The 72,089-nt window shown below is 31.5% G+C and overlaps 1 protein-coding gene and 1 pseudogene across 1 annotated transcript; both read left to right on the top strand.

Moving 5' to 3' along the window:
- Nucleotides 1-17,840: 17,840 nt before the first annotated feature.
- On the top strand, nucleotides 17,841-20,871 carry LOC129871593 (myb family transcription factor EFM). The gene is made up of 4 exons (XM_055946549.1): nucleotides 17,841-18,301; nucleotides 18,796-19,401; nucleotides 19,936-20,012; nucleotides 20,152-20,871. Exons 1-4 carry the CDS (start codon nucleotides 18,097-18,099, stop codon nucleotides 20,614-20,616), a joined length of 1,353 nt encoding a protein of 450 aa, XP_055802524.1. The 5' UTR covers nucleotides 17,841-18,096; the 3' UTR covers nucleotides 20,617-20,871.
- Nucleotides 20,872-31,591: 10,720 nt separating this feature from the next.
- On the top strand, nucleotides 31,592-46,596 carry LOC129871151 (protein argonaute PNH1-like; annotated as a pseudogene).
- The last annotated feature ends 25,493 nt before the right edge of the window (nucleotides 46,597-72,089 follow it).

Consider the following 72,089-nt stretch of genomic DNA (forward strand, 5'->3'; position numbering starts at 1 on the left):
TGAAAGTGTAATCAAATATGTAAAGTTTAACTTTTTTAAGGGATAAATTAGTAAAATTGTCCTTATTATTTATAATTCTTAGGTAATACATAAATGGAAAAGTGAACAACTAATATGAGACGAAGGAAGTAGTTGTCCTTTTAGAAAATCAAAATATAATTTACTAAAAATGATTAAAATATACTCTTGTACTATTGAAAATAATTTAAATATAATTTCATTATATTTTTTGTCTTAATATATTCCTTTCATTATATTTTAAGTTTTAATATTCTCCTTCCATTTTAATTGGGCACAAATTTAACTTTAATTATGTCGTAAGAACACGTATCAAACTCAAATGATTCAACTCTATTTTTAAATACATGATTCTTTTAGAAAATAACTTATTTTTTTTATTTTTTTGGTTTTAAAAAAATCACTTATTTAATTTAATCCAGACATTTTTTGAATTGGATGCTCATATCTTTATCATAAAATCTAATTAAAAGAGATAATTATTATATAAGGAGCAGACGAAGTAGCTAGAAGTACTCATGTTACACATTTGAATTATTAATTATAAATGAATTGAGAAAGATAACAAGTGCAAAGTGAATTTACAATGTGACTTATGGCCTAATGCAGCCAAACTTATGGCCTAATGCAGCCAAACTTATGGCTTTGCACATTCTTGAGGTAACATAATACACTCCTAACATGTCCACACTTGCCTCTTTCCTTTATATAAGCATAACATGATTTCTTCACATCATATCAAAGAGATCATACAATATCCAATATCATAATTAATATTTCTCTAGTCTAAAAAGATACACATAAAATATCTAGTATCTTCAAGAATATTGGATTCCAAAAGCGAAAGCTGTGTTTTATGTTGCTTAAATTCTTTTAAAATATCATTAGGTGTGTATCAAATTCTCCAAAAATAGTATATTTCTGGAGGATTCGATATGGATATGCCATCATTTTTGGAGAATCCAAGAAATATAGGCCGTGTTCATATAGAGATGATAACGACGATGAAGAGTACAATTATGCTCCAACAACATCCAGATGATAATGATGATGATGGAGAATGTGACTATGCACCTGCAGCATTCTTGGAAGGAGATGACAATGATGCAGATATGATGAAGAAAGTGATTATGCTCCTGCTGCTCTCACTTTATGATGTTATGTGATTATATTGTTATAATGAGGAAACTATAAAAATAACTTTTTTTTTTATGCTAAGCACTATACATTGCTCTATTAGTTTTCTGAAGAATATCTTTAGAAAACATGATAAAAACCATGTTCATTACTAGTGGTCTTCCTAAGAGGTATTGCTCGAAGTCAATGAATATAATATGTTATCTCATTAACAGATGTATAATTCACCCAATGTTTTGAGAAATCGAATCTCATATATCTCAGGGCATTTGGTTGCAAATGTTTTGTCTATAATAATGGAAAGGAAGCTCTGGGTAAAAGTGATTAGGGGACTTTCGTTGGTGACTTCTCTCATAAAAAAGCCTATAAAGTCTTTAACAAAAGAACAAACCGTGTTTTAAAAAACGTTCTCATCTTATTTTTGATGAAACTAATCACTTGGCCGAGGAAGGCTTGCAGGTTGACACTAAAGGAGTATATATAAATTCTCTGCTCTTTGAGAGAACAAACTATTAATCCATATCTAAATTAATATAATTAGCAAATGGAACATAACTTCCCATTCACAAAATAAACATATAAAGTACTAAACTTCTTGAACAGATGATCAACCTCAAGGGATATGAATCACATCAGCTTTCACTTCTGAAAGTTCATTAGTACCAAATGCAGGGCTGTCAGCTGTTCAACATGCAGCAAAAAAAAAAACTAGCATCAGAAACTGTTCGCCTTGTTTGAGTGAAAAAGACTAGCTCTATATCAACAAAATATAACCAATGTAATCCCACAAGTAGGAGTCTGGAAAGGATAGGATATACAAACTTACCCCTACCTTTGTGGGGTAGAGAGGTTGTTTCCTGTATAGCCTCGACACAACGACTCATTACCAAATAAGGCACTCATGCCAATCAAATGATCATATTATGCTACCCAAAAGTAGTATTTACATGATTTACATAGCAAGAAACCATGACCATACAACTATCAAGAATTTGAAAGCAGTTGAGAAGAAAGTATTCTTACAAGTTATTTGTTATTCGATTGTTTTGATCTGAGTTTTTTCGGCCTTTCTTTTATTGCTTTTTTTGTCACTTCAGTTGAAAAAGAACAAACTAGGCTTTCAATGTAGAATTTTCCATCATGACAACCATTATAGTTAATAGCATCTAGATATCTGAATGACTCATCTTTTGAATTGTATATCATGAGAGTTAAACCAAACGCCGCCAATATTTCACTTTTACTTGACATGAAAAATGGTGGACACAAATTTCGAACATTTGGATACCTGATGGTAAACTTTTTTATCCAAGCATCCTTAACTCCATACTCCTTCATAACTCAAGCATCTAAATGAGTTCCCTTATTAACACTAAAGACACAAAAATCACTTCCTAACGTTCTCGAACATAAATACCTCTCTCCTACTCCATACAAGGACTTCTCTATCGTTACATTACACACATTACGAAGAATAGGACCAACAGTTCGAGTATCCCAATGAACCTTCCCATTCACAAACAAACACGAACCATAAATTTTTTTGTTATTATTATTGTTATAAATAGTTGTGTTATATTATTATGTCTATATATAATGTAGTTTGTTTTTCCTTTACCTTATTGTGTAGAGTGTATGTTTTGGTCTATCGATTTCAACATAATGCTGACTTTTGATACCAATGACGAAATTTTATTCACTACATTTAATTTTATTCCTTAATTATTAGTGTGAATATATAATGGTGAGTTAACTATATATATTAGGTAGTGTTATTTGACATCGCTTTAATGACGCACATTGTGCATTTGCCTTTTGTTCAGAGTCAGTGGCGAAGTCAGAATTTTGATTAAAGGGTGACAAAATATAAAGAAGTTAAATGACATAGAAGTCAAGGAGTGTCAATATAATATATATATATCAATATTTTTATCTAGCTACACAGTATTATTTTCCGACGAAGGGGTGTCCTTGTTGTCTTTAAATCCTGGGTCCATCTCTAATAATCGTACCTACATGGCATGCCAAGTTAGCCTCCACATAGATAAAACACACTTCCATGTGCCATGCAAACCACGTCCCCTCAAAAAGTTAGAGAGAAATAGACATAGAGAATATGTAACCTTTTTAGCACTCATTAGTCATCACATAAAATGACATGTAAAGTTGATTTTGAATGTGGCAGTAGCTTCACTCAACCAAGCATATGGTTGTGCACATTCTTGAGGTAACATAGCACACTTCCTAACGTGTCCAAAAAAGTCTAATAGTTTCCCTCTTTCCTTTATATAAGAAAATGGTTTCTTCACCAATCATACACAACACAAATATCACAAATCTTCACATCTTCTCAAAAGCTAGAGATACAAGTACATCCAATATCTAGCTCATAATTCAATATTTTTCTAAGAAATAGAATGTCTGGAATTTTCAAGATTTTCGGATTCGAGAAGAGAATGTCGTGTTCAGATGGAGATGATGATGGTGATTATGACTATGCTCCAGCAGCATTATTAAAGGGAGATGGTGATGATGACAAAGATTATGACTATGCTCCTGCAACATCCTTAGAAGGAGACGATGATGATCGGGATTATGATTATGCTCCTGCAGCAAACCTTGAAGGAGATGATGATGGAGATTATGATTATGCTCCGGCCGCATAAATAAATTCATTGAAGGTTTTTGGTAGAGATACACACAACATTTTTGGTCAAACTTATTGTTGTCTTATTCAAACATAAGGAAGTTCTAGGTAGGAACAAGGAATTTAGAAGTAAGAACCTTGGTTTTAATAATCCTTGTCCTTTTAAAAAAAAAGTTGTAACTCTGTCAAGATCATTAGCTTATTAGATGTATTATTTTTAATACAATATCTTATTAACATATGAAGCAGTGACATATGGATGCATGGTAGTCAAACATAGTACTCTTATGTAGAATATTTAAATATGTCATATGTCATATAGTATAAAGGATGACAATATTAAATATTTTCAATAATAAAGGCAAAAATATGACCATTTTCCATTCATTTTATTGTGAATGATTAGGGATGTCAAATGAGTAATTTGGATTGGGATAATTAAAATGAATTAAGTTAATAAATGATGTAATTATTAGCCTGTTCGAAGGTTACTTTGCCTAAACTGATCGAAATGGACTAAACAATGGATTATATTCAATCCACCAAATCTTACCAAATTTTAAGGGGACAAATATATACAATAAAATAATTAATTTACGATAAATATAGTCATGTTTATTTACATAAAAAATAATCAAAATCATAGGAAATAAACAGTGACTATACAATATAGTTTGCCAAAAGTCATAAAAAGTATACACTGACTATACAATATAGATTACTTATACATGAGTTATACACTGAATATACATTATGATATACTCTATATATGAAATATACTCCGAATATACATGAATATGCACCGAATGACCTTTTTTGATAATTAAATTGACCGAATGAACATCTACAGTAATTATCTCAATTAATTTGTGTTTCTTTATAATTTATTTAATTGTCTAATTATATTTTTTATTATTATTCCTACAATATAATATATTTAATAAAAAGTACTTTTAAAACTTTGATGAAATTCCTTCTAAGTCAATTTAAATTATATATCATCTCAATTTTTAGATTAATCAAATTAGATAGATTACAATAAGCTTAATTAATAAATAAATAGGTCATTACTCTGTTCAAACCTGGACAAATATTAAGTGAATCGTATTTTTATGAATTAATTTTTTCATTATATATATATATATATATATATATATATATATATATATGTATGTATAATGCACAAAAAGGAATTAATGTCGACATTATTCACAATATCACTAGTCATAGGACATGGAACATATTCATCTCGGTGGCATGCCAACTCAGCATCCACATAGATAGTACACTTCCACGTGCCATGCACACTTTTCCACACTAACTAAAATTTATTTTGATATCAGGATTAACTTGAGATTAAATTTATAACTTATTCGATTGAACTTATAACTAATTTCAGAATAAACGTATATATCGTATTTAATGTTATTTATCTCATCTGAAAGATGAAATAAATTAGTTTCAAACCATGATTCTAAGATTTTAGTCCTAAAATAAATTTGTCCGCGAATCAAACGACTCATTACTTCTCTTTCAATACTTTTCAAGGAGGAATTTGCCTGTGACATGTTAAGTGAATTTTGGATGTGGCAGCTCCAAAAATAGCTTAAATTTAGCCAACTTATGGTTGTACGCATTCTTGAGGTAACATAACACACTTTGCCCCTTTCCTTTATATAAGCTTATGGTTTCCTCACCTATCATACACAACACAAAACCATTAATTTTCACATCTTATCAAAGAGATAAAACACCTAATTAATTAATAGCTCACATTTCTATAGTCCAAGAACTAAGAGATATATAGAATTTCTAGCATTTTTAAGATTATTGGATTTCAAAAGAAAAGATAGTGTTCAAATGGAGATGATGATGGAGATTATGACTATGCTCCAACAGCATGTATTGATTGCAGTGAAATTAAAATTATAAGTGTCTTGACTCTGGTTGTTAATATATTATAATGGAAGAATACATTATACATTAAGATATACTTAATATTTGTGTAGGTTAGTTCTAGTACACCCTAACAACTTCCAAGTGGTGTGAGTCAATATACCAATGTGGTGCAACAAAATACAGGGATGTTTTTCTTTTAATTAGAGTTTTCGATTTCGAGTTCAGATTATGACAATTTTTCTAGTAGAAAAAGCTTCCTCCGAATGAATTCTACATGATGCGAATCTAAACTCCGGCTATTTTTGTGCCTTGTGATATTATGAAGGATCTACATAATATTCCAACAATATGTCCATTGGAGGAAACCATCTAATCATTTTAGTATATGATTGAACATGACCATTTGGTCATGTTGAATATACTTTTCCACTCTGTAGTATACACCAACACTGTTAATAATCCTAATTAATTCCTAATAAAAGGCAAAAGTTGTCAGCATAATTAATGGGGCCAAGAAGGCAAGGAGTTAAAACATTTAATGGTACGATTATCCATCGAATCGACTGATCTTTAATTTTTGTCATTAGAAATCGAATTTATGTTATTTTTTAAAGTTCACAAAATATATCAACATTATGTATTTTTATAATAGATATACAAGATACATATATTTGTATACCTAAAAATTCTAGCAGTGAGCACTCTCTTACTACAACATACACTTTTCGTACCCTTTACATCCAGTTGACCTATACATACATTTTTGAACCACATAGATTAGATCCAGCTGGCCACACATACCATTGATGTCTTCACATATACATACACATACAAGTAAAATCAGATATTGTATTTGTACAATTTCAGTTAGGATTGATTATTGCATGTTTCTCCGGATCCTGTGCATAGCGAGAGCTTAAGTGCACCGGGCTGCCCATTGAATATCGCATGTGCACGAATATAATGTATTTTCTTATGTTTTAAAAGAAAAATACTGCTACTTTTAAAAAAAAAATACTAGAAGTGGGCTGCACTGAGAATGTCCTTTGCAAGCATATTTAGTCCAAAACTATAAATGATGAAGGCCCAACTTATGAAGCAAAATACTGTGAATTTTTAATGTTCTCATAAACATTAAACATGCTAGTTTTCCCTTGCGGAAATAGGTCGATGACATTTTTACAATTGGAATAAAAGAAAAGGATCAGTAAAAAATTATTATATGTTATTTTAATATTTCTTATATGTATAAATAAAAATTTCTTTTGAGAAAAATATAAAACTACAAAAAGAAAATTATAAAAGGTTACAAAATCAATTGACTTGGGAAAATGGTTCATTATGTCTTGCTGACTATATAACATACATATATCCTTAATCGAATTCTCCACATCTCTAAATATATTTCACTTGTATATATTGATAAAGAAATAAAATTTTAAGTTATTAGTGTATTTAACATGTTATAGCAGATAACTTATCTTATTTTTTAAGTTATTAATTCTGCCTTTTATGAAGCGTTATCTATAGTTTTTGATGGAATTAACAATAGTATCGAGTCACTGGGTGTAACGAAGCAATTAGGCTGAGGGCACACCTACTTTGGTGTCAAGCATCGCGTAAAATAACTTTGAATAGAAATCGAGCTTAATTTCTATTAAGGATGTGTCTAGTTTGAAATTAAACTTTGGCATTTCTGTCAGAGGCTGTTTCCAAGGATTTCACGGGTTTAATTTCTGGCATTTGCATAAATTTAAATTTCCACGGGTGTGTCTCAAATTTATGTTATTTTTTAAAGTTCACAAAATATATCAACATTATGTATTTTTATAATAGATATACATGATATATATATATATTTGTATACCTAAAAATTGTAGCAGTGAGCACTCTCTTACTACAACTTACACTTTTCGTACCCTTTACATACAATTGACCTATACATACATTTTGAACCACATAGATTAGATCCAGCTGGTAAAGTTGATGTCATGTGACCAGGAGGTCACAGGTTCAAGCCTGAAAACAGCCTCTGGCAGAAATGCAACGTAAGGCTGCGTACAATAGACCCTTGTGGTCGGGCCCTTCCCCGGACCCTGCGCATAACGGGAGCTTTAGTGCACCGGGCTGCCCTTTTATAGATTAGATCCAGCTGGTCACACATACAATTGTTGTCTTTACATATACATACAGATACAAGTAAAATCAGAAATTGTATTTTACAATTTCAGTTAGGATTGAATATCGTATGTGCACGAAAAATAAGTACGCATAGCGGGAGTTTTAGTGCACCGGGCTGCCCTGACATAAATGCAAGGTAAGGTTTGGAAACAACCTCTGATAGAAATGCAAGGTAAGGTTGCGTACAATAGACCCTTGTGGTCGGGCCCTTCCCCGAACTCTGCGTATAACGGGAGCTTTAATGCACTAGGCTGCCTTTTTTTTTGGTGTGTCTGGTATGAAGGAAATTTAAATGTTTTTTGAAATATTTTTAAAAAAAATAAGTGAATTTCTTATTTATTTTTTAGTATTTGATTAGTAAGTAAATTAATATTATTTTTAAAATATTTATATATAATCTTAAAAAATATTATTGGGTGAGATGGGGCGGGGAAGGGTTCAATGAGTGAGAATTTTCATTAGAACCCCACAATTTTTTTGATGTTATAAAATTAACTAACTTAGCAAAATAAGAAAAAGAGAGGAAGAGGAAGAAAACGGAGCAGAAGAGTAATGTTTCATATCTTTGTTTTTTTTTTCTCACATTGCACAAGAAAGAGGTTATATTTATAGCTATAAAATGAGTAAAAACCAAGTGGTCAACTTGCCCACTTTTAAGTGGGGGGCACTTGGAAAATAACATCCATAATATAAAATGTGAGATATTTTTTTAATTCTATTTATTATACCTAGTGCAAAGTTTTTAGAAAAATAATTACATTTCGCTCTGTAGATGATTCTTGTCTTGTTAGTTGACACTAGACACAACAACTATTGGTTAAAACATGAATTTGGAATAACCTCATAAAAAGAGGATATATATAGCGGTGGATTGTTGTTTTGAAAAAAAAAATGTAACAAGATTATGATAAATTTATCTTTTAAATAGATATAAATGATTGGTATAGTTAATGTTGTTCCCAAATGGATATGTAAGTGTATAATTGTAAAATTACTTTTAGTTGGCCAATTGATTTCCAATCTTCTTTTTTTGGTTTTGGTTTATATTTGGTGTCTGGAGTCCGTGGAGTTTCGACTAAATTCGGATCGTACTACAGGACTCATTCGGGGGTGGTGCTCCTAATATGATTTTTTTCATACCTAGAACTCGAACCTGAAATCTTTAATTAAGAATAAAACAGGCTCATCGCTACACCACAATCCACGTTGGTGATTTCCAATCTTCAATAATACTCTAAGTACATCTTTTACTAAGAGGCCGACCAAAGTGATTCTAATTCCATTCTCCACATAGTTTTTCATGCTTTGGATGCTTATATATATATATATATGCTCTTTTAATTTATGCAAAAAAAAAATAAAAAAAAAAAAAATATATATATATATATATATATATATATATATATTTAAAAAATAGAAAAAGAAGTCAAAGCCTAAATAGAATTTTGAATACAAAATGCTAATTCCTTATGACTAGTAGCATTATACGTATATCTTGGGAAGGGACCCGTAAGTTGGCAAAGCCCACACGAGATTATTAGAATCGTCTTCTTCATTTCATGTTGATTTTGACAAGAGCTGACTTCATGGGAACACCATAAAGGCGTATACACTCATAATTAGTGGCGGAATTAGAATTTTCATTAAGAGGTTCAAAGTATGAAGAGTAGACACACAAACTAGCTGAACGAGGTTCGACATCTACTATATATATACATAAAAAAAATTATTTTAATCATATATAAATAGTATAATTTTTCGTCGAAGGGATTCAGATGAACTCTCGAACTCAAGGTGACTCCGTCCCTACACACAATTCCACTGGTGAGTAGGCTCAATAAAATTCGCAAGAAAATCATATCGTGCAAATAGATTATATAAATTGTTGAATTCACTTAATATGAGAGTGTATACTAGTAAAGTGGCAAAGATGGCTAAAAGATTATTACAGATAAAAAAATTCTTACAAAAGACATCAATGATTGATGTATATATAAAGAAAATAAAAAATTTTGAGAAAGGAAAATTAAAAAAAATGGAGAATCTAATTATCCAAAATGGATTTTATGGGATTTAATAGAATAATCAGTTTATTCATTATTTGAATACTTTGCCAGTTAAAATATTCTTAAAGAAGGCCTTACAACCCGTAAATGTACATTTCATTCACTTTCCACAAAGCCTAAAAAGAGAATAATATTTCATTATAATGCAAAAATATAGAATTAAATAACAACCTTTAATTTGTATTTTTATTACTTTATGCTTTGGATAGGGTTGAATAATAGAATTTTGAATAATTGATAACAAATATTCAAATTGATTTGGGTAAATATAGTTTGGCTCTATATATATTGGATAAGACAGAATAGGGATATTGAAAATATCCAAATTTGCCCCTATGGTATTTCAAATTGTTCTTACTATTAAGGGAGCTTTGGAATAAAATGAGTGAATTTCACGTGTCTAAATTTTTTCAGTAAGAAAGGTCTAATTTCAATTTTAAATTTTTTTCCTTATTTTATACATTACACATAAAATAAGTGCGTTTTAATTTGCTGGACCTTTTGAGAACACAATTATGTTTCCATCATGTAGGAGTCATGATTTGTTTATTTTGATTATTAGTAGTAAATTAAGTTGTCATTGACTTGCATATCCCATGCCTAATCTTGGTTAGGAAGATTAATAAGTATGCAATTAGTATCTTGCAAAATTAGTATTAGGGATTTTTTTAAGGAATATCCATTAATTTTTATATGTAGAAGACGCTAATTAAAGGACTTAAGTATGTATACATATTTTAAAATAAACGAATCTCTCCCGCCAAAGTAAACTTTTATATATCCTGCAAAAGTATACTTTAGCATCATACCACTAACCTTTTTTTTATAAAAAAAAATATCCACTCGATTTTCATACCCACATAGAATTCGAATTCATTTGTTTCTGATGGTGGGTTTCCCAAAAAGATTTTTTTTTATTTTTGAGGATCAAATTCGAGATATCTAATTAATTAAAAATGAAGAAATCTCAATCATCTTACCACTAATCATCCTTCAAATTACTGAAGTTCTTTTATTCCATATGATATGTGTGATAAGTTCAACTTTTATCATCTTAATTTACCAGTATTTATAATTATAGAATTACTAAAACCTTTTCGAATGAAATAATATTATGTCAGAAATAATATCCCGTATTTTTAATGAACTTTTCCCAAAAAATTTCTTCAAAATTATTTGTGACGACTCCTTCTCTGGTCCCACATATTCAGGTATTGTCTATGCCAAAGTCAACCAGTTCATCCCTTCCTTCATCGTGCAGGGCTTTGTGGGAATCGAACCCGAAACCTCAGGCTCCTTTACATCCACTCTAGGAGATCACCTTTCACCAATTGAGCTACATAATTGGTGATAGGCGATCCCCTAGAGTGGATGTAAAGGAACCTGAAATGCAGCTCAACTGGTGATAGGCGATCCCTTAGAGTGGATGTAAATGAGCCTGAGGTTCCGGATTTGATTCCCACAAAACCCTGCAGGGTGAAGGAAGGGATGAATTGGTTGGCCCCGGCATAGACAATACCTGAATATGTGGGCCCTGAGAGGGTATTGTCACATTATTCGTGTGTTTTTAATTAGTAAAATTTTATTTCGTGATATCTTATAATGAAATACAAAAGGAAGTTCAACTAGAAAATAGATTTAAGTTATGTATACTGATTAATCTTTAACAACAGGTTAATTATCATTTTATCAGATTCTCCACTAATGCTTATCGAGAAATTTACAATACACCTAAATATAATCCGATCATGTAAATATTTTTTTACATTATTGATGCGTAAAACTTAAACTTCAATAAAATATACAGTAATAATTTAAATTAGGTAGAAGTATTTAATACTTTACGTGCCAGAAATCATAACATGCATTTTCCTATGAGCATATTATGCATGCAAGATAAAAAAGGCCAAGCAAAAGCTGGCAGAAAGGAATATTTTGGAAAATAATTGGAAGGATTTTGGTTCAGAAGGTGTGCTTTAATTTTTCTCTAATATTTTTTAAACTTTTTTTTAGTCTGTTTTTTTTTCTAAAAAATAAATCAATATTTTCTATATTTACTACTCCTACTTTTACTCTTAATATCTTATATGACATATTTAAAATCAGAAGATTCAAAAGATACTTTAAAAAAATAAAAATTCTTAAATTTTATGTCGAATTATACTACGACAAACAAATTGAAACAGAGAAAATAAATATCCTATCTAAATTATTTTTTTGAAAAAGATATTCCATAGGCTTTCTTTAATGTAGCACTTTGAGACCAATCTTTACCTCAATTTTCCACCAAAGATAAACAGACACGTTAATCTTTTTAATATTTAATTTGTTGTGTGCTAATCCTTTCAAGTAAAAAGTACTTAGCGTGTTTTAATTTGAATATTTATGCTTTGTAATAAGTGTATAACTTTAGACAAATGAAAGTATATTTTGAACTATTGGCTTTATTCTTGAATATTTCTTTCGTTGGTATACATCATTTTGAAAAGAAAAAACACATTTTATTTTGTTTAGCTTAAACATTTTGACAATAAAAAGTTCAATAAACAAAAAAACAAATTCCTTTCTTTAAACTATTTAAGTAGAAAGACATTATTAGTGATATTAGATAAGCCAAATTAAACGACTGCAGTTTTATTAAAAAAGAATACGGTTTTTTTTTCCCTTTTTTTTATATTTGTTTTTGATTGATTAAAAGTTAAATATATTTAATTAGATATAACGATTATTAAAATTAGAAACGTTAAACAGTTTGATGACCAAAAGATCAAATTTTCCATAAAAAATTTGCTTGTTATGTACACAACATACGTATAGCGGTGTCCATTTTTCACAATTATAGTAGTATATTATATTACATAAAAATTTATCTATGGTGGGGTTTTCCAACTTATTATTTGGGTGGGGTGCGGGGTTACGTGGGGGTGAGGTGGGTGGCATGGGGGTGGGGGGATAGAACATTCTAAATATTGGACTTCCAGACAAAAGGGATATTCAGAAGGACCATATATTATGGGAATATCACTTAAAACGTGTCACTATGAGAATATCATGCATAGGACAGAGAGTATGTTATATTTTTATTTTTCAAATTATCATATCAGACTTCTTATAAATTTTATCTATAATTATAAAAGAATTTATACATTAACAATGCGAGCTTAAACTCTTTTTTGTTTTACAAATTAAATACGGTCGCAAATATCTATTACAATAGTAACGAAATGAAAAGAATTCGTTCATCTTTAATCAGAGTCTGATCTAGTTTCTATGAATAAAAAAAATTATTTGAAAGCATTTTTTTAATCCTTTAATGGATTATTACAATGTGAATTAGGATTGATAAGGACCTTAGTATAAATATCGGACACTGAATAAGGAGGAAAAGAAAGGAGAATAGGGGAAGAGAATCTTCAAAAAAGTTAAGTTTTGGAGAGTTTGAGGGAGTCTTGTAAATGAAGACTGATCATAGAAAGCAACAAAATAAAGCTTCATCATTCACCCAATACACTTCAAAACACCTCTTTTTTTTCTTTCTTTCTTTTGGCAAAGACCAAAAGCTAAGGAATTAGATGCAGTCTCTCACTCTTTCTCTTTCACTTTGTGTAATATTCCTCTGGTGAAAAGGCCCCTGTTGTTGCTGTTACTACATGAGTGGAATAATTTGTTGTTGAGTTTTTTCTTTTATAGCATAATGTATAAATAGATATTTAAATTTGGCGTTAGCTGATAAGTAAAAATTTTAATTTTGAGAATGCATATCTAGACAGGTAAACTTAATCTCTACTGACAACTTAACAATCCAACTCGTCATCATTGTGTTTCGTGGACACATGACGCTGACTTGACACTTAATTTCTGGAGGTGTATATGATCATTTTGTAAGTTAAAGTGTTCAGATTATAACACAATGAAGACGAATTGAGTTATATATTTAGTTGTCCCTATTTAGACAAGTCCGGAGTCGGATCTCTAATCAAGGTGAGAGTCAAGTCCTGTATCGGGGTTAGGGTTAGGATTCAGGTCTCGAATTGTGGTCATGAAGCAGATCCTGGATTGCGTGTTGAGGTTAGGTACTGGGGCGGTATGGGGAGTCGGGTTGATGTTAGGGTCAAGTCGAGTCTCGGGTTGGAATTAATAGGGGCCCGTGTCCATATTAAAGGGTGGGAACTTGTGGGATAATATTTTTTTCTTACTAACCAAACATTTGAAAATAAGTAAGAAAATCACTTATATTTTAGCTAGAAAAACATTTTTCTTCTCACAAAACACACCCTAAGTTTAATTGTGGTTTATCAGAAAATGTCATATATCACTAAAAAAATATAGTAAATGTACGAGATTTCTACATTGTTAATCAGAGGTCTCAAATTAAAATTTTTAAAAATGAAAAAAATTCTTAATAGAGATCGCATCCCTCCTAATTAATCTTATACTTCACGAATTTGAATTAATTAAACGAGTGGTTTGATACACCAGATGATATTTTTTTTAAAAAACAATAATTATTACATGACATAGGGACACCAAGTTAAAATGTTACAAATAAGATAACCAATATTAGTCTATAAAGATGTGCTCTTTTCATTCCAATTCATGCATAGTTTCAAAAAGAAAACATGAAATTCTTGTTCCACAAAGTGCAATTCTTCTATTTATAAAATGAGATAAACTTTCCTCAAGATACAAATGAATTAGGAGGTTTAAGGAAGCTATGTGTTCAAAAAGAATTACTATGTAGAACCAAGAAAATCCCATTTTCTTGAATGGTCATCTCATGCCAACAATATATACACAAAAATAGCTAAAAATCATATGAAAATAGAGTGTTAATTAGTCTTTGTTAGAATGAATAGGAAGAGTCTAGCTAGTGATCGACGGAATATTTCAGTGAGTCAATGACTAACTTCAAACCTTATTATGTCTGAATTTCGAACTGCATTCAAACTCGATTCAACTTCAGATATGAATCAAATCTAAAAACAAAAATTTCAAATCCGCAATTTCAAACTTAAAAATAGAATAAGAGCCTATTTTATTTTATTTTTTTTCTCAAACTTTACTATGCTATGATGATTTGAGAAAATTGTGTCAAAAGTTTGGTCAAGATCCAAAGAAATTTAAGTAGAAAACATTATAGAGAATCTAGCTACCTTCCTATCCACTTCATTAAAGTTATTTAGCAGAAGAAGATTCCCCACAATCCCTTAAGCTCCCTTTAATATACTTTTTTTCTTTTCTGAAACATAATTTGTTCCTTTTTATAAGATCCCTCACTCTTACTTAGCTTTCCTTAATTTAGAGTCGTAGAATTGGAATTTCAGATATTCTTTTCTTTGAAGTAAATATTATATTCTTTTGCAAATGAATGAATTTGAATGTCTCTCTCCCAATTGATTGAATAGATTAGATATTCTCTCTATCACATACACACATTATATGTGCACTAAATTCTAGAAAACAATTATGCAACTTTTGAAGCAAATTAAGAAAAGTTTTTTTTTTGATTTTCCATATTCGATATTCGTATTAAGACCTAATTAAATTTGGATTCATACATTATAGGAATCATTTCTTGAGATGACGTTTTCAATAGAATTTTTTTCATTCCCAAAAACTCGAATTCGAAATATCTGATTAAGAGTGGAAGATACCAACCATCCCACAAAATTGATAAAGAAAGTGCTTTGGTGGATTGATACTTAAGCACCATCTTCAACAATATGTCCTCCTTTTTTCTCCCATGCTTACTATAACATGGTTTTGAAAAAAGATAGTAATAAATATGTAGCATTTTTTATCCTTCTCTAATTTTGATCTTTATGATAATTGAATCAAACATATTTAACCTTTTTTAAAAGCATAGTTAATATTTAATTAATTAAAATATATGTTGATTTTTGGTCATTCCTTTTTATAATCGAGTGTGTAGGCCAGCTTGTGCTCATCTAACCTAATTTCATAGGTATTTGTTATCTTCTACCAACACAAATAATTTTGTACACCAAGCGTTGGATAGATAAAAGAAATTACCTAGCATTTTTGATCCCTTAATTTATATAGAAATTAAAAAATGTACCAGTTGTACTATTTCTAGAACTGCATATTACTCTCAAATATGAAGTATTATCCAAACTTAACATAAAACATGAGTAATTATATGATGTAATGGTTAATAAATAGTTCGTTAAATTTATGAAGATTCAAAATAAGAGGATCAAATGTGCACATTTCAAATGATTGGAGGTTAAATATGTTCAGCCGAATATCATAAGGATTAAATCAACATTTATCAATATTTAAGGGACTAAAAGTGCAATTCCCCCCTCACCCCCCCCCCCCAAAAAAAAAAAAAAAAAATAGAAGAACAACGTAATGTGTGTATATGCTATTGGAAAACAAAGAAAAACTTTATAGTTAATTAAATCAACCATAGAAAAGGAATAATCAAGATTCACATTAATTTAAAGAATTGGTGCATTTGAATAATTTGTTTAAAAGTACATGTCCAAGTACTACTATCAACCCTATACACCATGAAAATAATTTAATTAGTATAGTTGAATTTGTTTATTTTCTTGAAAATGTTTTTGTTAGTGGCATACTGTCTGGAAGATACCCATTAAGCCCAAAAGGAGAATTATAATCAGAATCTTGAATAACACAACTTACTAGATGAATCTTTTGTAGCATATTATTAGTTAAACATGTAGAAAAATTGTAGGTTAAAGATTAAAAGAAGCTAAAAGGAAAAGGTAAACCCCATGAGAAGAATGAAGAAGAATTAAGAGAATATCATCTTTTATTTGAGTGATTATAGAATTTTATATAAAGACTGTCCTAAAGTACCAAAGGTTCCAAAATCACTCTTTTCTTTTCTCTAACCACATGACACCTAAATTGATTCCTTCTTTTACATCTCACACATTTTAACTTATACAAATTAACTTTTACATAGGAAACTAATTCTATTAAGTGGTTAGAGCATTGTGTTCATGGATAGATGAAGAATCGTGAACATAATAATTTTTGGGTAATAGGTTGGCACGAAATGATTCATTATGCTCGGACATAATTTAATCACACGTTAGAGATGATTTATAGACATTGAATTCTCACAAATAGAATGAAAGCGAGGTCTGTGTAATGATCAAGACCTCACAAATAACAATGTTCCCTCCTTATATATATGGAGTTTGGAATCCAAATGTAATCGTTGAGTGAATTATATATTTTGTATGTAAGTTGACACCTAAGGTGCACCCTTATTGTTGAGGTCTGGCTCGGTCTCCCAACTGTATATGGATAAATTTCTATTTTATACAGCTCTAACTGACAGAAGAAAGTTTAGAAGAAATGGAATAATTTAACAGTCGTCAATTGGGAGAGGTATAAGCTTGCTTCTTCACAAGCCTATCCGTCAAAAAACAAACCTTGATATCCATGGTTTAAGTTCTACAATTATTGACAGAAACAAAGAACATTTACACAATTAGGTCACGTGTAAAATTATTTTTGGTAAAATTTAATGGTAAGTATTAATTAGCAACATGATTATAAACTGAACTTCTATAACATGTTAAAATACACTGATAATTTTTTAAAAAAAAAAAAAAATTGTTCATGACAAATCCTAACCATATATACCTCAAGACAACCTACCCTTTCACACTTTCATGACTACCAACAAATAGCTTTTTGCCTTTACTCTTTGCAAGAAGTTACTATCCCTTCTTTTTCTTTTCTTTTTTTCTTGTTTTTTTTTCTTTTTTTCTTTATCCTTCCCTTTGCTTTTACTTTTCACTTTTATTTTCCTCTCTCAAGAATCTTTACTTTATTCTCCCTCGAACTCAACCCTCTAAAAAGACCACCATCCTCTTCACAAATTTTTGAATCCACCTTGTGTTCATAAACAAACAATTCTTCCCTTTTTTCCTCTCTATCTCATATACACCACTTGTGTTTCAAAAACCTAACAACTTTTTTTTAAATCATCTTCCTATTTGAACATGAAAACAAATCCATTTGTATTTTGAGAATTATATACGCGAAATATTTGAATTGACACTTGTACTAGCATCAAATTTTAAAGTCAAATCTTAAAATACCCTCGTTTTTTCGTGGTTTTGAAAAAATATATTGGCAATCATGAATATGGCATCATCAAATTCAGAACTAAGCCTTGAATGCAAACCACATCAAAGCTATTCTATGCTTTTGAAATCATTTGGGGAGAAAAATATTGATCAAACACAAAATCTTGAAGAATTCTTAGCTCGACTTGAAGAAGAAAGGGTCAAAATTGATGCATTCAAACGTGAACTTCCCCTTTGCATGCAACTTTTAACTAATGGTACGTAATTTATAATCTCTTCATTCTTTATCTTCTGGTACGTACTTATACTGACAGTGTAAATAATTTTTATACGACTGATGATATAGTTAATTAACTTGCTATAACAATTATTCAATTTTACCTTTTTGGGGGTTATTAATCCTTCTTCTTATGAATGTTCACTTGCTATTATCTTCTAAAAAAATTAAACTAAACTATTCTATTTTTAGTTTATCATAAGGTTGAAATGGCTTTCTTTGTGCACAAGTTTATGTATGAGATGTATCAAATCAATAATTAGACACAAAATTACCTAGTGGGTTAATTTCTTAATTATATCAAACCTGTTTTGATAACACTTTTTTGAGCAAAGAGTCTATCAAAAACAGTCTCTCTGCGTACATCCTACCCTCTTCATACTCCATTTGTGAGCTTATATTGCATATGTTGTTGTTGCAAGTCTAATATTGGTCCCTTCTTTTTTCTCTTTTTTTTTTTTTTGGAATTAACAGCTATGGAGGCTTCAAGGGAACAACTTCAATCCCATAGGGAAAATAATCATATTGGACATAGACCAGTTCTTGAAGAATTCATTCCACTTAAGAATAACAATGCAAGTCATGTTGAATTAGGAGCAGAAAAAATAGTAGCAAATAACACATCTACTATTGTTGATAATAAAGCAAATTGGATGACATCTGCCCAATTATGGAGTCCAGCAAGTGATCATCAAGAAACAAAGCAACAAGTACAAATATCCACTACTTGTAACAAAGAAAATGACCATCATAATATGGGATTTTCTGTGGGCCCAAAATTAGCTTTGGACAACAACAATTCTTCATGTCCAAGCCCAACAACACTAGCACTTGCTTCACCTAATAAACAAAATAATAATGAGACATTATTACAAGTGGAAGATCATAATAACAAGAATTTGGAAGTAGTGAATATTAATAATATTCAACAAGATTCTCAAGGCATTGGAGGTGGTACCAACAGCACAAGTACAAGTACTCAACAACAACAACAACCACATAGAAAGGCAAGAAGATGTTGGTCCCCTGATTTGCATAGGCGTTTTGTTAATGCTCTTCAAATGCTAGGTGGTTCTCAAGGTAAGATATTTGTGTCTAAATCAATCTCCTTTTTTAAAAAAATTTAAGTTATATGTACTGATGATGAAGGAGAGTCTAGGAGTAACGGTAAAGTTATTTTCATGTGACTTATAGATCACCGATTCAAACCGTAAAATGATTGGGTCGAATGGCTCTTCCCTAAATCATATGTGAACGTAAGATGTGTCGTGCATCAGACTGCTCTTTTAATTAATTATATGCACTAATTATGTAAAGAATATTACAGGCTCTGTATAGTTTAACTTTTAAGTGACCTGGTTATATTTTTAAAAGAAATTACATGATCAATACATATAAAAATAAAAAAATTAAAAACTTTCTCTTTTTGGTAAACCTATATATTTAGATATTTAAACTTGTTATAATCTAGTATTACAAGTACTCTTTATTGGTCTATCAAACTTTTAAAACTATTTGTATAGTCAAAAAGAATTATCATGTCATCATTTGGTTGTCTTCTTTTCTTACTTTGCAAGCAAGCAATCTAAATCTTTTGATATGTAATGATTTCAGTGGCCACACCAAAACAAATCAGAGAGTTGATGAAGGTTGATGGATTGACCAATGATGAAGTTAAAAGTCATTTGCAGGTACATGTTAACCAATAGTAACCCCCCCCCCCCCAATCTCCCAAGAAAACTAATCCTCCCACACTTAAGTGATATACTCTTATAATCCTATAAATATCATGACATATTTAAAACAATTCGTTTTGATTTAATAATACAGAAGTACAGACTTCACACTCGAAGACCAAGTCCAAGCCCACAAGCAACAACAGCACCACCCCACCTAGTGGTTTTAGGTGGCATATGGGTTCCACCAGAGTACGCGGCCGCAGCCGCACACGGTGGTGCACCACCTGCAGCTGCATTTTATGGACCACATTCAACTAGCCATGCACCATCACCTCACTATATTGCTGCGGCCCCACAAGCAGTAGCTCAAGAGTTCTATAGTACGCCACAACCGTTACAATCACTCCACCACCTTCAACACCATCAACAATTGTACCATCATGGTAACCACATGTACAAGCCACCTTCAAAATCACATTCTCATAGCTCACCTGGGTCTGACGTCCGAGGAACCGGTCAGCACGGTGACCGATCATCGGAGAGTATCGAAGACGGCAAATCGGAGAGTTGTAGTAGTGAAAATGGAGAGAAAAAGGTTGTGGTACACAAATTCTAGCAATTTTATGTGATTTTAACTTAGTTTAATTTAGTGATAATTTATTAAGATTAGGTTTAGATAAATAATTAGAAGGTTCTTGTTGTTGAAGGGGAAAAAAAACTGCTTCCTTTTTTTATAGTACTACTCAAGGGAAAGGGTAAAAAGGGAATAATGAAAAAGGTAGTGTTTGTTTTGTTTGAGATTCCCGTTGTATGCTTCAATATCCTTATTGGATAAAGTTTGAAAAATCAGATTTATTTGGTTTTCTTGGCATTTTGTGGGTCTTTTTGACAATTTTGTCCTTTTGCTCAGTTGAGAAATTGACCTTACTTTTTAATTCAAAAATAAATACTTCTATCACTTGCACTCACATGATACTTGATAAGCTTACTCTCTTTCATTTCATGTGACGTACGTGACAATGATGTTAAATTTAAGTTTGGAGTTTAATAAAGATGTTAATTTTTTACTTTTAAAAATATATTAGTGATACTTGAAAAATAAAGAGTTAATACATAAATATGACTTTTAACTTGGATTCAATTTATAATTATGACATCTAATTTTATTAGTGTGTAAGTAGCCATTTTAACTATCCAAAACTTAAACAAATAAATAAATTATCGAAAATTCCATTGAATGAAACCTCGCGTTAAGGATAAACCTCATATGTTCTATATGGCGTCCTACGTGTATTTTGCCACGTAGGACACGTGTGTCTACTTGTTTAATTTTATACAAGTTTTAGTGCCTACTTATACACAACCAAAATTGAAGGACATAGTGTCACGCTCCGAGAGGGTACCTTAGGCGTGACCGGCACTCAGAAACCATCTCTGGCTTCCGAGAGAACCACTTGGTCTCATTACTCATTTGTTCATCAGCGGAAGACTTAAGAATACTAATGTGGGTTTGTCATCATCAACATCAAAGGAAAAATAGATAATTCTTAGAAGAAGTAGTTTCTAAGGAGAACTACTCCGATTATATCATCAAACTCTGTCTATGAAGCCTCTAATACTCTTAGATGGTGCCAATGACATGTCCATGACTACCTTAAAAGAAACATAATACTCAAAAATAATAAAAGGATAGAGAGTTCCTCCGAATACAAGAAGGACTCACCAAATAGCTGAAAAATAATGATCTTCAACGATGCGCCTGTTGAGGATCTCTAACACCTGTATCTGCATCATAAAATGATGCAGGTTGAATGACGTCAGTACGTGGAATGTACGAGTATGTAAAATGGCAGGAAGGTAAGGACATATATCAAGAAATTCCTCTTAGGAAAACTCAGCTCAGAACTCAACATCATCTCAACATTAATATGTAATGCAAATTTAAAATAATAATAAGAAATGCTTACTCAGTTGGGAGTTTCTCTAACCAACAACCATTACTTATGAGCTAGCGATGATACAACGAGGCGATATCGTTGCCACATCCATCCAATACCTTGCCAGGGTAAAGGACATCACTAACTCGGATCCACTCATCAAAGTCCTCTTTTTGGGACTTAAGAGGCATAGCCTCCATCCTACGCTGGCTACGTAGTTCTGGGGTTTGAGTCAATTAAACTCTTACCCAACTCGGTGCTCAATACTACTCCCAAAATATGTGCTCATATTAAACTCATCATTTAGTCTCATTGGACTTTAATTTAAATCATCAAACTCATTCATTACCTCTTCATCAATTATTATACTTCAAAAACATCATTTACATCTCATCAAAATATTTTGCTCAAAACATCATTTACTCAAATTCATTCAAACTCAACTCTTTTGCTCTTTCAAAACTCAATAAAATACATATATAGTATTAATTCATATCGCTTTTTTTATCAATGAAAATATTTAAAAAGCCAACATATTTACTCAAAACATGTGTAAAAATATTCATGAACATCAAATCAATTAGAATTCATGGAAAAGTAGCCATGAATAATAATTTCAATAATATAAGAGATAACAATAATAATAATATTAATGCATAAATATATCTAACTCAATAGAAGAATAATTTATTCATTTAGAATTCAAGATTTGGATAAAACTCAACTATAACTCAATTATAAATAATTTAACTATTGGGCGCATGGACGAACTCAATCCAATGCTATTAAAGTCTTACATACCTTAAATTCGAAGCTTTACTCTGAATTGAAACACTCTTGGACCCCTAGCCTTTTCGTCTCGTCGGAGCGTTTTGTATACTATCCGGAGTATAAGAATCACCGGAGTAGTATTTTTTTATACTACTAAAACTAAAACTATATTTGAGAATGAATAAATAAGTATATAGAGAGAAGAGTTGCTTAAGAAAGCTTGATGAATAAAATGAGAAAAAGGTGGGTATTTATAGGTGGGAAAGAGGGACCTAACAATAAATAAAATAATTATAAAGAAAAATCTGAAAATTTAATGAAATATATTGATGTCATGAGTGATGTCAAATGGAGGACGATTGATGTCATGAGTGATGTCAAATGGAGGACGATTGATGTCATGAGTGATGTCAAATGTATCTAGATATTTCTATGGTAGGTGAGATGAGATCTCTTTTAACGGAATATCCATTTTCGAAGCTGCGTTTGAACAAGATAAATTCCTTATTAGGATTTGATGTCTCATAAGAATTGTAGATATAGAAGTCTAGTTTCAGTTGGTTCAACAATTTGGAGCATGCTACATCGAGATATGAATTTTATTCTACAAACACTTCATTCCGTCACAGCACTATATCTTGCAAAGATTGATTTATTTGATCTACTTAAACTCCAAATCTTAAGATATATTCTCATGAAAGTTGTAGGTAATGATGTTGTGGTTACTCAGAAATTTGGTTCACCTAATTTAGACCATTCTATGAAAAGTTATGCCCAAAATATAAAAGTTGTATCATTTTTGTCGAGAATTGAAATACCGACATACAATGTTTTAGGGGTTGTTACACATAGATGATAGAAGCCAATTGAAAAGATATATTTATGTATTATGCCAAAAATAAAATTAGTGATTAACAAAAAAAAAATATAACAGTCAAACATGTCTACCTATGTCGGAATAATTTTAGAGGTGGAATGTCTAAAATTTCATATGACTAAACTTCAGACATTGGTTGAGGTTCAGTCAATTTTGTTTGAATTTTTATCATATAAAATTAAAATTTAATTATTTTTGTCTGACTTCAATCATATATGGTTGAATTCAATCAGCTACATCTTTTTTTAACTTCAGCCACTTTTACTTAGTTCGATAACTTTTATCTGAAACTTATACACATATAATAAAAATTCAACTACTTTCTCACTTTCACTTCAGCATATATAGTTTCAAACACTACATGTTTGAAATTGTTATCAAGTGCTACACATAAAAATGAACTAAAAATTGAATACACATTAAATAGTGATGTCCAAATATGATACCTCGTAGAAATTTTTTTATGTTAGTTATGACTGATTTGTACTTTTGCCTCTATTTTTGTGTTAGTCTTTAGTTTTTGTTTGTCAAGTTAAATAACTTTTTTGTAGGATATAAATTTATATTATCACATCATAATATTTCACAAGTTATGCTTTTCACTTTTGATGAACTTATGACTTGCTAGGCATAAGTTCGATTTCTTGGGAAAAAAATTTAAAGATTAACCTATTTGAAATGCTATAATTAAATATTAGCTCATTTGAAGGACAAATTGTGGCAAATAAATGGTTAAATCCACCCACCCCCACCTTTAGAGCTGCCAATTTGGATCACTCCAGACCATTCAGGCTGGTCATACAAGCTTTGAAACTTTATGGGTCAGGCCGGAGTGGCCACTATTTTGGCGGGCCAAAAAACAGTTAGCCCAACTCATAACTATGTGGGTTACGGGTCACATCGGGCCAACCTATTTTTTTAAAAGAATATATTTTTTATAATTTAAATTTAATTTTAAAATATTAACATAAATATCAACATGATAGCATTATATGATGTTTACTACTTATTAACAAAGTCTCAAATTCATAAATAAAATAATATTAATAACATTATTAAGTTTGACTTCAAGTAAAGATTTGGTTATTTGACTTCAATCTGAAATCATTGTCATTTTATGTATGGTTTAAGACTTCAAGTTTTGACACCTCTTGTTATTTTTAATATTTTATTTTATTTTTTATTTGACCCACAAGTCAATCTAACCTATATTGCTCAAGCTCTATACACTAGCGGGCTTATCTGAATCATGCTTAAAAATCATAGGAAAACTTACATAAATATATAATATTATAAAAATATTTATCATTTATAGCAATAAAAAAAATCACTGAACACTTATAATACAGTTTTAATACATATTGCAGAGAACTATTTATAAAACATATATAATACAAGTTTTATAGATAGATAATACATTTATCACATAATTTAATAGATTTATAATACATTATGTCAATTTCTTACTACACAAACATAATATATATTTTAAAACACTTATAATACATTTATATTGTATGCATAATTCACTTTTAATACAAGTGTAGATTTATCATAATATTTCTATGTATGGCTATAAATTGTAATAAATAAAAAATATCGCTAAAATCAGTAATTAATTTTTAAAAAGCACTCAATTAAATAATTTTTCCAAAATCATATTCTTAAATGGGCTCTAAAAATTTCAGCACATCCCTTACAAATGAGTTGGGCCGGACTGACTTAACAGGTCTAGCCCTTATTAATGGCTCTACCCACCTATTTAGATGCTTTAAGCCCATAATTCTTTGGATTGGGATAACACTACATACAAAAATTGGGCTTTAATGATTTGAGAATTTTCTTCCATATTTATTTCCTATCCATATTCCCGTTTGGTTCTTACTTCAATGATTTGAGAATTTTCTTTCATATTTATTTCCTTCCCAAAATTCTGCGCATAGCGGGAGCTTAAGTGCACCGGACTTTCCTTTAAAATTTATTTTTTATAATAATTAGACTCAGGTGATGACAAAATTATGTTGAGAAAAAAATTGCTCCAAATAATTATAACTCAGATATAAGGTTGTCAGTATTTCATCTTTTTTTTTTTTTAGTTATACTGCTCTCTTAACTATTTCAAATAGTTGACCCAGCTAATTTAAATTCACGTCAAATAAGTATGAAGGAGGAATAAAATGTGCTCTATCAAAAAAAAATCTATTCTTAAAACTCGAACCGCAATACTTTTAAAATTAAATTAAATGAATGAAGGATTTCACTCATCCCAGCCCATCCATTCATTTCGTTGTACTAAAGGTTCAAAAATAATGCATTAGTGACTATACATGAGATATCCAACTCATTGAACTAAAAAAAAAATCATTTATAATTCATCATGGAAACGTAAATTGTCCTTTCTCAATCAACTATTACTATGATTAAGATAGAACTAATATTAAAAGGGTAATATTGTATGTACGTTAAGGTTGATTCAATAATCAGAAATTTGTTGATTCGACTAGTTAAATTCACATTGTAGCACATCCATCCGTTTATTCGTACTTTAAAGTTCAAAATAATGCACTAATAGTGACTACACATGAGATGCAACTCATTGTTGAAAGGGTAAAAAAAAAAGCAATCATTTTTCATCATGGAAACTGTTATTTCACTATCAATTACTACTATGATTAATAACTAATGTCAAAACGGATAATATTACATGCAGGGCAGAGCAATCTATCGAGAGAATCCCCTTCGGCGAAAAATTATATTATTTATACATGGTAACAATATTTTTTTTATGTATATATAGTAGATGTCGAACCCTCCTTCGGCAAGTTCATGTGTCTACTTGTTCAAATTTTGAACCCTTTAAATCAAAATCTTGACTCCGCTATTGATTACATGTACGTTCAAGTTTTATTCAATAATCAAAAATTCATTGACTCGATTAGTTAGAATTCACGCCAAGTAAGTGTACTAAGATGGTTAAAATACTTCATGTCAAAAAAAAATTTAAAACTCAAACTCGATACTTTTAATTAAGGATAGCGAGATTCCACTCATTCTAGTATTAGTGAATACACATGAGATCCAACAAATTGAAGGGGATGGGAAAAATCATTTTTCATCATGGGAACTCATGTCCTTTCACCATCAATTACTACTATGATTAAGAACTAATGTCGAAAGGGTAATGATTACTAGTATCAATAAATACATTATAAATCAGAACATGCAAATTCTCATGATATATTCCTCAAGGAGAGGCAAAAGGAATGTCAAGATTTTATTACAAGATAGTTTGATTAGACTAAAAGTCATAAAATGCATTGCCTTTAATTATATATATTGTGCTTTGCACTTTGCAGTTGCAATGAGTAGCCTTTTTTCCCCCTCTGGCAAATTGTGACAAAATAGTTTTCAAGCACTTAGGTCCAATCACTATAATGCTCTTATAAAGGTTGTATATATATGTACACATCTTACAACTTTAATTTCTTTGCAACAAGTGTGGTGGGATCAATTCCAGCAAACCAATTTTTGTCTCCTTTTAAAAGGAAAAAGAAAAGAAAAGAAAGAAGATTCAGAATCTAAATTCACTGAGTTTATTTTTAAAATTAGGTAAAACATTTAAAAGATATTCTCAAGATTAAAGTTTGAAAAGATCAAACAATGATAAAGGATGAATTTAAAACACAATAGGTAGAGCTACCTTAACTTAATGTACCTAACTAATTATCCCATTATTAAATTTAATGTCATTTATTTGACGTAAATTTAAATTTGATACTTCATTCATTTCAGTTTACATGATATTTTTTTTTATATGAGGGTATTCAATAGTGGGCCTATCTTAAGGTAAGAGGTGATTGAAAAAGGGGAAGTTGGTCCTCTTACATAACCGTAATAGTTCGTTTTTTCGAAGTAGCTGAACAATGGAACCGGCTGGTATAGAATCAGCATTCATTCAACTAGAAAAAAATGATAATTTGAAAACAATTTAGTGAAGGACCGATCCTTTTGCGCCAATACTATTGAGAGACTGGTACTTGATTGCTCACGAGCAACATATAGACTAAGATTGTCCACTTTACGCTTAATGAAAAACTTTTATAGGCACATAAATATTAAGAAATGGTTAAAATTATAAATTTGAAAAATATAATAACCACACAAATATTATGTTATATTTCTATTTACGTAATATATATAATTATTGAGTTTGAATGAACAGTGTTGCATCCTCCACTTCTCGAAGGAGGGGGGAAATTATGATTTAATAACTTTCAGTAGATTGTGCTATCATTGAAGAGTTGAAAGTTTTAACCTTCACGTCTTTTAAAACCATTATTATAAAAAGTAAAAAAAATGGAAAGAACAAAGATATGCATCTTTTAAGGTAATCAATGGTTGATTAATGTAAAAGTTTGTTAGTGTAAATCTGTCATCCCATGCGGTTGGATAAAATGCGTGCCACCCGTTTTTATTTCCCTTATCAATAAAATATATGATAAGAATAAAAGAAAGACGGTAAAAAATTATGATGAGCCGATAAATATTTTATTTTATTTTTAACTAAAAATTTCCAGCTAAAATTTGAATAATAAAACAAAATCACGCATCTCTTTCTTTGGTGTATGACGCTAACACCTTATTTGTTTGTATTTAATGGATATTTAAATTTTAATTATTTAGACTTAGCTTATTAATTGCATTTATTTAAGGGCAAATGATTTAAATTTCATTAGTTTAGGGCTTGATTATGTGTCTTCCGTTGAGTTTTCAAAATTACTATTTGTGTCAGATTTTGGTCCTCAAATACATGTATCATGGTATGTTTAGATATATGAGGTCAAAATTATGTGTAATTTATTCTAGACACATTATACGCAAGTGGATTCACATGTATCTAGAGTGAGTCTCTCGCTCACCTTTCTCCCACTTCGCCCGCCCATGTATTTAGAATGTATTTGGTATCCCAAATTAGCAGATACATGTATTTAGTGTGATTTGCATGTATCTGGAGTATGTTAAAGTTTATTTGTGCAAAATCTATTTTTCGAACAAAATAACTTCAAAAAAAAATCATACAAATTAAATAATGAAATATACAATAAGAAGTAGATGAAAAGGAAGAAGAGGCAAGTCCTCTGAATTCACAGAGTTTCCTTAAGGAAATCATTCCCCTCGAGTACCCGTGGTTATGAAATATATTCTCCCAGGATAAACTGACTCACGATAAATTAATAACGGTACCTCAAATTAGTTGTTCAGCAAATCACTCAATGGCTTGTAATCACACTTGAAGTTTTAGAAAAGCAGAAACTTTTTCTTACTATGTAGTATTTTTTTTCTTCTGGTGAAATTCTTTCAAAAAACTTATATTTATATCTGAGAAAGATTCAGATATTTATAGGCTATAAGTGAGCACAATGATTCATCATGACATTTGAAAAGGTAATCTAGAAATATGAAAGGTTGCATTCATGCACTTTCACATTTTTAATTCACCAATCTTTATTCTATGTACCATTATCCATTCATACATTGTACAATGAACCCAACAGATTATACTAATTCGCTTGCCCACCTCCCTCCTATCTCGCTCGCCTCTCCTTCTCTCACTCGCCTCTCTCTCTCTATGTAGAGTGTATCTGGTAGCAAAAATACATGTATCTAGGTGTAATTGACTTGAAATATGGTATAAAATTATTAATTAGTGAGATAGTATGTAATTATTTCAAACTATAAGAAGAATTAGCAAATATGATTAGATTTTTTGTGCAATTAGATAATTTTTTCTTATTTTAAAGGTCAAAAATTTAGTTATTCAGATTTAGCTCATTAAGTGAATTTGTTTTGTTTCCTTATAAAATCTCTTAATGAGTCTGAATAATTTTAAATAAATCATATATATAAAAGAGTCTTAATATCATTCAGATTTATTGAAATAATATATATTATTACGCAAAAGCATTCACGCCTCTAAGCTTCTCTTCTCGATAAAATTTTCACGCTGCTCACTTTCTTGCTCAATCAAGTATCATTTTTTCTCCCCTTGATTTGATAAGTTTTCATAATCTTAATTGGGAAGGCTTTTTAAAAAAATAAAAATAAATTCTCATTCAGGTTTTGTATTTGTATTGGAGTCCTATAAAGTTGCAATTCGCACATTGTAAGATTCACTTTTAAGGATCAACACTTTCAATAAAATTTTATAACATTCTCAGAAATTGAAATTCAAAACTTTTAATTAAGAATGACAAAATTTCGTTCATCCACCACAATCTATATTTACACCCCATTTTCATTTTTTATTTTTTAAAAAGCTTGAATTCATAGCCACCACTACCATTACTTTGTTGTTTATATAAAAAGCCTATTACTCTTTGCCTTTTGCTCTCACTCTTTTAATAAACTCTTCTGCCTCTCTATATTTGTGTCCTCTCAGATCTACAACAACAAAGTAATTAAGAGAAAAAGCAAAGACATCCTTTTGCAGAGAAAATAAATATTAACTTTTGTATGGAATCTTATAATTATTTATTTATTCAATTCTTTTACTTGTATATTTAATCTTCATTGTTTTTGTATATATTAAATATAAAAGCCTGCTGATGAAGGAAAAAATAATATTTTCTATACTGCATGCTTAAAGCTCTTTTTTAGTCTTTAGCTTCTCTTTCTTTTAAATAATAAAAAGTTCTCTTTTTCCTTAAAGGTAGTGAGTGAGTGCAACTATTTTTTTTTTTGTGTACTCAAGAGTTCATTTCCAATTTTTTTCTTTGTCTTGATCACAATATCTTATAGTTGTAGTTTTCTATAAGAGCGATATCGCACCAAGCATACCTTAATTATTTTATTAAATATCTATTATTTTTATAAGTACATATAACTAACTATGATATATTATTATTTTTTATTTTTTAAACTTCGTATAGTTACATTAATAATTTTTTATCTCGAATTATTTATTATGATTTTTAAATAGTTATCTAAAATTATTTGTCATTTTAGAAGTTTAAAATATAATTAATAATTTTTTTCATTAAATATATAATAAAAAATATATTTTTTATTGAATATTATAAATAACTTAATAAAATAAATATTTAGTAAAGAGAAATTATATCTTAAAATATAAATATAAATATATATTTTTTAATTATTACTTTTCTTTAAAAAAAATGTAACACGAAAACATAATAGATAATTTGAGAGGAAGAGAGCTTTTAGGAGCATAAAATATAATGAAGTGAGTAGTACTAGTCTCCCTTTCCGTTCCTAAATTTTGACTTGACATACCTATTAAGAAAATAATGATTGATATAGTGAATTTATTATTTAACTCGATTAATTGATAGGGTACTAAATATATTTACTTACTATATTTTTTAAAGACATTAATTCGATGTTAATAAATTGAAGGTATATTAAGAAAAAAAAATTATCCTTTCTTAATTTGTCAAAAATGATAAGTAAAAATAGAAATCAAATTAAAAAATATTTGACAAGTGAATAGATAAGGAGGGAGTACTATTTTTTTTTGATTTTTCATTCAATGTTCGGAGTTCGTGAAGCTCCGATTAAATTCAGATCGCGCACTGCCGAATCGATTCGGAGGTGACACTCTCAACACAATTTTCGCCATATCCAAAACTCATAAAACTTCTTATTAATGGAGAAACAGTCTCATTACAGTACCACAATTCAATTGACGGACTAGTATTTTAGTGCTTCCCAAAACTCTATTTATTCCCTTTGAGGTGTTTTTTTGTGCTTTGTTTCTACAACTCTCCTCTCTCTCTTTCCTTCATTCTTTTTGCTTTTCCCCATCAACCAAACATTTCCAAGGAACACATTTTCCTGCAAAAGTTTTATAAGTGTTGTTAAAAAGGTTTTGTTTTGCTCTTTCTGTTTTATAATAAAAAGATTATTTTGAACTTATTTTGCTTTTCTAATTTCTTGATGTCTTCTCTTCTCTCTTAAAAATCCAATCTTTTGATAGTATATATTTGGTTTGGTTCACTTAATTAGTCTTTCAGTCTCTACTATTTTTCAAGCCATTTTCTCATGTTTGATTTGTTGTTATGGAACTCAAATCTTGAAGGCTTTACTTGAATTGAATCAAGGAATTTATCGAAAACAACATCCGGAGTAAGACTACGTAAGCATTATTTTTTTCAGACCTCACTTGTGTAATTTTACTGATATACTACTATGTTATAATTGATAATTGTTGTTTCAAGTATTCAAATATAAATAAAAAAAATTTATTATTATTTTTACCTGTCTTTTCTACTACTTATTATTACGTTTGATTTTACGGGCCCAACTACTCCTTTTGCTTTAAAGTCAAAACGTATATAAATGATGTGTAGTTTTACAAATTTTCCCCCATAAATTTCACAAGTTTTTCTCTATAAATGATGCTTTTAATTTATCAGTTACATGACATCATTTTTATTTTTGAATTTAAGGTATATATGCACTGATAACGTAAAAAATCAAAATGTGTTCGTTAATTATATTACTTGGAGTACTATTTTTTACTTATTGATTAATGTTCATCATAAATTTACTCGTAATTACCTTATAATTGATGTGTGATTATGTAAATATATTTCTTCCCCCACCCCGCCTCCGCCCTTTGTTTTTATTTTATTTTATAAAAGATAGAACTTAAACTCATCATTTTTACTAGTACATATTAATAAATTAGTATTATATATTGTACATAATAATTGCTTTATTTTTTTGGTTATCAATCTAATTTGTGTAATTATATATGATTTGATAATATAAATTCTTTTGACACTCCCCAAAACTACATTCAATATTTCTGGTGTTTTTTGTACTCTCATAATTATTATATATAGTAGCACTTTGTACCTACTACAAGAAAATACAATAATGTTGGTCTTTTTTATTTCCTTGCAGAAGAAAGGTAATAGATTCATTTAAAGGAAAACAAGTGAAAGGACACATATTCAAGTGTTAAAGATTACGCAAAATCACAAGGTGTTCTTTCTTTTTTCTTTTTTAATCTTTCCCTTACATATACTTCATCACTTTTCGTTCTTAATTTATGACACTTTTTTTAAAAAAATATTTAAAACTGAAAATTTCTAATTTATAAGATCCGAATTTAAAATAGATGATGAATAAGTTGTTTAGATATATTAATTTAGTAAACTTTTAACACAAATATAGAGTATGGACCAATGTTATTAGATGCATGAAAACTCTAGCTTTGACCTTGATGACACATTTAAAAAATATTTTATTTATAATAAAATAAAATATAATAACAATAGTATATTTAGTGGAATTTTATAAGTAAAATTTAAAAAGTAAGGATATTACACAAATTCTACTTTTGTCTTTTATGAAATAGAAAAATTATTTTTAATAAATTTAAATATTTTTTTTTAAAATTTCGTATTTCGTTAAACTAAGATATAAAATCTATAGAATAGACGAAGACAAAATATTTTTATATTTGTGTGTGTAAGTACGTGCACTTATTTTGTTGCATATTAAGGCAATAGTGAGAAGGCCATCTTGGAATAATAGTAAAGTATTTCTCTCTGAGTACTTATAGATTATGAGTTGGAATCATAATCTATTGTATATGATGAAGTAAATATAGGAACTAACTGACGAGTAGGTTTATCGTCTATTATATATAAATAAAAATTAATTTTAATTATATATAAATAATATAATTCTTTCTTTGAAGAAAATTTAAATAAATTCATAAAATAGTTCCACCCCTACTTATATCATATTCATTAAAATATGATAATTTTTGAATATCATAAATACAAAATAATTTGTGCATCGACCTGCCTCCTATTAAGTCAATAGGGTTTGAGGGGTCGGCTATTTGCAGACTTTATAAAAGGAGTAAATGTGAGTAGTTTAAAATAGTGTCTCTCTCTGTACATTCTCATCATTGCTTTTTATTTTTTAGTCTCTTTTGGCCTTTAATTCTCAACCATATCTTATTCAATATCTTGGGAATGAACAGAACTAGAGAATTTACAGTATATTCTGTACTTTTTAAAAAAATAATTATTAATTTAATTAATTTAAATTTATATCGTATAAGATTTATCTAAAACGTGTCACTTTTTATCAAGTTTATTCATTCTCAAAACTCAAATTTAAAATCTCCATCTCAATTAGAATTTATTGGTTCGTTAAATTTAGATTAATGCTGCTTAGGACACACTTAGAAAAAGCCACTACTTTTTAAAATTTACTTTCTTTATTTTAATTTATTTATCATATTTTAAAAAATCATTATAAATATTTTTTTATCTGCATGACATATAAAGGAAAAATATGATAAATAATTTAAAATGAAGAAAATCCTATTTTATCCATCACACGTGATGAGTATTTAATGAAAAGGTATTGAATGTGACTTTTGCGTCTAAGTCTTGATTTTGTTGTCCCTTTATAAAATAGAATAAAAAATTAAGAGTATTGATTTTATGGTCGTGACCAAATCTATTAAGCGTACATTTTTGGGTTATATCCAAAAGTCATCACAACTCCACAAGCCTCATATTTAAGTGGTGAGTTCTGAGTCATTGACAAATTTAAGATTTATAAAATATAGATAGATCGATTATTACGAAAGAAAGAAAGAAAAAAAACGTTTTTAAGTGAAAATTGACTTCTTATTATTGAAGGAATATGAACAGACAATATTATATTATATTAATTTTAAAAGATATATATGTAAAATACTTAATTTTAATTGTGGAGAGAAATGACAAGAAGATATTGGAACATAAATTTGGAAGAGATGATGGAGGCAGGAGTTCATTTTGGTCGGAGCAACTACGGTTCATCATGCTAGGGTTTTTAGATATACAAATACATATATACGTGTATATATGTTATAAAATTGCATAATCTCATAATGTTATGTAATTTTTTTAAATTACTATTATAAAAAATAATATGTGAATCGATATCGCTGACACCTTTCACTATTGCAATTTGCTAATGTCTTCACAACAACCCCTTCACATATATGGCCACATTTTTTGTTTCTTTTTCATTGTAAAAAAGAAGTTTGAGAGAAAGAAGTAATAAATAGTTGCCATTTAGCATATATTCTATTTATTTTTTTCGTTTTCCACTCGATGTTAAAAATTCGCGAAGCTCCGATTAAATTCGGATCGCACGCTCTTAATATGACTTTTTCTATTTTTAGGATTCAAACCTAACACCTCTGATTAAGGATAAAGTAGTTCTATCACTGTACTACGACCCATTATGGTATCATATAGTCTAGTTACTCTCACAGCACACAAAATATAAGCAACATATTTAAGACCGATTATAGGTAGATTTGCCGGACATTGACATTTATTTGGTCATAACTCTAAAAGTTCTGGTAATTAATGAAAGTAAACATATTAATATTTACGTCAAATAAAATCAATAAATATATCCTCGATATATTTTAATAAATATTTTTTTTTACTATGTTCCAAAAAATAATGTTATATAATACTTTTTCTATTAGAAATAATTTAGTTTTGCATAAATATGCATACAGAATTCTTGTTTTATTAAGCGATGTCAACATTTAAAGAAGTGAACGAATTATACTTAATATTTTCAATTTGCTTATTACTTATATATATACGTATTCAGTAAAATATTTCGACGAAGAGATGTCCCATAATATTGTTTGGGACAAGATATATTTGCGCCTTTATAACTTATTTTAGACCATAAATTTTAATAGTCTTTTTTTTCTTGTGCCTAGTTAAATACCATTTTATTAAATGAAACAGAGAATAATATGTATCTTCATATAAACTGTTAGTATACGTTTACTATGCTTAATTGGTACATATTTCTATCTTTTTTATAATAAAGTATACATTAACAAGTGTATATTTTTATAATAAAGTATAATAAAGTATACATTAACAAGTGTATATTTTACAAGTGTGGTTGAGTCTGAGTGGTATGTTATGTACAACTTTATTTTTACCTTGCGAAGATAGAAATCAATAGACTGTCGATTCAAGTAAAATATATTCAAATCAAATTTAGAAAAAAATATATATTAATAAAGAAGTCGTATGAAAAATAACATAAAGCAAAGCAATAGCAACAACGAATACTCGATTACAAGAGTTTAAATTCCTAATGATACAAAAGAGGCTTAACACAAATCATAACTTAAACAAAGAGTGAAAAATAAAAAGAAATTTTCATAAATTTTAATAATATTTACTTTTTGAAATAATTTGAACTTGAAACGAAACTTGGTAAAAGACTAACAAAATGTGATACTTATTAATTTTTACCCCTTGAAATTTACATGAAATGTACAACTAAGTAAAAATTTATGCTACATGAAATCTAGCGTGATTTAAATACCAATTTGTTTTTAGTGAATTTGGCTAGCTAGAGAGGGATGGGTTTGGTGGGAAGTTTATAGTACTCACTCCATTCTATTTTACATCACACTTTTCGAATTTTAAAATAATAATAATAGTTTTTAAATCATAAATCTTTTATACATTTAATATCAATTATTATGATTTATGTACTTTTAACATAATTTTTAAATATGTAAATTTTTCTTCAAAAAGTTCAAGAATTTAATGTTCAAACTCATGATAAAAAATAGTATATTTTACATAAATTTCATAGTGTTTAAAGATAATTACATTATTTCCTTATTTTTTTCCAAATTACAAAAATCTCTTAAAATTTATGAATTTCGGAGACATCACTAGTCTTCCGAATACATCAACAGACATCCAGATACATAGGGAATGGATGTATCAGAGAAGGGAAGAATGTATCAGAGAAGGAATAAAGATGTATTAGAGAGGGGATAGACCTCCAGATACATAAGCGAGGGATGTATCCAAGAGGGGAAGAATGTACCTAAGTGGGAGATAGGGATGTATCAGCGAGAAAAAAATGATGTATTCAAGAGAAGATTTTTGATTTTTTTTAAATGATAGAAAATTTTAAAAATTATGATAAAATAAGATACTTATTTAAATATTCTTTTCAAAAAAATAAAATATTTGACTTTTGAAATTCTATGCTGCATAAATTAAGATCCTTCACTCCTCAATCCGTTTGTAAATTCTTGATATAATACTCACTCTTAAATGATTGGGATAAAAATTTCTCACTAATCAGAAAATATTAGTGATGTACGAATATGCAAAAGGGATAAAGAATAAACTTTGGGTTTTGCAGTGCATCGTCATTTTCAGAAAAAGAAAGTTCCTTTATTGGTCAATGGGTATATTCATTGTTTCAAGTGCTCTCCCACACTCCACAATACACTCTTGTCCTCTCTTATGCAGACAATTTGGCCTATTTGGTTGGGAGACTAAAACCCTTTTTTTATATGCATTATCTCAATTGAATATCTTTGGAAAATAATTTTTTTATCTTCATAAAATAAATGTATAAATTGTGTATATGTTATTTAGATCTTATTTTATGAAATATATATTGAATATGTTATTATAATTGTTGATCCAAAAACAAAATCACCCTTCAACTTTTTTTTTATGGGGGAAGACCATGTTATTAATCGGTGGCGGGGGTGGGGTGGGGTGGGGGGAATTAATGAATTTTTCATCAATCCCTAAGAAGGGAAATAAGAAGGAAGAAATGCTTACTCATTTACATGATATAGTTTGATTTGATATGAAATTTAAGAAATATAAAAAGACTTTATATTAATTTAATCTACCTTTAAAAAGATTATATATTTTGTGGTCTTTTTGCCAAATAAGAAAATCATATTTATATTTTTAAGTTATAAGTTCGAACCCTATATCAATTAAACTAAGTTCTCTATTTAATTAGAGACGCATAGAGGATTTCCTCGAGTTTCGAAAGCTATGGTAATATGAGATTGAATAAGTGGATAAGTGTGTAATGTAAAATAAGGATCATACAAAGTTACTACTCTTTTTATAGTTATACATTATATATATATGATTATATACTATTTATATAGTATCAATACATTATATTATATATATATATATATATATATATATATATATATATATATGTGTGTGTGTGTGTGATCATTTTAGGTAAGAAGTTCATCTTTTTATTAGTACAACATATATTGAAAATAAATATCTTAGTCACTGGGGCCTGGCCAACCACTTGGACCGTTAATGGTAAAACCATTCTGCCACCCATAAATTGATACATCTCTTTCTTGATTTGGATTCCAAAATTTAAATTTAATAAGTACAAGTATACAAGATAATGTCCGCATATATTCTATCTTTTTAGATGTTATTTATGTGATTATATTAGACAAGTTATTGTTGTTGTTAGTATACTCGTAGTGTTTGTGTCTTGTTCAATTTAATAATATATACAGAGTTGAAACTAAAATTATTGAGTTCATGTACGTCAGATTCAACATCAGTAAACTTTAAATTTTGATTTTGACTTTATTGGTTACACAGTTGATCTGCCTGGGAGTAGTAGTAATATTTCTGCCAAACTATTAAAAAAAATCCCTGAGAACTCTTATCAGCTGCATTTATCATTAAATGTGAAAATACCTTTTAGTTCATTAAATGTGATTTTTTCTTATTAGCAAATATTTATCATTAAATGTTTTCTAGTACTATTATCTTAGATCCAGCTTTTGAGTTGACTCTATAAATTACTTAAATTATAGATCAAAATTATGACACATCAGTATTAGTACATGCCTAAGAATCTAACTTACAACAGATCTGGTAGGATTTAAGGAGGGTGAAGTGTATACATCGATGTAGAGATTATTTTCAATAGATCAGATTTTTGGAACCATGTTATTAAAGTATAAATAGTTAAACAATCTTCAAAATTATTGTTTCAAATTTTGTTAAGTTTCATATTTTGGGTTTTATTCTTGCTACTTTTTGCAAAAGTATCAGGCAGAAAATTGAAATAGTAAAATCCAGCAGTCTTTAAAAAATGGTCACGGACCTCAATGTATAGGGGACCCTATATACATATATATAAATAATATGTATGTATTTTCTGTCACATTGATTAAGACACTTCATTGAAGAAGTTTGTTAGTATTAAGTTGACAGTCCAATTCTGTCTCTTCCTACAAAGAAATTCCTAATGTGATATGACAGTGACGGAGTCAGAAATTCTAATTCAAAAAAATAAAAATTCTGTCACGGTATAAAGATGATTTTTGTTGATGAGAACAATATCATATCAAATCGGGACGAGAATTTAGTTAGTTTTTGAGAGTAAGTTAGGCTTCTAATTTGACAAATTCAAGAATTTATACAACAACAACAACATACTAGTGGAATCCCACTAAGTAGGGTTTGGGGAATACGTAGATTTTATAACTACCTCGAGGAGGTAGAGAGGCTGTTTTCGAAAGACGCTCGGCTCAAGTGCCTAAAACAGATTCAACAATTTATATGTATGAAAAATAGATTTTTATCCTATTTACACTGTATAATAGCTTCATGTTGTTGATATAGGGTATGAGTCAAAGTTACTGAGTTCGACTAAACCTTCAACAAACATGGGTCTGCCACTACCTATTGACCTAAACACACAAACACACAAAACAACAACAATATACTCCGTGTAATCCTACAAGTGGGATTTGAGGAGTGTAAAATGTAAGCACATTGTACCATTATCTTTGTGGAATAGAGGAATTATATACGGTAGACCCTCGGCTCAAAATGCAAACACACACACACTCACTATTACTCAATGGTCATTTGGTTGAGTAGCGTTCCGAACCCATAAATTTCAAAATTTGAATTTGGCGATCTGTACGCCAAGTTGTAAGAGTATTTAACACCTGTATTTATGTTCTTATTGGTGTCTACATATATCATGTGTATGTTTAGTATTATTGTTACTTACTCTCTCTGTCACATAATTTTTAACTTGAGTCCGCATATTTGAAAAGTCCGAGCAACATAGGGCTTCATTTAGGTGTTTTGCTTTCTTGTGGGATGGCTATTTTAGTAGATTTTTTGTTTTTTTGCTTTGCCTATTGGTATCTGCATGGTTGCATGGCTCTCTGTTTACTCTGTCTTTGTAACCTTTTCAGCTAAAAAACCTCTGTTGAAGACAAAATACTGTGAAGATTTGATTCTTTATTGCTACTATTCCTTTTGCATTTTCTTGGATCTACACGTGAAAAATGTCATGCCAAGTTAACTTTCATCACATACTTTAATTATCTATTCATTGTCTTATTATGCAAATTTTACCTTCATCTCTATCCCCCTAGTTTCCGATTCTTTTAGAGTTAATGGTTAAAAACACGTCTCAACTACTAGTTGTTCCCTTTTTCTATCTGAGCCGTCACTATTTGTGTATTAAAAACACACCTCAACTATCAATTGTTCCTTTTTCCTATCTGAACTGTCACAACTCACAATCGTTCATTCAGGTAGGAAAAAGGAGCAACTAATAGTTGAGGTGTGAAACTTGTGAAAAAGCGATAGTTCAGGTGTGTTTTTGACAATTATCTCGTTTTTTTAGCTTTCTGAATTTTTATTATCCGAAACACTTTATAAAACCAGCTGATGTTTTCATTCTGTCTGTCATGTGAAGGCTACAAACATGCCTCAATGGCAAATGAAAGTAGACCATGAGCAAAAGCATATGGTTTCAAGAACTCCGTTACAAGAGTCGTTGAATCAGAACTCGCAATCCCAAATTAATGGAGAGCGTAGTAGAATCGAAGAAGTCAAGAGAAATAATAATGTAGGGAAGAGAAGAGGTAGGAGGAAAGGGAAAGGGATATTAGTCGAAAAAATGCAGGATATGAGTAATAATTCTGAGGTTTCCCCTGCTTGTTCTGCTTCATCATCATCCGAAAGAAGTCTCGTGTTCCCTCGGAGGCCAGGATATGGACAATTGGGTACCAAGTGTTTGGTTAAAGCCAACCATTTCATTACTGAATTATCAGAACGGAACTTAAGCCAGTATAGCGTAAGACATTAATTACTTCTTGGTGACTGAATTTTATGTTGGTGATGTTTTCTCAATGACTTGAGATTTAGCTCATTTTAATGATTTTGAATGCAGGTAAAAATTACTCCGGAAGTTAAGTGCACAAGATTGAACAAGGCTATAATGGCTGAGTTGGTAAAACTTCATAAAGACGCGGACTTGGGTAAAAGAATTCCGGTTTTTGATGGAAGAAGAACGCTTTACACAGCGGGGTTGCTCCCTTTTAACTCGAAAGAGTTTACTATAACTCTTGGTGATGATGATGAATGGATAGGAATTACAAAGTACTTATTTGTCTAGTTTTTCCTTTATGTTCATTTGGTATTTGATTAATAGGCTATGTTGCTCGGACTCTCCAAAAATGCCGCCTCACCTGTGTTGGATCCTCCAAAAAAGCTCTACTTTTGTAGGATCCAACATGCATCTGACTGAATTTTTGAAGAGTCTGAGCAACATAGTTAATAGGAATAATTGTTGTTTGATTATTCAACTGTGAACTGATATTCTTGATAATTGTTCCAGGGAGCGTAAGTTTATTGTCGTGATCAAGTTCATCTCACAAGCCAACATGCTTCAGCTACGTGAACTTCTTTCGGGGAAACAAGTTGACAATCCTCCACAAGCACTTAAAATCATCGATATTGTGCTAAGGGAACTTGCTTCTCAAAGGTGCATTTCATTTTTTGTTCTATAATTGCCATGGTATATTATTGCAACTAAATCAAGTTATCTGCCATTATTTAGTTGTTCTCGTGTTCGTTTAGGTACATATCGGTTGGGAGATTTTTCTACTCTCCGAATATCAAAAAGCCACAGACACTAGGTAATGGTTTACAGTCTTGGAGGGGGTTCTACCAGAGCATAAAACCTACTCAGATGGGATTGTCTCTCAATATTGGTAGGACAATCGTAAATTCGTTGAATTTTTCCAAATTGATTTGATGGTATGGATGTCTGATTACAATTTAATATCTTATATTTATAAAACAGATATGTCAACAACAGCTTTCATTGAACCACTCCCGGTTGTTGAATTCGTTGCTCAAGTTTTAGGGAAAGATGTAAGTTCAAGGCCACTGTCCGATGCAGATCGAATAAAGGTACGTATTATACTAATGAATCAAATGAATTGTCTCTTTTAACTTTCTTAAAAACATTAACTATAAGGCAACATATGTTTAGAGTCTAAAAAAAGGTTTATTTTTCGGATCATTGCCAAATTCTATTCCTTTAGACTAAAAGCTGATCGATCGATTATTTATGCTTTAATCAGGTTAAGAAGGCTCTCAGAGGTGTTAAAGTTGAAGTGACACATAGGGGAAATATTCGAAGGAAATACCGAATTTCTGGATTGACATCACAGCCAACAAGGGAGCTAATGTACTTCTAGTTTCGCATAGCTTCATTTCTATTTTTGGTTTTGCTGTTTTTGTCTCTTAATGCTGTACTTTCTTATGCTCGTTACAGTTTTCCTGTCGATGAGGAAAAGAACATGAAATCAGTCATCGAGTATTTCCAAGAGGTGTATGAATTTACCATTCAGTATCCTCATCTACCTTGTCTCCTCGTGGGAAGCCAAAAGAAAGTAAATTACTTACCGATGGAGGTAAATATTGCGGAGCTACTTCATGATTCAACTCACTTTTATCTCAAGTGAAAAGTTTTTCTAAATAATGATTGTTGTAATAGGCTTGTAAGATACTCGAGGGACAGAGATACACCAAAAGGTTGGATGAGAAGCAGATAACTTCACTGTTAAAATCATCGTGCCAAAGACCACGAGAACAAGAAATGGACATTTTGCAGGTTTGTTGATCCATTGTCATGAAAATATACTCCTTTCGTTTCAATTTCTTTGTCTTACTTTCCTTTTAGTCCATTCCAAAAAGATTGTCTCTTTTCTTTTTTGACAACTCTTTAATTCTAACTTTCCACGTGGCATGTTTAAAATCACAAAATTAAAGGAAATTTTGCTACATTCTACGTATCTTTAGTTTAAAATCACAAGATTCAAAAGTGTTCTTTACTTTCTTAAACTCCGTGTCAAGTCAAAATCATAAAAACAAATTGAAACGGAGGGAGTAATAAGCATACACACATACACATTTGAGCCAATTTTTTGGAATGCAATTGCTTTCTAGTAACAAAGACACAGATGTTTTATGGTAATGACTAAATGGTGTCTATGTCCAGACCATTCGCCAAAACGGATACAAGCAAGACCCTATTGCAAAGGAGTTTGGCATCAATATTGACGATAAGCTTGCATCAGTGGAAGCTCGAGTCCTCCCAGCACCGTGGGTAATGACTGATATATCTTTACTCATACGACTCGTTTTCAAAACCACTTAACACATCTATTTATTTGATTTTTTTTCTTGTGTCTGTTAGTTAAAGTACCATGATGCAGGGAAGGAAAAGGAATGTCATCCACAGCTAGGCCAGTGGAACATGATAAATAAGGTACATATAAGATCATTTGGTTTTAAATTTAGCATTTGAAGAATGATATTAATTGAACATTTCTTTCCTTCATGATACAGAAAGTAATTAATGGAAGTACTGTAAACCACTGGGCTTGCATCAACTTTTCGTGTAACGTCCAAGAAAATGCAGCCCGTGGCTTTTGTCAGCAGCTTGCTCAAATGTGCCAAGTCTCCGGAATGGTAAATTTTCCCCATTTCAATATCTTTTAGCATATGTTGTTTGGACTCTTCAAATACGCCCATCGAATCCTAAAAAAATAGTTCATTTTTGGATGATGTGACACAAGTGTGGTAGCCTTTTTGGAGAATCAGAGCAATATAGCTTTTAGCTGCATAGATAAATTCTCGCGCTCTATGCATGCTGTCTAAATGGTTTTGATTGTTGACATTTTATCTCAGGAGTTTAATTGTGAGCCCGTCATACCGATTTATTATGCAAGACCAGATCAGGCAAAGAAGGCATTGAATTATGTATACAATGCTGCTGCTAACAAACTTGGAGGAAAAGAATTGGAGTTACTAATTGCCATTCTTCCTGACAACAATGGTTCTTTGTATGGTATGTGGCAAGCTTTGTTAAATCTTCTGTAATGTTGATTACGATCGTGAACATATTATCTAGTTCGTTGTGATTTTCGCTCAAGGTTATTGGTCCCGAAAGAAATTACTCCAATAAGTCCCTTTTTTTTTGCTGAGTTTAAGTTTTGTACGTTGTCATCAGGTCATCCAAATGATATTTACAGGTAGAGTCTCCTTAAAGTGTGAGATTTGAAATATTGAAAATAAGATATGCTACCTGCTACAATAGATAAAGATGACGTGATGATTTAAACAATTGTTTACACTGACGGTGTTTATTACATAACTATTAAAGATGAATAAATGTTGTTTGAGTAACACATTGATCACCAATCAATCTTTAGGTACTCTGAAGAAAATTTGTGAGACGGATTTGGGGATGATTTCTCAGTGTTGCCTTACAAAGCATGTGTTAAAAATCAGCAAGCAATATCTGTCGAACGTATCACTAAAAATAAATGTGAAGGTATGTAGCAATGCAACGCGCTGAGATGATGATATAATCCAATTTAACTTCCATAGTATTTGTCAAACGGATATTTTTCTTATGGTTGATTATTGTGTGATGATAGATGGGAGGAAGAAACACTGTTCTTTTAGATGCTTTACGATGGAAAATTCCTCTCGTTAGTGATATCCCAACGATTATATTTGGTGCTGATGTTACTCATCCGGAATCAGGAGAGGATTGTAGCCCATCGATTGCTGCTGTAAGCATCTAGAATTTGTGAGTTGATTCCTCAGATGGTCACTGATCAACTAATAGTTATTATCTTAGAAAATCACTTTCTTCGTTGAAAAATGAGGTTATAACTATTAGTTGAGTGATCATCTGAAAAATCATCTGATCAAGAAATTTATCATATATGAACGTTAAGAACTTTTTTCGAAGTGTTTAATTTTGGATATATACGATTTTCTTGATTCAGGTTGTAGCATCACAAGATTGGCCAGAAGTTACTAAATACGCCGGTTTAGTATGTGCTCAGCCTCATAGACAAGAACTTATTCAGGATCTTTACCGGACCTGGCAAGATCCTCAACGAGGAACAATGTCTGGAGGGATGATCAGGTGCATATTTTCCTTCAAATTCTCGTTACTGTAACATTCATTTTAAACAAAAATGTACTGACATGTTTGTTTTCCACCATTTTCCAGAGAACTTCTATTGGCATTCAAGAAAGCCACAGGACAGAAACCACTGAGAATAATATTCTACAGGTACTATATATATCATGTGATCATTTTCATGATAAAAATAGATAATGGATTGATCGTCTATGTGATTAAATTTTAGCTTTAGGCCTCCAATAGTATTGAACCACTCCTACTTAAATTGTTGTACAATACGTTGTCTTTCAATTTTATGCAGGGATGGTGTAAGTGACGGGCAATTTTATCAGGTCCTACTTTATGAACTCGATGCAATTCGTAAGGTATATATGCAAATGCTGACACCATTCGTATATTATTTTCAATTGTGTGCTTATCTAAGTTCACTCATTCTTCCCGGTACACAGGCTTGTGCATCTCTTGAACCAGGTTACCAACCTCCAGTAACTTTCATAGTCGTCCAAAAACGTCACCACACACGGCTTTTGCCAAATAACCACAATGACAGAAATCACACCGACAGAAGCGGAAACATCTTACCTGGTAACACTGTCTATATATTGTGCTTAAACTTATTGAAACATCTTACTTCAAGAAAGAGGATCGAGAGACCTTATGTTATTGGACACAGAGTTTACAAAATCAAAAAGAGAACTTGTTACGTTAAACATGCCAAATGACATATTTGTAGCTAGAAGAGAATGTCATTAAGGATTAAAATGTAAATTTAAAATTAAAAACTTTCCAAATATAGAAACGTGCTTAAAAGGAAAGAATGTCACATAAAATGAAACAGAAGGAGTATAACAACCTTGTTATTAGTCAATATATTAACTTTGTTTTCATGTTTTTTACAGGTACTGTGGTGGATACAAAAATTTGTCATCCAACTGAATTTGATTTTTACTTATGTAGTCATGCTGGAATTCAGGTAAAATGCTAATACAAGTTTTTGATTGGAAAAAGATCTCCAACAAGAGTTAACTAACACAATGTTCGATTTGCAGGGAACTAGTCGTCCTGCACACTATCACGTTCTCTGGGATGAAAATAATTTTTCCGCGGATGAAATGCAGTCATTGACAAACAACCTATGTTATACGTAAGCAATCTTAAATCTCAACTTGATAACAATTAATTTAGTTCTATAGTTGTGTTCGAAAAATTCATTTCCTTAGTGATCGTTGGATTAATTGCAGATATGCTCGATGCACTCGATCTGTTTCAGTAGGTAAATTTCTAAAAATCCTCTGCATCCATTCTGCTTTAATTTAGATCATTATAGTATTCAAACGATTCATCGTAAAATAGACCTTTTATATTATGCTAGTAAAAAATCATGTAGGTTGGCAACATTATGAGCTCATTTGGCTTAGCTGTGTTTAAAAAACACTTATAAGTGTTGCAAAGGATTTTTTATAAGTAAAAGTAGTTACGTATTTGGATATAAGTGTTAGCTGAAATTGACATAAGCATATCGTTCTCATAACTTTTGCAGTTCCTCCTGCATATTATGCCCATTTGGCAGCCTATAGAGCACGCTTCTATGTCGAACCTGACTCACATAGCAACGGTTCAACGCGTAGCACACGTGCAACGAATGGTTCTGTCAATGTCCGACCACTACCAGCATTGAAAGAGAAGGTGAAGAATGTGATGTTTTATTGCTAGAAGGTGAATGTTGAATTAATGTAACATAGTTGTAGCTTCAGTAAATGTATGAAAAATTAATTAGGATAGGAATCTAACCATGAAAATGCTATGTTTATATAGTTGTAAGGGAACAAATTGCAATAAGAAATTTTGTAAGATGGCTAGATGTCTATGCTGTGTGTAATAGTAAAATGTACAATGCGGTAGCTAGGTTGTTTTACCTTTTATACATAACACTTGAAATTGGTCATGGTTACTATTAGGACTCCCACAATTTTTTAAGTGTCAGACTAATTTAGGGGGTCTTTATATATTCTCCCATAATAATATTAACAAGAAGGCGATATACATCATAACCAAATTCAAGAAACTATAATTTTAACGTCATGCTACAATAATCAACGCCACGTCTATTTCCAAGAACTTCCAATGAATATTAATTCATGCTGCTGGAGCATAATCATAATCTACATCATAGCCATCTCCTTCTAAGAATGCAGCAGGAGCATAATCATAGTCTCGATCATCGTCATCTCCTTCCAAAGATGCTGCTGGAGCATAGTTATAATCTCCATCGTCATCACCACCTCCTTCTAAGCATGATGCTGAAGCATAATCATAATCTCCATCATCGTCTCCATCTAAATGCGACCTTCTCTTCTCAAAACCAATAATTTTGAAAATACTAGACATTCTATATGTATCTCTTCTTAGTAGGACTATAGAGATATTGAAATATGAGATGTTGGATGTTTTTATTCTTTTTGATATGGAAAATTATGAAAAATGTTTTTTGTGTTATGAATAGGTGAAGATACCATATGCTTATATAAAGGAAAGAGGCAAGTGTCGACTCATTTTGACACGTTAAAAAGTGTGTTAAGTTACCTCAAGATTGTGCACAACCATATGCTTGGCTGCATTTTGGGGCTGCCACATCCAAATTTTACTTTACATGTCAATATATATATATATATGATGAGTGTTCAATTAAAATTTATTCTCCATGCTGGTGGTGGAGATAGAATAATATCTCACTCTTTCTAACTTTATGGGTGGGAGATTATATGGGTTGGATTTAAGTAAAATTGTTAAAGATTTATGATTTTGAAAATAAAACAAGTTATCCATTATAACGGGTAAATATCATCGGGTAGTGTAAAGCTTTACTTTCATAACGTTGTCTCTTCACCACATGCAAAATTCTCCTTGAAAAGTATCGAAAGAAAGTAAGGGGTCGTTTAATTTGCGGATAAATTTATCGTGGGATTATAATTGAGATTAACTTATTCCAATTTCATGTGGGATAAAATTGCATCAAATTTGAACTATACATTTATCCTAAAATTAGTTATACTTTCAATCAACAACAATAACAATATATTCAGTGAAATTTCACAAGTGAGGTATGAGGAGGATAGAATGTACGTAGACCTCATCACTATCTTGTGGAGGTATAGAAGTTGTTTTCGAAGAACCCTCGGCTCAAGTGCAACAAATTTCGAAATAAAAAGAAGGAGACAATGGAGAGAATATGCCAAATAACAAGGAACAATGCGAAAGCAGCCAAACAACAATTAAAACATGTGATAATCAAAACACCATAAACAATAATGATACATCTACAATTATACAACTAGTACCATCGCAGACCTCAACCACTCTGATCTAAGCAAGACAACACTATACTACCTACTACCTTTCTACCCTAATGTGAGTCCTCTACACCTTTCTATCTAGGGTCATATCCTCGGTAACTTGAAATTGCGTCATATCTTGTCTTATCACCTCTTTTCAATATTTTTCGTCCTACCTCTACCTCTCCTCGAGCCCTCTATAACCAACTGTTGGGTCATGCCAACATCCTGCCTATGGCAAGGCCCACGAGGGGCTAGGGTGCCCGGATCAGAGTCATGATCGAACATGGCGCTTGCATGGTGAACTTAGTTAAAAAATAAAGTTGTGCCTTTACTATCAGTTATAGCTTTTGGCATAATGGTAAGCGTTTGATCCTTACAAGTGGTATCAGAGCCAAGATCATGGGTTCAATTTCCAAGAGCAACATGTTGCATGAAGCAGGTGTTGGGAGGAAGATTGTTGGGTAATGTCAACATCCTGCCTATGACAAGGCCCACGAAGGGCTAGGATGGCCTGGGTCTGAGTCATGATCAAACATGACGCTTGGCATAATGATAAGCATGTGGAAATAGTTGAAACGTTTGCATGGCACGTGGAAGTGTGTACTATCTATGTGAATGCTGAGTTGGCATGCCACCTAGACAAATATGTTCCATGTCCTTTCACTATAGAAATTGTTAAAAATGTCGACATTAATTCCTTTTTGAGCATCATGTTACATGTATATATGGGAGAAAAAGAAAGTAACCCATAGAAGTATGATTCGCTAAATATATTCCGTCTCTGAATGAATTAATAAAATAAATTATTAGAAAAAAAACAGAAATTAAAATTTGGTGGATCGAACTATAATTTATTGTTTAGCCCATTTCAATCGATTCAGGCAAAGTAACCTTCAAATAGGCTAATGATTAAGTCATTTATTAACTTAATCCATTTTTACAATACATTCCAAATTACTCATTTGATACCCCAATCATTCACAATAAAATTTAGGCAAAATGGTCATATTTTTTACTTTACTATTGAAAAATGTAGTACAATACAGAGAAAGCTATTGTTATCTGATATTATAAATTAAGTGCACAATATTTTATTTCAATTTATGTGTATTATTTTTTTTTAATCTGTTTTAAAAGAAATGTCACTTCTATATTTTAAAACTCTTTAATTCCAATATTCTATGTGACATGTTTAAAATCATAATACTTAAAAGACATTTTGATATATTATATAATCATCTTTAATATATATCTACAAAATATATATATATTATCGTTTAAACTCTATATCCATTCAAAGTAAGACATTTAAATTGGGAGTTGAATTTTATCGTCAAGTGAGAGTATGCTTGACTACCATCCATATTGTCACTGCTTTCATAAGTTAATAACATATTGTATAAAAAATTAATACATCTAATAAGCTTAGCAAATTTATTATGATACAAAGTTGTTGAGCGGTCTTTTATTAATTAGAAATAAAAAGATATTAATAAATATAAGTACAAGTAAGGAAGGCTAGGTCTTACCTTACCAATCATAATGAGATAGCTAACCTCTACTAACAAACAGACTTACAACCTTTTTTTCAGAAGAAAAAAGTAGACTAGGATTATTAAAACCAAGGTTCTTACTTCTTAACTCCTTGTTCCTACCTAAAACTTCCTTATGCATGTTTGAATTAGACAACAATAAGTTTGAACAAAAATGTTGTGTCTATTCTAAATTTCTCTATCAAAATCCTTCAATGAATTTATTTATGCAGCCAGAGTATAATCATAATCTCCATCATCATCTCCTTCTATGGATGCTGCATGAGCATAGTCATAATCTCGATCATCGTTGTCTCCTTCCAAGAATGCTGCAGGAGCATAGTTGTAATCTCCATCATTATCTCTATCTCCCTCCAAGCATGCAGCTGGTGCATAATCATAATTACCATTATCATCTCCATCTGGAAAAGACCTTCTCTTCTCGAACCCAATAATCTTGAAAATGCCAGACATTCTATTACTTAGCGAAATATTGAAATATGAGCTAAATATTGGATTGTATACTTGTGAAAGATTAATGATATTTGTGTAGTATGATAGATTAGGAAACCATATGCCTATACAAAGGAAAGAGCCAATTGTGGCCTCATTTTATGGCACGTTAGGAAAGTGTGTTATGCTACCTTGAAGAATGTGGAAAGCCATATGCTTGGCTTCAAATTCAACTTTACATGTCATTGTATTTGTATATAATGAATGTTAAAAAGGTGACATATTCTCTATATATCCTGGGGGAACTAGATTCTCTCTATCATGAATGAGCACAAACAAAATTTAGTGTGTGCATGGCACGTTGAAGTGTGTTTAATCTACGTGAATGCTTAGTTGGCATGCCACATAGATAAAGTTACATCTCTTTGTCGAAAAATTACACTATTTAGCTAGGTTTGAAATTTATGTATATATGATTGTCACGACCCAAGCCTAGGGCCTAGACGTGACATGGCGAATGAGGAACCCGAAAGTATCTCAATCAAGCCTCTTAGCATTCTTTTAGCCTTTCATAGGTAATGATGATAAATAAACAAGCGGAAATCATAATAGTAAATCTTCAACTTACATATGTCCAACAATACCTCTAACTATTAGATTTAACGGGGCTAAGACAAGTCCCTAGCTCACCCTCAATCATAATAGAAGAAATGTCATAGTAAAATATCTTAACATATCATAAACTAGAAAGATAAAGGAGTATTGTTCCCGAAACATGAGAACTCACCAAAAGTAGTCTCCAATGGAATATCAACTAGCCACGTGGAGGAGAACGAGGAGGAGCACCGATCTCTACATGGTGATATCATGTAGGCAAAAGAGTATGCGTTAGTACTTTGAATGTACTAAGTATGTAAGGATGCATGAACATTGAGGAAACATTAAAACATTTATGTAATATGAAACTTAATTTAATGTATGCATAATAAATCATATAGATATCCTTTAAAACATTCATTTTGTGGGAAATTAACCATAACTGACATTTAAGACCATGTGAGCTATTACATGGAATCCAACATAACCCCCTACGTTGGCCGGGGAGACTACTTGCCGGGTAGAACTCCGTCAACTTCATTCATTTCTTTAACTTTAACTTTAAGGGCTATTTATGGATCCATTAGCCTAAGCCTACAAGGGCTCCTATGTTGGCACATAGTTAATGAGACAAGGGGTTGCTACTAGGATTTCCTTACCGAATCCCACCTCAATGCCTCATTCGGTGCTAAGTCAATCCCACGGAATAGTTTAATACTTCAAAATATTCATAACATATAACTTGAGAATTCAAACAAAGATGGCAGTCATACTTCCATAAACTTTTGAATGACAAAGGGGACAGAGAAATTGTGTTGGGAGATTTGGAACATACAGGAAGGAGTCACGATTTTGGGGGTTGTAGGAGTATTACGGTCGATGAGGTTAAGGATGCTGTTCGTAGGATTCGCTGGGGAAGAGCGACCGGACCTGACGAGATCCCTGGAGAATTTTGGAAGAGTGCGGGCTCGGTAGGTTTGGAATGGCTGACTAGGTTATTTAATGTCATCTTTACGACGGCAACGATGCCCGTAGAATGGAGATCGAGCATCATGATCCCGCTTTACAAAAATAAAGGGGATAGCCAGAGCTGTGACAACTATAGAGGTATTAAGCTTCTAAGCCATACTATGAAAGTGTGGGAAAGAGTGGTAGAGATGAGGGTGATGAGAGGCGTGTCTATTTCAGAGAACCAGTTCGGATTTATGCCGGGACGCTCAACTACAGAAGCCATCCACCTTATGAGGAGACTAATGGAGCAATATAGGGAGAGGAAGAGAGACTTGCATATGGTGTTCATCGACTTGGAAAAGGCTTACGATAAAGTCCCACGAGAGATACTATGGAGATGTTTGGAGGCTAAAGGTGTACCTGTAGCGTACATAAGGGTGATCAAGGACATGTACGAGGGTGCCAAAACAAGGATAAGGACAGTAGGAAGAGACTCAGAACACTTCCCAGTTATGATGGGGTTGCATCAAGGATCAGCTCTTAGCCCGTTCCTATTTGCCTTGGTGATGGATGGATTGACGCGACAAATTCAAGGTGAGGTGCCATGGTGTATGCTTTTTGCGGATGACATAGTCCTCATCGATGAGACTCGTAGCGGAGTTAACGCTAAGCTGGAAGATTGGAGATGCACCTTGGAGTCTAAGGGGTTTAAGCTGAGTAGGACCAAGACAGAGTACCTAGAGTGCAAGTTCAGTGAGACACCTCAAGAGGTTGGCGCGGAAGTTAGGATCGGGGACCAAGCCATCCAAAAGAGAAGTAGTTTTAAGTACCTTGGTTCTATCATGCAAGACAGCGGAGAGATCGACGAGGATGTCACACACCGTATTGGGGTAGGATGGATGAAATGGAGGCTCGCCTCCGGTGTGTTATGTGACAAGAAGGTGCCACCACAACTTAAGGGCAAGTTCTTCAAAGTGGTCGTTAGACCAGCTATGTTATATGGGGCTGAGTGTTGGCCAGTTAAGGTCTCCCACGTGCAAAAGATGAAGGTTGCCGAGATGAGAATGTTGAGATGGATGTGTGGGTATACCAGGAGTGACAAGATTAGAAATGAGGTTATTCGAGAAAAGATAGGAGTGGCCTCGGTGGAAGACAAGATGCGGGAAACGCGACTGAGATGGTTTGGACATGTGAAGAGGAGAGTCCCAGATGCACCAGTGCGGAGATGTGAGAGGCTGGCCATGGATGGTTTCAAAAGAGGTAGGGGTAGGCCGAGGAAATATTGGGGAGAGGTGATCAGACAGGACATGACGCATTTACGACTTACCGAGGACATGACCCTGGATAGGAGGGTGTGGAGGGCACACATTAGGGTAGAAGGCTAGTACATAGTCTCGTTATTCTTCCCTATTCGTAGGCGCATTAGCACATTACAATTCCTTGTGCTCTCATTTCTGCTATTTCTGTTACTATTTATTACTTTCAGTACTTGTGATTACTCTATTTTATCTGTGATGCCTTCGTTATTTATTTTCCTATAGCGCTTTGAATTTCTTAATCTTATCTGACCCCCTTTTTATGTCTTTTATTGAGCCGAGGGTCTTTCGGAAACAGCCGTCCTACATTGGTAGGAGTCAGGTCTGCGTACACTCTACCCTCCCCAGACCCCACGATGTGGGATTTCACTGGGTTGTTGTTGTTTGTTGTTATATAACTTGAGAATTCAAACATCATATTCGGTAGAATAGCTCATTAAAACATTTGATAATTCAAATATGCAAGAATTGTCCTTATTGCATAAAGAATCCATCATTCATATCATTTCATCATTCTTTCATTTCATAAGACTCCCTTTTTGATCATAGATATTGCTTTCATAAACATTTATTTGGAGTCAAAGCTTTCAAGTCAAACTTTATTAAAAACATAGTAAAACTAGGTGGGTTCAAATCACTTCAACTTGCAAATATGTATGTAAACAAATATTCATAAATACTTTGAAATCCATTAATTAAAAATCATGCTTTAAACAACCCACCATGAATTTCAAGAGCCGTTAAATAGATAAATAGAGGAATTACTTGTAAACCATCAATTCATATATATGAAATTATGTTGCATCAAAATAGAGCAATAATCATTAGTTTAACCATGATTCATTCATACTATTAAGTAAAAATAAGAATTTACCATAAGAAAATATTACTTAAAATCAAGAGACTTAATTGAAATAGTTTTTGGACTATATGGATGAAAGAACCCATGGATAAACACCCACATAACTTAGAGTAGAGCTTAAAAAAAATAAATATAATTTATCATATAATCAAAATAATTTAGACATGAGAGTGGAAGGAATACTCTCATTGAAGCCTTACATACCTGGAAACCGAAGCTTTAGTTGGTACCGGAAGACTTAATGAACACTCTTGAGTCCTAGCTTCTCTCCTTGCCGAAATGTTTTGTGTACTACCCGGAATATATGAATCACCGGAATAGTATTTCTTCACTACTAAGAACTAAAATTATATTTGAGAATGTGTAAAGAAGTGTATAGAGAGAAGATTTGCTTGAGAAAGCTTGATGAATAAAATGAGAAAATAAGGTGGGTATTTATAGGTGGGAAAGAGGGACCTAACAATAAATAAAATAATTATAAAAAAAAATCTAAAAATTTAAGAGAATATATTGATGTCATGGATGATGTTAAATGGAGGACAATTTATGTCATGAGTGATGTCAAATGTATCTAGATCTTTCTATGGTAGGTGAAATGAGTTATCTTTGACAAAATACTCTTTTTGGGAGCTGCGTTTGAATAAGATAAATTCCTTATTAGGATTTGGTGTATTCATAAGAATTGTAGATATGGAAGTCTAGTTTCATATCGTTCATGAATCAACCAATTTGGATAAACCTACAGTGAGATATGATTTTTCTTCTATAAACACTCATTTCCATCACAGCATCCTACCTTACAAAAATTAATTTATTTGACCTACTTAACCTCCGAATCTTAAAATATGGTCTTCATAAAAGTTGTAGGTAATGATATTGTGGTTACTCAGAAATTTGAATCACTCAATTTGGATATTCCTATGAAAAGGTATGCCCAAAATACAGAGGCTGTATCATGTTTAGGCGAAAATTGAAACATCGTATACAACGTTTTTAGGGGATGTTACAATGATATATGTTGATTTCTCTTATTTTTATGTGTGTCTATAATTTTATACTTTTGACACCTCTTAGTAAAATTTCTAGCTTGACACACGTACACTTCGAGAACAAAGTCCATTTGTTCCTTTGACAACAAAAACATGCAAAGTGTTAGGATCGAGAACTTGGGTAATGCAGAATTTAGCCAAATAATGTTATAATGACAATAGCAAAGACAATAGTAAGTTGATAATAACGAAAGTAAAAGCAAATAAAGAAGACACAAATTTTACGTGGTTCGATCGGTGTGATCTAGTCCACAGGCGGAGAGGAAGATTTTACTATATCAACAAGAGTACAAAAGAGAGCACAAATTAGAGTAAATACTCTAATTAATCCCAAATACCCCAAGAGAATAACCTCACAAGATCTCCAAAGAAAGGGTTCACACAAGTGTTTCCAACACTAACTCTCTTACAAAATAACTCTTGATGAAAATACAAAGAAAGAAAGCAACGGAATATTTTCATATGCTTCAAGGTGTGTTACAACTAATGACCAACTTCCGTATTTATAGGGAAAAAATGGATTGCTTGATGTCATGGATGATATCATTTGAAGATACAAAAATTCAACATCTTAATGTGAAAATATTGTGGCTTCCAAATCTTTGATAAATAAAGGCTACATTACAAAGCTCCACCTTGGCCTGAGTTTGGCGAATATAGTAAATTTGCTCTATCCTCTCCGAAAAAGTCCATATAGACTAAATTATTCTTGATAAACGTCAATCAAGTTCAAGCAGAGCTTGAACTTACTGACTGGAAGAGGTTTCGTGAACATGTCAGCATGTTTGTCTCTAGTGTTAATCTTTTGAACAAAAACATTTTCTTCAGCAATGGTTTCCCAGATGAAGTGATACTTGATTTCAATATGCTTCATCCTCTCATGATACATTTGATCTTTAGTCAAGTGAATGGCATTGACTATAACAAAAAATAATAAATACTACCTTGGTGTAAGCTGAGTTTAGCAAATAGACCCTTCAACCATAAGGCTTCTTTGATTGCCTCGGTCACTGCCATATATTCTTCTTCGGTAGTAGATAAAGCTACTACATGTTGTAATATAGATTTTCAGCTGATAGCACAACCACCAATACAAAAAATATAGCCTGTTAGTGATCTTCTTTTGTCAAGATCACTTGCATAATCAGAGTCTACAAAACCAACCAAGGTGTTAGCATTTCTCCCAAACTCCAAACATGCATTTGAAGTGCCTCGTAAGTATCTAAGGATCCATTTCACAGCCTGCCAATGAGCTTTACCACGGAAAGCCATATACCATCTTACCACACTTACTACTTTTGAAATATTTGGACGTGTACACACCATTGCATACATAATACTGCCAACTGCACTAGAATATGGTACCTGTGCCATATACCTTTCTTCTTCCTCTGTCTGCGGTGATTGAGCAGCTGATAACTTAAAGTAAGCCGCAAGAGGAGTACTAACTGGTTTAGCATCTTTCATGCCAAACCTCTCCAAGTACTTCCTCTAGGTCAGGAATAGCCTGTTGGCTCCTCGATCTCTTTTGATCTCTATGCCAAGGATTTTGTTAGCTGCTCCCAAATTTTTCATTTCAAATTCACTTTTCAACTGACTTTTCAAAATGTGAATTTCTGTCAAGTCTTTAGCAGCAATGAGCATATCATTAACATATAATAATAAGTAAACAAATGAACCATCATTTAACTTTTGGAAGTAAACATAACTATTATACATGCTCCTCGAATAACCATGACCCAACATAAAAGAATCAAAACTTTTATACCATTGTCTTGGAGACTGCTTTAATCCATACAAGGATTTCTTCAACAAACAAACATGATCTTCTTTTCTTTAATTTCAAATCCTTCAGGTTGATGCATGTATATTTGTTCCTCAAGTTTGCCATGTAAGAAAGCTGTCTTAATATCAAGTTGCACTAATTCCAAATCATACATGGCAACTAAGGCAATCAATACACGAATAGAGCTATGTTTAACAACAGGTGAGAAAATATCATTAAAATCAACTCTTTGTACCTGACTATAGCTGTCACAACCCGATCCTGGGTGTGATGACACTTGTCCTTTCCCACCGAGCAAGTCAGCCTAAAACCCGATATTTTAATAAATAAAGTGGAAATAATCTAAATAAGTAAATAATAATCAAAAGGCAAAAGTCTTTCAACTTAAAATTACCTTCAAAGATTGATTGTTACATGTACAAGCCGCTAAAGAAAGTAAAGCTGAAATAAAAGTACAAGTCTCAATATGTCTTCAACTCTCAAATAAAGTAAAACATAAAAATACAGAAAGTACGAGAGTTCATTGGATATCGATGGCTACCTCTCTCAAACTTCCAGAAGCCTCGAATGATCAATAAAAGAGACGGTGATCAAAGTACAGGATTGGAACCTACACAAGTATAGAAGCAAGGGTGAGTACCAAACTCCGAGGTACCCAGCAAGCTAACTAGAAAAGCTAAGTAAATCTAAAAGAATACATGAACTCCGTTTTCAATCCAACCGAGCCTCCAGACTACAACCTGCACAGAAATCAGCCCAACCTAACAATTCATACTATACAGTTCAATGAGCTACAGTTCACAGCTTAATATCACAAGCTGTATCGTGTAAGTACTCACAAGTCACAAATAAGCATCAAACTATCAACACAAATATGCAGAATATGTATATGCACACTCAATGATCATGCATATGTGCAATTACCTGCAAAGACCTCGGCATGATAGGCTATGATCGGAGATGACCTCGGTCTCATAAACTCTGATAAAAAATGAGCTCAGTCCCATAACCTCACCAAAAATGACATCGACAACATAATTCCACTGGAAATGACCTCGGTAACATAATCACGCCGAAAATTACCTCGGCAAAATAAACCTATCGTAAATAACCTCTGCAACATAATCCTACCAGAAATTACCTCGACCATACCATATCTATGATCAGAAAAGACCTCGGTCTCACAATTATATACGTCTCATCACAGTATTTTAGAACCAATGCAAATAACATGCTCGCACAAATAATGAGAAACAATCACATCACATAAACCGCAATCACAATTCGACTATCAAGTATTTTATCAAATACACATAGATATCCAGATTACGGCATGCAAGTTTCAATACTCAACAATATCACACATAGACTTTTATTAATCCTATCATTTTATTTTATATTAGTTCATATCACAATTAAACCCGCAACCTCATCCCCATTACGCTCTAACACATATACAATGTGATATTCGGAAATTCTAAGAGATTCATAGGATTTTAAGAGTCCACTTGCCTTAGCCAAGATGCGATCAATCAATCCATGTGCGTTTTCCCCTTTAGAAAGCACTCCAATTCACCATAATCTAAACAAATTCAAGTTTTCAATCAAAATATGGAACGAATAATATCCATATCATATTCTTGGAAATTGAGCCAAAATTAACTCAAAAAACTCAATTCTAAAACGAGCAGAAAATATCAATTTTTTTTACATAAACAACATCCTCAAGGTATTTGAAATTTACTAGTGAAAACAAAAGTGGATTTGGACTTAAAACGAGCTCACAATCATCAAAACATTGAATCTAATTCAAGTTCTTATAAACCCCAAATTCTTCAGTTTAAACACCTCAATTTCATGCTAAGACTCTTAAATAATCAATGTGTGATCAAGATTGGAGGTTAGAATCACTTACCTCAAAGTTTTCCCACAAAGTCTCCTCTGAAAATCGCCTCCTCAACTCCAAAATCACCAAAACTGGTGAAAATGGGCTAAACCTCGAATTTGTCACTGTTCAGAGGTCATTTTCTCTCCGCGAACGCGGGTCACTAACTTCGCGGAGGCTAACCAAACGCCCATCTGTGGACGCGGAATAAGCTTCACCAACGTGAAGGAGGGACAACTACACTTTTGCTAACGCAGACAAGCCTCCGCGAACGTGGAGAAGGAACTTCGTTCCTTTCGCGAACGCGAAGAAGTCTCTCAAGCACCAGATGACAGCAATGATACTTAAATCTCCAAGTCTCCGAATGACCCTCGAAATTCGTTCGGAATCCCGTTTGCACAAATCATATATGCATCCCCACTAAACTCGATATTTCAAACTCAATGGAACTATCAAAATTCAACTTCAAAGCCTTCTTGACCCGATAATCAAAAAGTCGCAACTAAATCAATATTATGCCTTAAAAGACCAAAATGCCCTCGGAGCTTCTGAAAATTATACAAGAGCTCTCCGTAGGCTTAAAATCACCCTCCGAATCCAATGGAATCATCGAAATTTAATTCCGAGCATCCGATCCTCAAATTTTGATCAAAGTCAAAACTTAACTATTTTCAACTCAATCCTTAAATCCACGATATGATCCCAAATACGATTTTGTCAACTCTTCTAGACCAATTTTAATGTTTTGGTACTGATGAAATTGAGAGAATTTTATTTCGTAACTCAAAATTCTGAATGACCTGAAATACCACTTTTAATTTATTTTAGACCTCTAAAACTCAAAATTTACCAAAATCTCACTTTTTCAAGAAAACTACGAAATCTACATCAGATATCACTTAAATATGACTCGAGAAAACTACCAGGAGGGGTGAAATAGTCTATTTACAAAAGAAATTCAAAAATGACCTTTAGGGTCATTACAATATTCCTTCGCAACTAATCGTGCCTTATACCTTGCATCTTCAACCCTTGGAATTCCATCCTTTTTCTTGAAGACCCATTTGCAACCAAAAATTCTCTTTCCTGACAGTGGCTTTATAAGAGACTAAGTACTATTCTTGTGGAGAGATGCAACTTCTTCATTTATTGCAATCAACCACTTGGCTGAATCAACACTAGAAACTGCTTCTGAATAATTTGATGGTTCTCCATTTTCTTTAGTAACCTGTGCAACTGAAAAAACAAATGCAACATAATCTTCATACATTTCTGGTTTTTGAATTTATCTCCTTGGTCTATGTATGGATATAGAATACTCATTTGGTTCAACTTCAGAAGTCACAACTTTTGGAGCTTTAACTTCAAGAGTTTCAACTGTATTTTTCTCTAAAGTTGATGAGCTTGGCTTAGAAGGAATGCCAAGTTCAACCTCCACCTGCTCATGTATACCCTTCTTCTTATTCGTGTTAAAAGAACTTAAAGGCTCTTTTCTAGGGTGTAACATAGATGATTCATCAAAGGTTACATCTCTGCTAGTTTTGAATTTTGGTGACTTGGGATCAGGATATCAAAGTCTGTATCCTTTCACCCTAGATGCATATTTAAGAAAAATACACTTTTTAGCCCTTGGCTCTAGTTTTCCATCATTCACATGCATATATGCAGAACAACCAAAAAAATTTAAATTAGAATAATTAGCATGAGTACCTGACCATATTTCCTTCGGGGCCTTAAAGTTCAAAGGTACAGAAGGAGCACGGTTGACAATATAACAAGTTGTGGAGACAACCTCTTCCCAAAAAACGTTTGTCAACCCAGTATTTGAAATCATGCAACGAGCTCTTTTTAAAAGAGTTCTATTCATCCTTTATGCAACACTTTTTTGTTGAGGGGTCATCCTCACAGTGTGATGTCGAGAAATTCCTTCATTTTTTGCAAAATTAATTGAACTCGTCATTACAAAATTCTAAGCCATTATCTGTTGTAAGTCACTTGACCTATTTTCCTGTTTGCTTTTCTATCAAAACTTTTCATTGTTTGAAAGTTAGGAAAACATCACTTTTATTTTTCAAGAAATAAATCCAAACTTTCCTTGAATAATCATCAATGAAAGTTAACATTTACCTGACACCACCTTTTGACGGGATACGAGAAGGACCCCAAAGATCTGAATGAATATAGTCCAAAGTACCTTTTGTTCAATGGATTGCTGGAGATTTGAAGTTGAAACTTTTCTGCTTTCCAAACATACAGTATTCACAGAACTCCATATTTTCGATACTTTGTCCACATATGAGACCTCTTTTGCTGAGGATGGAAAGACCTTTCTCACTCATATGCCATAATCACAAATGTCACAATTTAGTGATGCCGGAATTAGATTGAGTAGAAATTGCAATAGCACCTGTAATAGTGGATCCCAAAAGTAAACCAACCCCTTGGACTGCTACGAAAAATACCATCGGATTTTAAAGTAGCACGATCTAATTTGAAAATTTCACCCAATTGAGCCCGTCTAGCATATTTTTTCACAGTAGCAGGATCGCTATAACTGTACAACGTATCAGATCTACGTGCTTTCATGATTACCAGAGCACCTAGTAAGATTTTCATAGCTCCACTTTTACCTATGTATTTGCACCCAAGAAATTCTAGAGTACCTAATGAGATGAGATTTTTCTTTAAATCAGGAACATATCAAATATTGGTGAAAGTTCTTACCACACCATCATACATTCTGAATCGAATTGTACCTTTACCAAAAACTTTGCAGGGAATATTCTTGCCCATCAAGATAACTCCACCTCCAACAGATTCGTATGTGGTAAACAAATCCTTTTTAGGACACATATGATAAGAACAATTCGAATCTAAAATCCACTCATCGTTAGATTTAAAGCTATTACTAGTAGCTAAAAATATTGTTCAGTTAGACTCATCAACAGTTAAACTTTCTTCAGCAGAGTTAGTATTTTGGTGCTCTTTTTTATTTTTCCTTATGTTTTTCTTTGGTTTTCAACTTATAGCACTCAGAAATAATATAAACTTTCTTATGAAAATATTTGTACACCACATTTCTGTATTTGGACTTTGACTTTGATTCAGACCTCTCACTACTTGATTATTTCTTATTAGATCTACCTCTTACAAATAAACATTCTCCATGGGTTCCACTACTTACTCCAGTAATATCTCTATCTATCTGTTCTTTTGATTTTAAGATAGATTTGATTTTCCTATAAGAGATATTGTCCTTTCCATAAAGCATAGTATCTCTACTATGCTTAAATAATTGGGGTAAGAAAATAAGTAATAATACGACTTGATCTTCATCTTTAACTTCAGCATCTGTATTACTCAAATCCATAAGAATAGAATCAAATGCATCAAGATGTGAGAGTATAGAAGTACCTTCAACCATACGAAATGTGTAAAGCTTTTGCTTTTGGTAAAGTCTGTTTTCCACTGTCCTCTTCATATACAATCTTTTTAGTTTTTCTCACATGCCTTTGGCTGTGGTTTCTGCAGATACATCACGTAAAATCTCATTTGTGATATTTAAAATAATACTTGATTTTGCCTTTTTATTTATGATGACAAACTCCGTGTCCGTCATATTTTCTGGCTTCTACTCCTTTCCTTTCAATGCCATAACTAGGACATCTTAAATTAGGACAACCTCCATCTTTAATTGCCATATTTCAAAGTTTGCACTTCGGTCAAATTTCTCAACATAAGTCTTTGTTATTGTTATTTTTTGGCTATTGAAATTAAATCGATTAGATTCGACTCTGATACCAATTTATTAGGATCGAGAACTTGGAACACTTTGGTCAAATATCTCAACATAAGTCTTTGTTATTGTCATTTTTTGGTTATTGAAATTAAACCAATTAGATCTGGCTCTGATACCAATTTGTTAGGATTGAGATCTTGGATAATGCAAAATTTAGTCAAATAATGTTATATAATGACAATAACAAAGACAATAGTAAGTTGATAACAACGAAAGTAAAAGCAAATAAAGAAGATAGAAATTTTACGTGGTTCGATCAGTGTGACCTAGGCCGCAGGCGGAGAGAAGAATTTTATGATATCAACAAGAGTAAAAAAGAGAGTACAAAATTAGAGAAAATACTCTAATTAATCCCAAATACCCAAGAGAATAACCTCACAAGATCAATCCAAAGAAAGGGTTCACACAAGTGTTTTCCAACACCAACTCTCTTACAAAATAACTCTTAATGAAAATACAAAGAAAGAAAGCAATGAAATATTTTCATATGCTTCAAGGTATGTTACAACTAATGGTCAACTTCCCTATTTATAGGGAAAAATGGGTTGCTTAATGTCATGGATGATATCATTTGAAGATACAAAAATTCAACACCTTAGTGTGAATATATCAAATATTGTGGCTTCCAAATCTTTGACAAACAAAGGCACATTACACAAAGATGTCAGCATTTTTTCTTCATGAATTAAACTTAAAGAGGTTGACTATATATATATATATATCCTTTCATGCATGATACCATTTACATTTTAACATTCGTTGGAATGAATTGGATCTAAATCAGGATATTCACAAGAGTTATTAGAGAAAAGAGATTAAGGTGGAAAATCGATTCTTTACCAATAAAATGAAAGTCTAGGTAATGTTTTATCGGAAAAAGACAATTTAAAATTAATTTTAACTTTATAAAGAAAAAAATCAATTTTAGAAAAAGAAGAGTCGCCACTTAATTTTTTAAAGAAATTAAAAAAAACTTAATTTAAAAGACCCAACAGATTTAAGTCTTAAAAATTTAGAGAAAAAAGGTACGAGGTTCTTATTTCTACTTTGAGAAGGTGTTAAGCATTCAAAGTGGCCACTAACGTACGGTTATCCGACGATTTAAAAAAATTATTTGACTAACTTTTGAAAATGTTAATTTAAAAGGAAATAAAGACTTTAAAATTATTTTAAAAGAATGATCAAACTTAAGCATTGAAAATAATATACATGTATATAAAAAGAAAGTAAAAGTTTATCAAGTGACTAAGTAAATGTAGAAATTCATTTAAAGAGTAAATTCACATGAATTGATTTATCTTTAGGGGAATCTAATTAAGTTAAAACAAATTAAAATTAATATCTAAAAAACATAAATAACATAAGTAAATAAATTATTACAATTGGAGTCAATATAAATAAATAATAAATAACAAATGAAAATATAGACCGGCACTTATTTTTGTATGTCTGGATTAAGCTGTTGGGTCATCTGCATTTTGGGCATTAAGCACAATTCCATTGTATATTGAAGATGTATATACATTGTATATCAGACTATATATACACTGTATATAGTGTATACAAAATTATTTCTGTATATCAAACTATATACACACTGTATACCACCTGTTTGTTCTCTGTATTTACTGTATATCAGTATATACAATATTATTTTCTTGCATATCAGACTGTGTAGATATTGTATATGAGTGTATATGACACTGTTTTCCATCTGTATTCCATGTATACGACCCAATATCAATATTCAAATTATGAATATTACCTTGCTTTTCATGTATCAACTTTTCAACCATTTGAGCAAGATGATGAAGATTCAAAACTCAATAATATGCAAGGATGTAGTCCAAAGATGGAATCAAATTGATATCACATGCACCAAAATAAAATTACAGAAGCATCTACTCATTTTAAACTAAACCAAAAGATATATCATGATATGTTAATGTATCAAATTGATGGACATCCTAGATGTGACTAACAACATATATTATATGTAAATAAAAAAAAATATATTCAAGTAACTAAAGGACACAGAATTAATATATACGCTATACTAAATCAAATTTTTAAAAAAGAATTAAATCAATTAGGCCATGAAAGTTCTAACTAAATAATAACTTAAACATATTTTATTATCTAAATCATGTTAAAAGAATAAATTGAAAACATGAAAATCTATATTGTCAAGGAAAATTACTTGGAAAAATAATGAACAAAACTAAGTATTTTCATGAAATAATCCTAACATATGCTAGCTAATTAATCCTAACACATGCTAACTATGAGAAATTTCTATCATTAATCTAACTATTCTTAAAACAGGCTAAAAAAGAAATAAAAAAAAATTACGAATCAACTAAATATAAAACATGAAATAATTAAATAAAATAAAGTTGAGAAAATATTTTACCTCTTTCCGAGCAGCGAGACTGAAGACGACGAGCGGAAAACGACTTCACCACCACCCAAGAGTTTGATGGAACTTCAATCCACAAAAAGGAAAATTAAAAATTTAGACTCGAACCTTCGTGGGTTCGATGTTATAAGAACATTGTTCTTAGCCTAAATATCGACTTCAATCTCCTACTTTTCTTGAAGAAAAATGTAGATTGAAAGCTAGAAATTTCACAACTTTTAAGGTTGGGGACAAGATTCTAAAATCCTAGCCAAATTAAGAAAAAATTTTAACTTTAGGGTGGCTAAAAAACCTTCCACTTCTTCTCCCTTTTTAATAAGAATATGAGCCTTTATATAGGCTCCAAAAACTCCAAATTTTTCATCAATTTTCGATGTGGGAGATTTGAATTATTATTATTTATTTTTTTTAGAAAAAATTAAAAATTTCAAAAATACAAACTATAATTAAACTAACCTAACTAACATTGTATTTAGTTAAAAATAAAATCTTTTTGAGATGATTTTTAAATAACCACATAAATAGTAATTAAAGATATAGTTATATATAAAAATATGTATGTTATACTAAAATTTATAAAAAAAATAAAAATAGTCAAGAATAATATGAAAATATCTTCTTCTTCTTCTTTTTAAAAAAAGCTAATTATTTCAAAAATGTTCAAAATTTAAAGAAACTCGATAGCTAATTTGTGTTGTGGAGGGTCAAAATTGGGTGTCAATAGGTAGATCAACTAACTGAGCTTCTAAGCAAGGGTAGATTCAGCTCTTGGGGTATGGATTCTCGTGAATCCAATAGCTTTTGCTCGTACTTTTTATATACTCAAGTTTTTTTTTTATATATATAAAATTTACTCAAGTTTATATATATTTGATTGTTGACTTAGTTATCATGATAAATTAATATGAAATTAATAGCAACTCATAAACTTTGAATTCTAAATTCGCCTCTGCTTCTAAGATTCTCCATCATAAGTGTCACGATTTTGACCCGACGTGATTGACACCCACTCTAACCCTCTGGTGGGAGAACCATTATTACAACCCAACTAAACAGTAATGACAAGAGACAACAATTAAATATGTGAAAACAAGTTTAAATGACAGTTTTAAAAAAGGCCGAGTTTCCACAAACTCAGTAAGTTAACAAAACAGAAATAAATAGTGTGGAAAGTCAACACCTAGGACCTAAAAGTTATCATACCAAAACTTCTACCAAAAGTCTAAGGATGGGGATGCAATCCCGATATCAAACATAAAGAAACAAGAGTCTAAAGGTCTAACTTCTGAAGGAAGGACCAAGACTTAGGAGGATTCATGGTAGCCAGAAAGAGTTGGCTCAACCTTGAATTCGGTAATCAACGGTCTCCTAATCGGGGTCTTTCAATAGCCGCCTGAAGATGCCCTATACTCAACAAAGAAAGAAAAATTATCGTATCAGTACACAAAACAATGATGTACTAGTAGAACTACGCAGCTATTCCAGTAAGTGAGATATGAACAAGTAACTACAACACAGTAAACACACATATGCAATGTCCCTTACAACTTAACATCTATTAATCGGTACATATACTTATTCACAAGTTGACAGTCTCAATTTCAATACATATTTAAGAATGGTCCTCTCATAAAATCTACACTTCACCTATTAGTGTGTCGGAACGTGACATCCGATTCACATACATATCAGAATGTGACACTCGGTTCAAGCAAACACAGCACAATCACAAATATAGTGAATAGTTTCAATAATCATAAATACCAAGAACAAATTCATTGCATGCCATTGACAATGAACAATCATTTCACATTGTTAATTTCATCTTTCCCTATTCACATACATATATCCATACAAATGAAGCAGTCAACAAGTACATATAACACATACAGGAAGACAAAACTATCACCTAGATCAAACCCAAGCCTTTGGAAAATCTAAACTGCTGGAGTTTTCCCTTTTCGAAGTCTCTCGGCTTGTTCTTGATCTAACAACAGTCACACATATGCAAAGGATTAATAAATGGACTAATTTATCTGAATTATAACAAAATTTCTAACTTTGGCTAAACCCATTGTTATACCTCCAAAATTTTTAAAAATACCCCTAGAGGATAGAGCGCTCGCATAACGTACCATCCTTAACTCTTTTGGCCAATCCGAGGCTGAAATATCGATTAGGGGGAAAATCACGTGGGAAAGTGGTCTTGATTGAATTTTAGGCCAATCAGATCAAAAGATAATTTTTCGTGTCAAAAATTGCTTAACCAGAAGAATGCGCGACAGGTCCGTGTCGCGGACCTGCCCCTACATAGTTTATTTTATCCATTCTTCATAAAATGCATTTGTTGAATGCGATTTATTTGTATTTCTTTTCTTACTATTTCAATTATAGTGAATGGCATTATGATCTTTTTTCCACCCCTCCTATACTCAACACATGACTAATATAGGCCATTTTCAATCTTATAAGGATTTCTAAACCCATTTCTTAGACTTTTTAAGCATTCAAGCAAACGAAACTAGGGCTAAGGAGAGGAGAAAAGGCTAGGGTTCAAAGATTTCAAGCCAGAATTTTGCTAGTTTGATTGTCTGTCCTCATCCCAGGTATGCAAGGCTAAACTAAAGCATGAACCTTATTTTTCCATTTGCCCCATGATTGTGATAGGTTGATTTGTGAATGATTTGAGTCCCCATGATTGTGTTTCTTGAGAATTTCCTTAAATTTAACATATTTTATATAATATTGCGTAATTGATATTTTTCTACGAACTTGTTTCTTGAACAAATAATTTAAACTACTTATTTCATAAATCCTAATAGTATTTTGACAAATATTAGATGTATATGCCTAAGAATTGAGTCTAGAGCTTTGAACTTATGAGTGCATGATTGTGATTGGGATGTAAGCATGATGATAATCTTGATGAAACTTGACAGTCCTTTATATCTTCATAATTGAACCCAATTGAATGATCTCAACTGAATGTTGTCATAAATGACTGTCTCAACTACTCTTAAATGATTGGATAATTGATTGGTTGAAAGGATTGATTGGATAAAACTGATGAACTAATAAAAGTTCATATGAGACTTGTTGATTGGTTTGATTTGGATTGATTGCCTTATGAGCATTGAGTCTTAGGAGAGTATCGACCATCGAATGGGATAAGAGTAAGTAATAACTCTATCTCAAGAACTTCGTCACCAAACGTAAGAGAAGATTGAACCGTTAAGCCAGATATTTTCCTATTTTATTGTCTTGACACGATAGAACTTGATTGATTGTTGGATCCATGATTGATTGATTCGTCCTTTACTCTGGTAAAATATTGGACTGTTGTGGCAACATCAACGAACTTGTTGTAAGATCATTGGCTCATAAGTGATTGTTGTCGGATAAGAAAAACTCTCATATAGGTCTTGATAGTACTCTACTTGGATTGGATTGGATTGGATTGTACATGATTGATCTTTGTCTAAACCTCACTCTTGCTTTAGACTTATGACATCTTGATTAAGTTTCTTACTCTTGATTGAGTTACTTGAGTTGATGTTATTCTACCTTATTTATGTTTCATCCTGCCATATTACATACTCGTACATTCCACGTTCTAACATCCATTTGGACCTGCATCGTTTAATGATGCAGAGACAGGTTTTAGAGATCATCAACATGCGCTTTGTTGAGAATCTGTTCACACTGAGTTTATTGGTGAGTCCTTTCCTACATTTGGAGGATACCACTTATGTTATTCTTTCTTTGAGTTTACTATTTTCATTCTGATTTGAGATAGCCATGAACCTGTCATTGGCACCATTTAGATAGTAGTGATAGAGACTTCATAGACTAGATTGTTGATGTGTTAATTGGATATTGTCTTTTGGCTAGTTTCATTCATACTAATCTTGTTGATCAGATTAGATAGATTGTTGGCCTTTGGCCTTATTCTATAAGTTATCTATTTGATTATCATGTTGAGTTATTTTCTTGATGAGTTAATTCTTCCACTGATAGAGTGTTGATTGAATGAATGTGTGAATATGCCAAGTGGTTCGCTTGGGGACTAGAAATAGTCTCTGAGTGCCGGCCACGCTTAAGGTACCCTCTTGAGGCATGACACCCACGATCCTAACACCCATCTAGGGCTACTTCCCACCATTAAATTTAGTCAAGAACCCTCCCCTATGTTATCCCATATGGATTCTAGGTACTAACAATCAAAATATAAGTTAGGGAAATGGTTAACTTATCTTTAGCACAAAATATGGTGGAAAACTGCAAAAAATCATCCTAGGTTGCTTCTGGTCTTTTAAGAACGAAGTGGAATGCTTAAAAATGGTCTTTTCCCATATTAATTCTCGTCTGTCCCACCACAGCGGGACCATCCTGCGCGCCCAGGCGGGATGCACAGAGGCAGAATGTTCGTGTTTGAGTCCCAAGCTTCCTATTTTACAACACACCCTCATCCCATGACGTTCTAACATCTATACTTCACGCCAAGTTTAATTTCAGTAGTTTTATTCTCCCGAATACGATTTCGTAAAGTCGTACAGGCTCCGTATTGTCTTGCCTATCAATTCAAACGATCAAACTAACAATTTAACCCCTTATCCATTTCCGAATTACCCTGGAGTCACTTGACTCAGATTTCGTCCAAGTCTGGCTTAGGCTCTAAATTTTCAAATCACTATCCGAAAGTTTTCGGGCCCAATTTCCTTCTCCATTGACTCATCCATAACGGAGGGAACAAGTCGTTACAATAAGAGTCACTCTTTAAAGATTAGCTTCGGGAAAAAAATTAAAATTAGATGCCTTTTTTTAAAAAAAACTTACCACACTTCATTAGAATATATTATGTCAGATCATTTAGCTGTTAGAAACGAGCTCTTAAAAAATTAAAAAACACGAAATCAATGCACATTCATTACCATTTAATTACTATTATCAATTATTAATATTTTTTATGAAGGATATATTTTAAAGCGAGAAATCATTCCAGATGGTGTTTTCCAAACTCTCCCTACTTTAAGCATTTTTGCTCAAAGAATTTATCATTTCTCAACAGATAAATAAGCATATAACGAAATATTTGGGCCTTTTTATAGAAAATAAAGAGATTTTTCGTGTCAGGTATATTGGATCAGATAAGTGTTTTTTTGTTAAAATGAGCTGAGTTTAGAATTTTTTTTAAAAGAACTTTTGCTTAAAAAATTTCACTTTCCAATTTCCGGCTTACGTGACATTTCGAGTGAAGTAACAAAAGGTAAGTGAATTTTGATATGAAAAAAAGTGACTATTTAAGTGAAATAACAAAAAGTTAAATGACTACTTTTCTAATATAAATGAAAGATAAATTTTATTCAATTATTTTCCATAGTGGAGTGACCTTTCAAAAGCTTTGTACTGTCTTGATGTTGGTTACACATGAATTGTGACAAAAATCCCTTGAAAAATCCAACCTAATGGACTCTATATATAGAGGTAGAGAGATGAATGGACTAAATATATAACTCGTTGATATATTATAATAATTAATTAAGATATGATTATATGATCAATACTTCGAGACTATGTTTGACTACAATAGCTATGTCACTCTCTGCATAAATTATTTGAGATATTGGTGGAAAAATACATGTAATAAGCTAATTAATTATATTCTAGAGTCCCTAACACCTAGACAAAGACAATATATAGTACGTTGGACTAAATACGTTGTATCTATTTTAGATTTTTAACTGCCAAAAACCGTTAACAATTTATGCAGCTGGAGCATAATCATAATCTCCATCATCATCATCTCCTTCCAAGGATGCTGCAGGAGCATAATCATAGTCGTCATCGTCATCGTCATCGTCTCCTTCTAAGGATGCTGCAGGAGCATAGTCATAATCTCCATCATCATCTCCATCTGAAAACGACTTTCTATTTTGGAACCAAATAATCTTGAAAATGCTACACATTCTATATATCTCTTCTTAGACAATATTGAAATATGAGATATTGGATGTTGTGTGTATATATGATCTCTTTTGATATGGAAAATGAAGAATTGTTTTTGTGGTTTGAATAGGTGAGGAAACCATATGTATGCTTATATAAAGGAAAGAGACAAGTGTGTGGACTCATTTTGACACATTAGCAAGTGTGTTGTGTTACATGAGGAATGTGCACAACCATAAGTTGGCTCAATTTAAGCTACTTTTGGGGTTGCCACATCTAAAATTCACTTTACATGTCAATTATTATATATACACAAATGTTCTTTAAAGATTATTCTTTTATTTATTGGTATAAAAGAATAAACCATCAAAATCCATTAAAAGTAACATAAATTAAAAAACTCATAATCTTTTGTTGCCTATATACCTTTTAGATTTCATTACGCAGTCTCTTCGCCACAAAAAAATGTAGAAGAAGAGTGCTTAAAGTAAAATCTATTGAAATAGGTGCAACTTGCTATAGAAATTATCGATCTAAGTTTTACATTTAAAAATAAATAAAATCGCCATTATCTCAAATCCTGCTTTTAAGAGAATAAACATAATTTCAAATGGCATATCCAAAACGCTGATTTGAAATCATGTTTTCATATCGCATGTCAAAAAGCCTTCTAAAATTATGCATGCCACGTGGAAGTGTGTAGTATGTATCCATGTGGATGCTTAGTTGGCATGCCACATAGACAGGGGTTACGCTGCAGAACGAATATGACCTTTGATGAAAAATGTAAAAATGTCGACATTAAAATTCTTTCTGTGCATGAATTCTCAAGTATATTTTTAGTAACTGAATGTGTATTTCTTAACATAAATATAATATTTGAATTAAAGTTATTGTATTGTCCATCCGCAAATAGATAGCCTAAAAATGGAGCATGTAAATTCGTGGTCTTTTCATAAAATTAGATATTTTATGCATATATTTTCTAAACTTGATATAATATTATATGGCATTCATAGTATAAGATGACTAAATGGTGCACTTCGTTCAATGTTCACGAGTATTTATATAAAGAACTAGGAATCAATTCTTACTTACCACTTTTTTTCTTCTTTTCTTTTTAGTGTTACACCCATATTTTAGTAATTCTAGATTCGCCTCGTATGTCTGCTTGTTGAACGAAACCAATTATTTTGTTATAGATAAATCCCTTGGTAAACTTTAATCGAGTTCTGATAAAAATAGCAGTAAAATTCCGTTAAAATTATATTGAATGATAGTAAAGAATTTTTTTACACTGTCTATGTATACATATAACTTGAGTAATGTTTTCAAGGAAATGAAAAGAGAGATATTTTTTCTAGGTTACATTTGAAGTTATGATTGATAATATATAATGTGCCTAACTCACTAAATTA

Source organism: Solanum dulcamara, chromosome 10 (genome assembly GCF_947179165.1).
Source record: "Solanum dulcamara chromosome 10, daSolDulc1.2, whole genome shotgun sequence".
NCBI classification, from domain to species: Eukaryota; Viridiplantae; Streptophyta; class Magnoliopsida; order Solanales; family Solanaceae; genus Solanum; species Solanum dulcamara.

Excerpts from the sequence above, each read along its gene's own strand:
- LOC129871593 (XM_055946549.1), top strand. The coding sequence starts at position 18,097 with ATGAATATGGCATCATCAAATTCAGAACTAAGCCTTGAATGCAAACCA. Across the intron at positions 18,302-18,795 it reads CATGCAACTTTTAACTAATG|CTATGGAGGCTTCAAGGGAA; the intron begins GTACGTAATTTA and ends TGGAATTAACAG. Across the intron at positions 19,402-19,935 it reads AATGCTAGGTGGTTCTCAAG|TGGCCACACCAAAACAAATC; the intron begins GTAAGATATTTG and ends TAATGATTTCAG.